The sequence below is a fragment of the Peromyscus maniculatus genome, chromosome X (genome assembly GCF_049852395.1).
Source record: "Peromyscus maniculatus bairdii isolate BWxNUB_F1_BW_parent chromosome X, HU_Pman_BW_mat_3.1, whole genome shotgun sequence".
NCBI classification, from domain to species: domain Eukaryota; kingdom Metazoa; phylum Chordata; class Mammalia; order Rodentia; family Cricetidae; genus Peromyscus; species Peromyscus maniculatus.
In genome coordinates, this window is record NC_134875.1 from 19,931,963 (window position 1) to 20,004,051 (window position 72,089).

Here is a 72,089-nt window from a genome sequence, read left to right on the forward strand (position 1 = left end):
CAGGGTGAAAGTTACAGATAGGAATACTGGATTTTCTCATCAAGTGGTCATTTTGAGATCTCTTTTAAGGATGGAAGCCAGGTACACAGTAGGATCATATGCTTCAACCTTGGTACCTAGGCTAGGGACAAAATATGAGAGCCTATCTGATGAATATTCTGGAAAGAGGACACAGAAAGAAAGAGGCCTATCTGCACCTTTGCTCTGAAATGGTGGATGTATTTTCAAGATAAATGTCTTATACTTGTATGATGTTATCATTGATGATATTTTGCATGTATCCTGATGCAGTGGCAGAAAGATTATGCCCTCAGCACTCAGAAGAGTCAGGGATGGGTTTGCTAAGGTCATGAACAATTCTCAGATGCATAGTGAGTTTCAGATAACTTAGAGGAACCCTGTATGAGAAATCAAAACAGCCAAACCAATCAATTGAATAGTGAAAACCACATGGATGCATGATGATGGCACTGGGGGACAGGACCGCTATGTGATACTTAAAATATTACCCACTTTCCCCATTTTAATCATACCCCACTTTCAATTTCAAGGACACTTCCCACACTCTTGTTCTTTGCTTTTAAAACTATAAATCTTACCTCCAGAAAACAGATGGACAGGGAAAGAAGTTTCCTTGTCGATATAGATGCTGTCCTGTGTGACTGAGGTGACACACTTAATGCAAAGTTCTCTGTCAAGTTCTGATTGCTCAGTACCATCAACAGGGTCAGTCATGGTTTTCACCTATAAGAGAGGGAGACGGTGGTTGAAGATAAAATAAAAATTACAGGCCAGAGACTGTACAGTTACCAAGGATTCCCCATGAAAATAATAGCATTTTAAAAAGTTGACCTAACAGAGTTGTAAGGGTGTTTGCAGGACATAGGACTCCATGTTAGAGACATGGTCTTTATTAGTCATGCCAAAATAGCACTCCTGTGGCAGAAATCTTCTAAGCAACTGTTCTCAAACCTAAACCATACATTTCCCATTAATGATACACCGTGGACCTGAGATGATGACATCAATTGTGTCTGTGCTTGCTCCATGGATTGCAAGTGCCTTGCAACTGTGAATTTCACACCTATGTTTAATGCTCTTACAAACTCACCTTCTGACCTTAGAAAGACAGGGCTCTTGCTTTCCAGGAACTCAAAATCCAATAGTGTAAAATATACTTCTAAAGGAGGTGGAGTCATGGCTGTAACTCAAATTAATTTTTAGACTGACATTGGTGGTGTAATGTGAGGAAATGGGTTTTGCAGGGTATTCAAAGGAAGAGAAATCGGTTACCTGGGAGATGGGAGTGGAGCAGAATAAAGTTGACAGAGACAAGAACGAGCAGAACAATTTTGGAGAACAAGAAGGGAGAGCATGTTTTTCCCTATCTGGACATGGGTGCAGAAGCAGGAGATGAAGTGGAAGAAATAACCCCCATCACAAGAGATTGCAAAGGAAAACCAAGCCCAGGAACTTATCACACACACGAGAGCAAAGGAAAGGTGGAACTCCCTCCATTTGAACCACAGAACAAAGTGTACACCTATCACTATGACGGCAATTGCCCCCACTCACCTGTTAACTGAAACTTGATGTGTTAGCCAAGGATGGACATGGACAAACAACCAAACAAAGTCCCTGCATCCTCAGCTGAGCTCAGACCTTGCTGGTGATAAGGCCTACTTATCTGGCTTTTCCAGCCCCTCTGATTAACCTTGGTGTCGTCACTCAATCAGTCCACCCACTCTTGAACCTGGTAAACATTCTGATTTTGCCTCTGCATCTGGACATACATCTGTATTTTTGATGAAAACACCCTGGTCCACAACAATTGATAGTACAAAAGCAGCTCCTTCACTAAAGCAAGTTTCAGTTTCTGTTCTTACCAATAAAGACTGTATTTACATTTTTGAAAAATTATTTTTTTTAATTTATTTTACATCCTGACCTCAGTTTTCCCTCTCTCCTCTCCTCCCAGTCCCTCCCTCCACCTCCCCTCTGCCCTTCCCCAATTCAATCATCTGTTTCTTTTCACAAAAGGGCAGGCTTCCCACGAGTATCAACAAAACATGTCATATCTAGTTGGAGTAAGACTAAGCATTTGCCCATGTAGTAAGTCTGGAAAAGGAATCAGAGGAGAAAGTGGGAAATAATCTTGAACATAATGGCATAGGAGACAACTTCCTGAACAGATAACCCATCTTGCAGGCACCAAGATCAACATTTAACAAATGGGATCTTATGGAATTGAAATGTTTCTGTAAGGCAAAAGACACCATCAATAGGACAAAACAGCAGCCTACAGAATGGAAAAAGATTTTCACTAACCCCACCTCTGACAGAGGGCTGTTTTCAAAACTATACAAAGAACTCAAGAACCTAGATATCAACAAACCAAATAATCATCCAATTAAAAACATGGGGTACAGATCTAAACAGAGTTCTCAACACAAGGATCTCAAATGGCCGAGAAAAATGTAAAAAGATGTCCAATATCCTTAGTCATCAGGGAAATGCAAATCAAAATGACTCTGAGATTCCATCTTACACCTGTCGGAATGACTAAGATAAAAAACACAAAGGACAGCTCATTCTGGAGAGCATGTGGTGCAAGGGGAACACTCCTCCATTGCTAGTGTGAGTGCAAACTTTCTACAGCCAGTTTGGAGGCCAGCTCCACTACCCTTGGGCATAAATCCAAATGATTTTCCATCCTACCACAAAGACACATGCTCAACTATGTTCATAGTAGCTTTATTCATAACAGCCAGAACCTAGATACAATCCAGATGTCCCTCAACTAAGGAATGGATAAAGAAAATATGGTACATTTACACTGAAAGTGATACCTGGAAAGGGAGGTGCATTTGGGGGTCAGGTAAAATCCTGACACAAGGGAATCTCCCAGGATTCTACAAGGATGACCCCAACTAAGACTCTTAAGCAATAGCAGATAAGGTAGCCTGAACTGGCCATCTTCTGTGACCAGATCGGTGCCTAGCCCAATTGTCACCAGAGAGGCTTCATCCAGCAACTGATGGAAAAACAGATGCAGACCCACAGCCCAACATGAGGTAGAGTTCAGGGAATCCTACAGAAGAGGAGAAGAAAGGATTGTAGGAGCCAGAGGGGTCAAGGACACCACAAGAAAACTCACAGAATCAACTAACCTGGGCTCATAGGGGCTCACAGAGACTGACCCGACAACCAGGGAGCCTGCGTGGGACTAATGTAGGCACTGTGCATGTATGTTACAGTTGTGTAGCTTGGTCCTTTTGTGGGACTCCTAACAATGGGAACCAGGGCTGTCTTCAACTCATTTACTGGCTTTTGGGACCCCACTCCATTTACATTTTTTCCATCCATTTGAAACCTCCTGAAACACTGCTCCAGCCTCTTTAAACAGTTGTGCTCATCATGTAACCTGTATTTTCTGTGCATTTACATATTGATTGTGGTGTGTTATATGAAAATTAGGAATAGCAATTAAGACTGAAATAAAAAAAAAAAACCCCGCCGGGTGGTGGTGGCACACGCCTTTAATCCCAGCACTCAGGAGGCAGAGCCAGGTTTATCTCTGTGAGTTCGAGGCCAGCCTGGTCTACAGAGGGAGATCCAGGAAAGGAGCAAAGCTACACAGAGAAACCCTGTCTCGAAAAACAAAAAAAAACAAAAAACAAAAAACAAAAACAAACAAACAAACAAAAAAACAACCATGTAATCTTGTCCATATTACCAAAGTAAGCAGGATTTTCTTGCAAATTGCTGCCATTAAAACTACTGTGTCTTATGAATTTATTGTTATTCAATAAATTCTGACATTGTGAAAGACACAACTGTTCACCTATGTTCCTGACAGAGTACATTAATGACATAATATTTTTGATATTTTTAAAATATTTGAAAAACAAAAAAACTGTAAGTTTTTTAAAAAAAACAGTGGGAGAACACATTCCTATTATCCTAGTAAATATATTCTTACAAATGTGGAAAGGTCTAGGATGGATCTATGTTTGAGAAGAACAAGAAGTGAAAATGATAACTTTATCATTAAGATGATAATTCAAACTAAGATCAGGAGCCTGCTTCCGGTTTTCAATTTTACCATGATTTTACAATAACAGTCTTCCAGTGTTTTCCAATACTGGCAAAGGTATCTTCTGTGGCCTGCTGTTGAGACTCTCAATTGGAACAACATAAGTAAGAGTAATTTGACAATAGCCATCAATATGTAAAGAGTTGAACGGAAGTGATGATTACAGAACCCACATGGAGGCTCAGCACCTCCTCAGGCAGCAGGAACACGTGGTACAAAGATGCACACGCAGGCAAAACACTCATGCACATGGCATAATAAAAAGAAATCTAAAAAATTAAAGTAAATAAACACATACACTTCAATTGACATAGAAAAGAGTGTGAACAATACAGTCTTTGTCATATCAATTCTTCTAGTTTGGATACTGAATAGAAAATGGCTGGCCACTATATGATGGAAGTTGCAGGATTATACAGAATCATTTCCATGTTTTTCAAATATTAAGAGAACTGATACAAAATATTTAGAAACAGAATAAGCATCACTGCATTCAAATTCTATAACATCAAATCCACTAGGCTCAGAGAAGTGGGATGTCAACTTTGACCATACATCATCATTTTCTTAATCTTTTCTTGGTGAAAATTTTATTTTTGCATAGAAGAGAAGTTTTAAGGTTATTAAGTTTATGGTCTAAAAAGAAAAGCCAGGAAACCCTTTTATCTATTTTCAGCAAGAAACTGTACATCTCTAATTTTTTATTCATATTTACAATGTAATTTGATCAAAGTGTTACTAAAATGCATGATAGTATCACACTTTTCTTTTTTCCTCTTATATAATATCATGACCACAGTTTCCCCCCCTTCCTCCCCTTCCAATGAGGCCTCCATCCACTCCTTTCTCTTTTCTGAATCTTTTTGAAAAATGGGTTTTCACCATGTAACTCTGGCTGTCCTGGAACTCACTATATAGATCAGGCTGGCCTTAAAATGAGAAAATTGCCTTCCTCTCCTTCCTGAGTCCACACCACCATTCCCATCACACACAGTGTTTTGAATGAGAATGTCCCCAAGAGACTCAAGGTGTTTGAAAACTTAATCCCTATGGAGGGACTGTTTGGGGAGGTTTAAGAGGTGTGAATTTATTGCAAGAGGTTTGAAAATGTAAAGACTAGCAACATTTCTAGTAGTGTCTCTGTGTTTTGAGACTGCATTTGAAGAGGTAAGCTCTCAGCTTCCTGCTTCTGTTACCATACCTGCTGCTTGCTGCCTACCGTCCCTACCTGCCTTGATGGACTCACTCATTTTTCTAGAACCATAAGAACAAATAAACACACTTCCTTAAGTTGCTCTCATCATGGTATTTTATCACAGCAACAGAGAAGTAAGTAATACACCAAGAGACTCTGGGTGAAGTCAGGCATACCTTGATTGCCTTTTGGATATGAGTTGTTTCGTTTTCTTCCACGAGAGCAATGACACTTGTCCCAGTGTTTAGTGGGACTTTGCTACACAACATGTCAGTATTGAAAAAGATAGATTCATTAATCCAGCCACAGTCGGTACACAGGGTGGTCACAATTCCTCTGACAGTCTTCAACTTGGAGATATCTATGGCACAGATAAACTAAGGTCACAATGGTTCATATCAAATGCAATCCGTCTCTACACAAAAGTCCTACTCTGAGCACCTGTGGAGATGTGAGCACATATCATCACTTCTCTGACCAGAAAAACATTTCCTGGGCCCTAAGATCGTGACCACTGAATGTCACTTCCACAGCATCTGTGGGTGGCCTGTCCCAGTAAGAGTACAAGTCCTGCTCAGGAAGCCTCTTTAAACTCCCATTATTGCTGGTATATGCCTGCCTCAGCAGCAGCAGCAGCAGCAAATGCATGACCATGGCTCTAAATTCAGACCGAGCATTAAAAGATATGTGCAGATGTAAGGACATGTTTCCAAATTGTCTTTTATTCTTAATGAGCATAATGGGTAAGTAATGTCTTGGGAACTGGCTCCAGTATCCTGCTGGGACAACCGGCCACCTTCCTTCGTGGTACCCTCCTTATGACTGACTCTGACATGTGTGCATGGGAAACAAGACCAAATTCAATCTCCAGTGAGATGTTCCCTTCTCTGGGGAATGCACAGAGGCGTTTTGCAAGAGGAAAGGCAGAGATAGTACATCCCGCAAAGACTTGTGTCACGTGTTCTTTGAGTTGGTCCAAACACCCTCCTGCTTTGGCCCACCACGGGAGCTTGGGGCACAGTTCAGTGCTGGCCTAACTCTTGGGAACTCAGGGACACCCTCATGCTCAACAGCCACTCAGGATGGCGGCAGGTCCCTCCCGCCATCTGTGTCCCACAACACCTCATGGTGGAGAGAGACCCTTTTCTGAGGAGTCTCCTTGAGTGAAGAATGAGGGGACTCCAGGAGGCATACCTTGAAGTTGTTCCTGTGGTGTTTCTTCAGACCCTGTCTTCCACTGAAAGATAGCTGAAATTCGCTGCCAAAGTCTCTGCATACTGGTGTCACCACCAGCCTGGGCAATGCCGAGGCTTGCGAATGAATCACTACGCCTGATGTTATGAATCTCAGGATCTGGCCCCACTTATCTTCTCCAGCCTCTGTGAGATGGTAGTGACCAGCTAAAGGGCAGCCCTCAGGAATGACAGGGACAGGGAACCACCCTGGCTTCTGGCAGCTCCCTTCAAGCTCCCAGGGAGAGTCCACCTCTTTCCACTGCCCAGCCAATGAGAGTCAATGGGATGTTACATCACTGCCAATGAGAGGCACTGGGAGGAGACTTTTGGCCCCACCCACCCATTGTGAGTTCATCAATATGAAGGTCCCTGGAAAAATCTGCGTGTAGGTGTGCCCTTGGGGGTACTCAGTTTGGATGTAAAAGGGTCTCCTTCCTACGTTTTCGATAGAACCAGGGTTTTGTCTTAGGAGGTGTGACAGAAACCTGTGTCCCTGCTCTGACCCCCAAAATTATGCTTGATGATTAACATAAGCACTATCCACATTGTGGCATTGTTTGAATCAGTGATAGAGTGTGTGTGTGTGTGTGTGTGTGTGTGTGTGTGTGTGTGTGTGTGTGTGTGTGTGTGTGTGTTGGTCTTCTGTAATTTAAAATTTTGAGGATAGTGAAGCCTTATCTAATTATTCTCTATCAATAAAAATCGGGAGTCAGACATTGGGGTAAGAACTTAAAAGAGCAAACAGGGGAGCTGCCACCAGTCACCTCCTACCTGTTTTGTTCCTTCCTCTAAAAGGGTCGAGTTCCTGTCTCAGCCCTGCCTTACTACTTACTGTCTCCTGTCTACAGTCCTCCAAACTTCTATGGATAATTTTGGTCAGCTAGTGTCTAGCTCTGCCCTCTGACTCTAAGCAAGCTTTATTTGTCAGAACACAATCAAAATATCACACGTTTCCCCCTTTTGTTTAAATAAAAATAGAAGTTTTTAACTAACATGGTAAAACTATATATAATAAGTACAATAACTATATACAATATATACAGGCAATAACTACATTAACAATGTCTAGTCCATTTGCATTTGACAAATTCAGAGAAAATTCTCCATTATCTATCCTATCTTGGTAAGCCTAAAGTGTTGTACCTAAATCATTTTCTATCCTAACTTGTATTACCAACCCAAAACTATCTCTTTATGTCTCTCAACCTTATTCACTTTACACCCCTTTTATGAGTTTCTTTTCTAAAATTTGTAACAAGGAAAACTATAACTATAACTATCTAGTCTTCAACTCCATCAGAGACCTGAGAAGGATATAATATTACCTGAGTAAACAGGAATTACAGAGCAAACAACTCCCAAAACTAAGGAATGACAGAAACAGCTGGCTGCTTGGACAGTCACTCGAGGTTCCTCTGCAATTTTGGGGGATCCATCTTCGGCCTACACGCCTAGAATATCTGACAGATTTTTCTGTGAAGCAGGAATTTTGAAGGACTGTCCTGCCTTGTCTTGGCAAACTTCAGCAGCCATTTTCTTTTGTGTCCTATCTGTCAAATTTGGACAGTATATGTCAGCAGTTGAGGCAAGGGCAGTTTCTTGGCCAGTTGCTAACTTTTACCACAAAGAAAATAAACCCCATATGGTGTTTCTTTGATGCCCATCATCTTCTCTGAAGTAGACTGGTGCTGCTGGGCTCAGACATGTTTCATTGTCATAAAAAAACCCTCATGTAGCCAGGCAGTGGTGTCACCTTTAATCCTAGTCCTTGGGAGGTGGAGGCACATGGATCTCTGTGAGTTCAAAGCCAGCCTGGGCTACAGAGTGAGTTGCAGTTAAGGCGCAAAGCTACTCAGAGAAATTCTGTTTTGAAAAACCAAAAAATAAAAAAATTAAAGCAGGGTCCAAGTAAGTCTGGCCCAAGTGAATTAGGTGAATACAGTGGATCTCAGAATGAGGGGGCTGGACCCACAAAGCAGGGCCAGATCAGTAGTAGCAAGAATTAGTTATGCATCTTATCCACAGATAGTAAAGAGTGCTAATAGAAAGTTTCAAAACAGGACCAGTTAGCTGCCTGTTTACTCCAGACAGGGTATCAGTGACAGAAACAGTTCTAAGTTTACCCTTGTGAACCAAAGATTTCTTGGGGTTTCTTACAGGAACATGAATGACTCAAAATGCAGCTGCATCAGAGAGAAGCCCACCCCAGCATGAGTGTTGACTCACAAAAGCTGTGTCCCCAGGAGCTTTCTTCTCAACCTGCAGGCAGCCCCACCGGATAATCTCTTCCAACCAGCAATTGTTTACTTCTTTTCTAACCTTTGGGAGGGCCCCTGAAAACCTTACCACTTTCTGAGCTTCCTCAAACTTGTAAGTTTTCTTTAGTTCTGAGTTGCAGGATCCGCCATCCTCCCTACAGGAAGGAATGTTTCAGTTCTGGGGAGACAGCTACATAACATTAAAAGATGCCATTTAATTCTTACATTAGTCATTGTTTTCCAAAATAACAGAAACAATCAGAGATGTTTATTAACTCATTCACTGTTATATATTTACTATATGTATTTACTTTATTATTTACATGTTTATGATTTATTTTTTCTTCAATCAAAATTCCATGTCTATGTCCACCTTCTCTCTTTAAAAATTATTTCTTGGCGGTCTGAGCTGACATTTTCTTAATCCAATATTGGCTACCCTAGAACTTTCATTTGTATGGTATAATTAACAAGGAAGTTTGAATAATTTAAATTTTTAAAAGCTAGGACTTTGTCCTGAGAAATTCTGGTGAGCCCATTAAATGAATGATACTAGAGCCACTGAAGCAAGGTTGTAGATGTATGTGCATCAAAGGGCAAAGAGAGACAGGCGCAAGCTTGTAGTTTGTAGTTCATGGCATAAAGTAGGGTATTATTTTTATAACAAATGGAGAGACTGTGACTGTTCATTAAAAACATGTTTTTATATTTTCCAGCATGGACCCCACGATCAGAAAATGCTAAGTGTGCCAGCACTCATCTGTAACCCTAGCCTTGGAGGAATGGAGATGGACAGACGCCAGGCAGGGCTACCTGAAGTGCAAGTGGAGTTGAAACAGCCAGCTCCAGGTTCAGTGAGAAAACCCTATCTCAAAAAAATAAGATGGACAGCAGTCAAGGAAAACACTTGATGTCTTTGTGTGAATGATTAAGTCACTGAAGGGAATTTTAGAAAAATGTAAGTTTGACTGATTTCAAAGAAATGTTTAAATACTCAATATTTGGTAAAACAAATTTTCATCCCTTTTTATGTATAATTATGAACGTTTTAAATGAGAAATAAAAATTAACAGCTTAGAAATGAATATAAAAATCAGGCTTCTATATATTTGCTGAACATCAAAATAAAAACCATTCTAAGCCATTAATGTTCGAAGACATGTGAAGTATTCTTAATCATTAAGTAAGGGTAGTTGTCATTTATCTGAAAACGGAGCCCGATATTTATAAATTTTGTTACTTGCATTAACCATGTTAGCAGTTTAGTTTGTTCCAAGACACAAATGTGCATTCTTTTAATGAATTTTTATAAATGAACAGGAAACATTTTCATTTCTCAGAGCAGGCTGTGGTAAGTAAGCAAATATATAGTGTTTATAAGATAGATTTTGTGGGATTTTTTTTTCTTTTTTTTCACATAGGGATAGAGTGGGAGAACAGTGAAAGAGATACCATGATAGAGGGAGACATTATGGGGACAGGGAGAAACCTGGTGCTAGGGAAGTTCCCAGGAATCCACAAGGATGACCCCAGCTTAGATTACTAGCAATAGTAGAGAGGGTGCCTGAACTGACCTACCCCAGTAAGAAGATCAGTGATACCCTAACTGTCATCATAGAGCTTTCATTCAGTAACTGATGGAAGCAGATGCAGAGATCCACAGCCAAACACCAGGTCAAGCTCCAGGAGTCCAGTCAGAGAGAGGGAATTTTTTTTTCTTAAGAACAATGTAAGCACATATGTCTCACAGTACCTACATAGGATTCTGAGATCACCTTGAGCCTAGACATTGTAGACCCTCCTGGACAACACACAATACAATAAGTGCGTAGCTCAAGATCAAATCAAATCAAACCAATGTAACCTTCTACACTTGTATCACGTACCTTTGGGAACTGATATAACACTGATGTCAAAATATAAATTTAAATAATCTTTATTGATAAAAATTAATTAACAGTGTTAGAAAGGAAAAAATCACTACAATAGTGTGTGGAAGTTCTGTACAAAGGAGTATTTGCTACTTACATAGTCATTTAGATTTTATTTGGAAGTTAATATGAAGAGGCTCTTGCACTGAAACAAGTTAATTATTAAGAACTACAATGTAAACTATTTCTATTCTAAAGACATACCCCTTAGCTAACATTGTAATTATGTCTCATTACTCTGGCTCAAGTTCCTTCTTAAAAGAATCTTCAGAATAAAAATTGAAGAGCCAAATAATTGCAATCACTCCTAAAAGGAGACAGCAACAGTTACCTCATTTTTAGTTTACTGTTACTCATGCTTTCATTAGTCTGAAGTTTTACAAGACAAAGTGTACTTTAGAGTTTGCTTCATGAGTTTGCCTTGAAACACTGAAATTTTTTTAAGTTCACTTTCTGCATTAGTAAGCAGATCATAGCTGCTCTTCTCTGAGTTCTCCAAACTCTAAAACAGAAAGACACTTCTTACTAAACAAATCCCAAGGATACAAAGATGAAAGATTCTGCAGAAATGATATACAGACTTGTTATGCTTAGTTAAACAGAATAAAGTGTTAATAAACTAGGAAGTACATTTAAGGTCAAATTCCCAATTTACCATTTCATGTCTTGACTAATTACTACAAAACTTTATTGTATTTGGAAGTTTTCCTGTGCCCTGCCCAGTCCACAGCCGCTCAGATCCAAATAAACACACAAAGGCTTATATTAATTACAAACCATTTGGCCATTAGCTCAGGCTTATTACTGACTAGCTCTTACACTTAAATTAACCCATAATTCTTATCTATGTTTAGCCACATAACTTGGTACCTTTTCTCAGTTCTACCTTGTCATCTTACCGCCTCTGTGTCTGGCTGGTTACTACTGATTCTGCCTTCCTCCTCCCAGAATTCTCCTTGTCTGCTTGCCCCGCCTATACTTCCTGACTGGCTACTGGCCAATCAATTTTTTATTTATCGACCAATCAGAAAAACACATTTTTCATAGATGTTTCTGTGGGACATTTTCATCAGTAAGTATAGCAGTTCATAAAATTTTTGATGCTTCAGAAAATGTTTAGTGCTGTGGGATGGTCTGTGAATACCATTGGTTAATAAAGAAGCTGTTCTGACCATCATTCGGGAGCTTTGAACTGGAGTCTTCTGCAAGAGCCATAAGTGCTCTTAACAGCTGAGCCATTTTTCCAGACCAGTCTTGCATGCACTTTATGTGAGCGAGGGCATTTCTCCCAAAAGCTGTTTGCTTTCACTGTTTTCCTACCTGTGCACTGTTAAAAAAGAAAAAGGCTAAACTTGAAAAGAGCAAAGAGAGCTCTATGGGATGGTACAGTGGGAGGAAAAGGAAGGGGGAAGTTATGTAATTCTAGTATAATCACCAAAAAAGGAAATAATTTTAATGGCCATTTTTGTACCCTTTGCGTCCAGAAAAAGAAAATAACTGACATAGTTTTTACAGGGACTGCTTTAGTCTTATAAGTTGATTAAGAAAAAAATGACATCCTGATGATTTTGCAGCATCCTAATAAGAAAGGAACTGACTTTCCCCACTAAGTAAAAATAATTCGGAATTATGAGTATGTGTGCCCACATGTTCTTCTGAGTACACATATGTGCTCTCTCTCTCTCTCTCTCTCTCTCTCTCTCTCTCTCTCTCTCTCTCTCTCTCTCTCTCTCTCTCTCTCTGTGTGTGTGTGTGTGTGTGTGTAGGCGGTTATAATGCATAGCCTCATCATTCTCCATCTTAAATCTTGAGACAGGGTCTCACTGAACCTGCAGGTCACCAGTTCCACTACCTGGCTAGCCAGCAAGCTCCAGGGATCTCTCTGCCTGTCTCTACCTACCCAGCATTGGCCTGCCAGCCTGGATTTTTAAAGTGGATTCTAGGCTCCCACTTTAAGTCCATATGCTTGCAAGGCCAGAACTTGACCAAAGGAGCCATCTCCCTAGCCCCTCTCTGTGAGTTTTGTTGTTGTTACTGCCATTGTTTGCTTGTATTTCTCTAATCACTCCAAAGATTAGGCACGCAAACCGTTAGTGAGGATTTTGTTCCTGTTTTCTCAAAACAGCTAATTGGTTTTTGCTCACTTTACAGTTCAGACTTAACTGTATGAGTTGCATAAATCAACTTTGGATTTGTGGTGCTTATTGCTGGTTTTTCACCACTGAAGATCAAACTCATGTTTTTTACACTGCACTCTACCACTGAGCTACATCATCAGCTGATTTGTAGTTCTGTATGCTGAGTATTAGCCCCTATGTGTTTTAAAGAATACTACTGTGAATCATAAAATTATTCCCCTGTACTATAGGGTCTAAAGGGATTTGGTGCCCTCTTCTGGCCTCTTTGGAACATACCAGGCACACATTTGGTACACATAAATACATGCATTCAAAAAACCCCTGCACACAAAACGTAATTTTCTTTTTTTGGCTTTTCAAACAGGGTTTCTCTGTGTGGCCCCAGCCATTCTGGAACTCACTCTATAAACCATGCTGGCCTCGAACTAGGAGATTCACTTGTCTCTGCTTCCCAAGTGCGGGGATTAAAGGTGTAACCACCACCACCACCTGGCAATAAATTTTAAAAAATTAAAATAATCTCCTATGACTCTTTTCCTTCTGCTGGGTTGCCTTGTCCAGCTTCGGTGTGAGAGCATCTGCCTGGTCTTATTGTATCTTGTTTTGTTGTCTCCTGCAGATCTGCTCTTTTCTTATGAGAGAATGAGTGGGAGTGGATCTAGAGGAGAGGGGAGGTGGTGGGGAGCTGGGAGGAAAGGAGGAAGGGAAACTGTGGGCAGAATTTATTGTATGAGAGAAGATTCTATTTTCTTTTCTTTTGGGGGGAGTTGGTTTTCACATTTTTATTGGGGGGCAACAAGGTAGGGTCCTCATCCATCAGCAGGATTATTTGCAGGTTCTTCAGCCTTTCTAGGTATGGGAACTGAGGGTCCTGGGAGTGGCTGGGTACATTAGGCATGTTCCCATTATCTTGCACAGGCATTGGGTCGTTGTAGGGTGGGTGTGGCCTGGTTGATCAAAACTGCGTACTTGGTGTAAGGGCTGACTATGAGCATAATTATAGCAAGGCCCAGACACTACCATCACTGACTCCTTCACTGAGGCATCTTGAAGGAAGAGAGACTCCTGGCTATCTTGGTCTTTGCCAAGAAGAATCTATTTTCAATAAAAATAAGTAAAATAAAATAACATATTCCCTCATAATGTCTGTAAGAATTTTATTTTCGTTTTTGTTCATCTGAATTTTCATGTGTGCTATCAGAAAAGAAACCAGTTATTTTAACCTTCATATGGAAACCAACTGTTGCAGGAATTTCGGGGAAGCTGAATTTTCTCTAGTCCCCAATGTGAGCACCATCATTTTTTTGCAGCCTTTTCCCAGTTAACACCCACTTTGATGGTGATGTCTATAAATTGCTCAGGATGTATCCCTGTAAAATCCCTCTTGCATTTGGGGCTTCCAGTGAACATCTGTTATCAACTGTTGGCCAAAAGCTGTGTTGACCACTGTCCAGTGCACAGGGGCCTCCGGGTCAAAACAGGTGTACTGTCTTTAACTGTCACAGAGCTGGTCATACAATTGGTTCAGGGACTCATCAGAGCACTGAGTGACTCTTCAAATTTTGACCAAGATTATGACTCCACAATCTCCATTCTGAACTCCTCCAGCCTGACTTTCATCATTCTTAGAAGTGCCTGGAGAACCTCTGGTGTGTTGGGTTACATTTGGGACACTTATCAGGAAGGAAGGTGTCGGCAAATCACTTCAGGTTAATAGTGTTTGTGATGCCTGAATGATCAGCCAGGCAGGTGCTGCCTAGTAGACCCTACATTCTTTCCTCTGGAGGTAAAAAGGGCAATCAGGAGCTGCTGGCAGTTGCCCCAAGTAAGTTAGTGGCTGTGCATAATGGTAGACATGAGGAAGAGTGCTGTCGGTTGATTTTTCTACTCTTTTGGGGCCCCACCACCCAGTTCCCACATAAATACAGAGAGGCTTTTCTTACTTTTAAATGCCCTGCCATAGCTTGACTTGTTTCTAGCCAGCTTTTCTGAACTTAAATTACCCCATCTACCTTTTCCCTCTGGTCTTTTCTTTTCTTCTGTGTATCTTATTTTCACTCTTACTCATGGCTGGCTGGGTGGCTGGGTGGCTGGGCTCCTGGCCCCCAACACCCTCCCCTCCTTGTGCTCTTGCTCTTTCTTCTTTTTCTCCCAGATTTTCTCCTTCTATTTATTCTCTCTGTCCGCCAGGCCGGCCTATCCTTTCTCCTGCCTAGTTATTGGCCGGTCAGCTTTTTATTAGGCCACCAGGTGTTTTAGATAGACACAGTAACACAGCTTCACAGTTAAAACAAATGCAACATAAACAAAAGTAACACAACTCAAAATAATATTCTACAACACTGGATCATAACTTGTGGCTGCTCTAAGTATGGTGGGGTGTGATGTCACTAGTTCAGGAGATCAGTAGTGGTGAATGCCTGATAAATATAATGAACTGGGTCTGGTCTGAGAATCCTGTCCTCCTGGAGGTTGGCTGGCCATGGAGTTTGACACCACAGGCACGGGGCACTCAATGGCTGGTCACTGGGAAGCCTTCAGGGACCTGGACCTTAAGCATACTGAGGTGGAGGATACCCTCCAGCGGTCTGTGGAAAAGGGGCCAATGGCAGCTGTGGAATGAGCCGTCAGACGGGAAGTCAGGATACAAAGCAGACATTGGCACTTTGTTCTGAATTCTTAGTGTGGGGATGGCCACCCTCAGGGGGAGGTGTAGATGGTGGAAGTTCCAAATCTTGATCCTCTAACTGGAAGATAGGTGGCTTTTTCAGGGTTGAAACTCCTCTTAGAGATCAGGACAGCAGTGGATACCCAAGAGGCATGGAATTGAACTCTGTCTTGTGGGTAGAGTGCCAGACTACACCAGGTATTGATGTAAGGAAACTGGTCCAGGTGGCCTGGCTCCCCAGTGCAGGCATCCTTCACTCTGCAGATGTGGGAAAGGTCCAGGATTCTTTCTAAAGGGCAGGAAATGTGGAAGGAGGGCCAGTTAACTTCACAGAAGGTCCTCCTCAGTATAGGAAGGACTTTGGGGGGGGGGTGCCACCTCTCAGACTACTAAAAGTGTACTCTCATCTTTCTGTTTGAAGTAGACCTGGGTCTGGTCTTTCATTTCTCTGCACTTGCATGTTTGGTATACTATCACAGGAAGAGGATCCACAAATAAAGACTATGTTTAACAAATGGAATAGCTGGTAGAAAATAAAAGATATTGTAGAGAAAAAAACTTTGGAAAGGCATAGAGAGACTCAAGCAAGAAGGCGAGCTGTAATGTTAAATCCAACCTGGTCACATTTGCCTGCTCACTCCTGGAACCTTGAGTTAAATGCTTTGCTTCTCTATGCTGCTTAATGGCCCACGAGGACACTGGTAACACTGAAGCTGCTCCTCCTTAAAGAAAATGATGCATCTACCCTAAGGGCAGGGCTATTTCTTTGCTAAAATCATGTTCCAATAGGGCATGGTTTTGAATTAACAAGGTACCTTCCTAAAATGAGTTCATGTTCCTAATGAAATCACCAGGATGTTTAAAAGAAGAGTCATAGTTCATTTCTTTGGATTACATGCTCATTGTGTTTTATTAACCCAGAGCCTTAGAAATAATTGTGAATTACAAGGCTTGGTCAATATACATTTCCACTGGGATCATTGATACTGCTCTCCAAGAACAGTGTGGTTGAATGCTGTCCACAGCAACCACATTCACGATGTCATACAATCCCGGAGTATAATCTGTAGGCTTCTGGAGGGAATCCTCAGTAAAAAAGATACAGGATTCCACCACACCAGTTTTTCCATCAGTACTGGTAACACAAACCTACGATGAGAAATGAAGGCAATGAGTATGGAGAAGCATAACCCACCACAGATGGACCTCAACAACCCCTTGGCTCTACTCAGCAGGTCCTTAAACCCATCACTGATTCTCATCCTTGACACACAGGGAATGCCTGGGTACTGTGTTATCACAACGAGTCAGCATCCCACCTCATTTCTATTAAACCACAGAAATAACACAAACGTTGGGTGAATTATGAGAAGATGTGCCCTTCATGCTACACAATGTGATTTCACACTCTGCCTCCCTGACTTTACATCTTATTCTCAGGCTGTACTAGACAAGGTCTTACCCATCCTTATAAGCAGGCTGAACACCTCAAACCCAGTGCACTCACAGTTTCCCCACAATGGCCACACAGCCAAGACGCTTTTGAAATGTTTTTCACAGAACACCCTAACGTCAAGTAAAGCACAAAAGCTAGGAGTTAACAATGTGTATATTCTACATTATTTTCTGCTTATTTCCTTTTCAATCAGTGAGTTTGTCCACTTTGACAGGGAATACACTAGCAAACATACCAAACAAAGTCCTGGGCAAAAAAGTAACCAGGAAGGAAAAATAGGCAACTACCTATTCATGACAAGGGCAACATGGAAGCGAATTACCTCATCCATATTCTGGGAGCTTAAGGGGCTCACGGTGTGGATGTCCATGTTTGACGTGCCTGTCTTCATGGAATACTCAACCAGCAACAAGTCTCCTTTGTAAGGCATGAATTCTAAAACAGCCAAGAACATTAGAAGTGTAAATATTATGGCACTCAGGTCATGTCACAATACCTAAGACCCTTCATCAAGGCGATATGCTGACAAACATTTCCTGAATGCAAAGTAACTTTTCCAAATACTTACACAGACATCTCAAATATCTTCCTACAGGAAGGGACGCTTAAGGCCTTTAAACACTGGTGCTTCGACAATGATTTAGTCACAGACATGGATAACTAAAAACTGTGTGTCTCAGGGTGAAAGTTACAGATAGGAATACTGGATTTTCTCATCAAGTGGTCATTTTGAGATCTCTTTTAAGGATGGAAGCCAGGTACACAGTAGGATCATATGCTTCAACCTTGGTACCTAGGCTAGGGACAAAATATGAGAGCCTATCTGATGAATATTCTGGAAAGAGGACACAGAAAGAAAGAGGCCTATCTGCACCTTTGCTCTGAAATGGTGGATGTATTTTCAAGATAAATGTCTTATACTTGTATGATGTTATCATTGATGATATTTTGCATGTATCCTGATGCAGTGGCAGAAAGATTATGCCCTCAGCACTCAGAAGAGTCAGGGATGGGTTTGCTAAGGTCATGAACAATTCTCAGATGCATAGTGAGTTTCAGATAACTTAGAGGAACCCTGTATGAGAAATCAAAACAGCCAAACCAATCAATTGAATAGTGAAAACCACATGGATGCATGATGATGGCACTGGGGGACAGGACCGCTATGTGATACTTAAAATATTACCCACTTTCCCCATTTTAATCATACCCCACTTTCAATTTCAAGGACACTTCCCACACTCTTGTTCTTTGCTTTTAAAACTATAAATCTTACCTCCAGAAAACAGATGGACAGGGAAAGAAGTTTCCTTGTCGATATAGATGCTGTCCTGTGTGACTGAGGTGACACACTTAATGCAAAGTTCTCTGTCAAGTTCTGATTGCTCAGTACCATCAACAGGGTCAGTCATGGTTTTCACCTATAAGAGAGGGAGACGGTGGTTGAAGATAAAATAAAAATTACAGGCCGGAGACTGTACAGTTACCAAGGATTCCCCATGAAAATAATAGCATTTTAAAAAGTTGACCTAACAGAGTTGTAAGGGTGTTTGCAGGACATAGGACTCCATGTTAGAGACATGGTCTTTATTAGTCATGCCAAAATAGCACTCCTGTGGCAGAAATCTTCTAAGCAACTGTTCTCAAACCTAAACCATACATTTCCCATTAATGATACACCGTGGACCTGAGATGATGACATCAATTGTGTCTGTGCTTGCTCCATGGATTGCAAGTGCCTTGCAACTGTGAATTTCACACCTATGTTTAATGCTCTTACAAACTCACCTTCTGACCTTAGAAAGACAGGGCTCTTGCTTTCCAGGAACTCAAAATCCAATAGTGTAAAATATACTTCTAAAGGAGGTGGAGTCATGGCTGTAACTCAAATTAATTTTTAGACTGACATTGGTGGTGTAATGTGAGGAAATGGGTTTTGCAGGGTATTCAAAGGAAGAGAAATCGGTTACCTGGGAGATGGGAGTGGAGCAGAATAAAGTTGACAGAGACAAGAACGAGCAGAACAATTTTGGAGAACAAGAAGGGAGAGCATGTTTTTCCCTATCTGGACATGGGTGCAGAAGCAGGAGATGAAGTGGAAGAAATAACCCCCATCACAAGAGATTGCAAAGGAAAACCAAGCCCAGGAACTTATCACACACACGAGAGCAAAGGAAAGGTGGAACTCCCTCCATTTGAACCACAGAACAAAGTGTACACCTATCACTATGACGGCAATTGCCCCCACTCACCTGTTAACTGAAACTTGATGTGTTAGCCAAGGATGGACATGGACAAACAACCAAACAAAGTCCCTGCATCCTCAGCTGAGCTCAGACCTTGCTGGTGATAAGGCCTACTTATCTGGCTTTTCCAGCCCCTCTGATTAACCTTGGTGTCGTCACTCAATCAGTCCACCCACTCTTGAACCTGGTAAACATTCTGATTTTGCCTCTGCATCTGGACATACATCTGTATTTTTGATGAAAACACCCTGGTCCACAACAATTGATAGTACAAAAGCAGCTCCTTCACTAAAGCAAGTTTCAGTTTCTGTTCTTACCAATAAAGACTGTATTTACATTTTTGAAAAATTATTTTTTTTAATTTATTTTACATCCTGACCTCAGTTTTCCCTCTCTCCTCTCCTCCCAGTCCCTCCCTCCACCTCCCCTCTGCCCTTCCCCAATTCAATCATCTGTTTCTTTTCACAAAAGGGCAGGCCTCCCACGAGTATCAACAAAACATGTCATATCTAGTTGGAGTAAGACTAAGCATTTGCCCATGTAGTAAGTCTGGAAAAGGAATCAGAGGAGAAAGTGGGAAATAATCTTGAACATAATGGCATAGGAGACAACTTCCTGAACAGATAACCCATCTTGCAGGCACCAAGATCAACATTTAACAAATGGGATCTTATGGAATTGAAATGTTTCTGTAAGGCAAAAGACACCATCAATAGGACAAAACAGCAGCCTACAGAATGGAAAAAGATCTTCACTAACCCCACCTCTGACAGAGGGCTGTTTTCAAAACTATACAAAGAACTCAAGAACCTAGATATCAACAAACCAAATAATCATCCAATTAAAAACATGGGGTACAGATCTAAACAGAGTTCTCAACACAAGGATCTCAAATGGCCGAGAAAAATGTAAAAAGATGTCCAATATCCTTAGTCATCAGGGAAATGCAAATCAAAATGACTCTGAGATTCCATCTTACACCTGTCGGAATGACTAAGATAAAAAACACAAAGGACAGCTCATTCTGGAGAGCATGTGGTGCAAGGGGAACACTCCTCCATTGCTAGTGTGAGTGCAAACTTTCTACAGCCAGTTTGGAGGCCAGCTCCACTACCCTTGGGCATAAATCCAAATGATTCTCCATCCTACCACAAAGACACATGCTCAACTATGTTCATAGTAGCTTTATTCATAACAGCCAGAACCTAGATACAATCCAGATGTCCCTCAACTAAGGAATGGATAAAGAAAATATGGTACATTTACACTGAAAGTGATACCTGGAAAGGGAGGTGCATTTGGGGGTCAGGTAAAATCCTGACACAAGGGAATCTCCCAGGATTCTACAAGGATGACCCCAACTAAGACTCTTAAGCAATAGCAGATAACGTAGCCTGAACTGGCCATCTTCTGTGACCAGATCGGTGCCTAGCCCAATTGTCACCAGAGAGGCTTCATCCAGCAACTGATGGAAAAACAGATGCAGACCCACAGCCCAACATGAGGTAGAGTTCAGGGAATCCTACAGAAGAGGAGAAGAAAGGATTGTAGGAGCCAGAGGGGTCAAGGACACCACAAGAAAACTCACAGAATCCACTAACCTGGGCTCATAGGGGCTCACAGAGACTGACCCGACAACCAGGGAGCCTGCGTGGGACTAATGTAGGCACTGTGCATGTATGTTACAGTTGTGTAGCTTGGTCCTTTTGTGGGACTCCTAACAATGGGAACCAGGGCTGTCTTCAACTCATTTACTGGCTTTTGGGACCCCACTCCATTTACATTTTTTCCATCCATTTGAAACCTCCTGAAACACTGCTCCAGCCTCTTTAAACAGTTGTGCTCATCATGTAACCTGTATTTTCTGTGCATTTACATATTGATTGTGGTGTGTTATATGAAAATTAGGAATAGCAATTAAGACTGAAATAAAAAAAAAAAACCCCGCCGGGTGGTGGTGGCACACGCCTTTAATCCCAGCACTCAGGAGGCAGAGCCAGGTTTATCTCTGTGAGTTCGAGGCCAGCCTGGTCTACAGAGGGAGATCCAGGAAAGGAGCAAAGCTACACAGAGAAACCCTGTCTCGAAAAACAAAAAAAAACAAAAAACAAAAAACAAAAACAAACAAACAAACAAAAAAACAACCATGTAATCTTGTCCATATTACCAAAGTAAGCAGGATTTTCTTGCAAATTGCTGCCATTAAAACTACTGTGTCTTATGAATTTATTGTTATTCAATAAATTCTGACATTGTGAAAGACACAACTGTTCACCTATGTTCCTGACAGAGTACATTAATGACATAATATTTTTGATATTTTTAAAATATTTGAAAAACAAAAAAACTGTAAGTTTTTTAAAAAAAACAGTGGGAGAACACATTCCTATTATCCTAGTAAATATATTCTTACAAATGTGGAAAGGTCTAGGATGGATCTATGTTTGAGAAGAACAAGAAGTGAAAATGATAACTTTATCATTAAGATGATAATTCAAACTAAGATCAGGAGCCTGCTTCCGGTTTTCAATTTTACCATGATTTTACAATAACAGTCTTCCAGTGTTTTCCAATACTGGCAAAGGTATCTTCTGTGGCCTGCTGTTGAGACTCTCAATTGGAACAACATAAGTAAGAGTAATTTGACAATAGCCATCAATATGTAAAGAGTTGAACGGAAGTGATGATTACAGAACCCACATGGAGGCTCAGCACCTCCTCAGGCAGCAGGAACACGTGGTACAAAGATGCACACGCAGGCAAAACACTCATGCACATGGCATAATAAAAAGAAATCTAAAAAATTAAAGTAAATAAACACATACACTTCAATTGACATAGAAAAGAGTGTGAACAATACAGTCTTTGTCATATCAATTCTTCTAGTTTGGATACTGAATAGAAAATGGCTGGCCACTATATGATGGAAGTTGCAGGATTATACAGAATCATTTCCATGTTTTTCAAATATTAAGAGAACTGATACAAAATATTTAGAAACAGAATAAGCATCACTGCATTCAAATTCTATAACATCAAATCCACTAGGCTCAGAGAAGTGGGATGTCAACTTTGACCATACATCATCATTTTCTTAATCTTTTCTTGGTGAAAATTTTATTTTTGCATAGAAGAGAAGTTTTAAGGTTATTAAGTTTATGGTCTAAAAAGAAAAGCCAGGAAACCCTTTTATCTATTTTCAGCAAGAAACTGTACATCTCTAATTTTTTATTCATATTTACAATGTAATTTGATCAAAGTGTTACTAAAATGCATGATAGTATCACACTTTTCTTTTTTCCTCTTATATAATATCATGACCACAGTTTCCCCCCCTTCCTCCCCTTCCAATGAGGCCTCCATCCACTCCTTTCTCTTTTCTGAATCTTTTTGAAAAATGGGTTTTCACCATGTAACTCTGGCTGTCCTGGAACTCACTATATAGATCAGGCTGGCCTTAAAATGAGAAAATTGCCTTCCTCTCCTTCCTGAGTCCACACCACCATTCCCATCACACACAGTGTTTTGAATGAGAATGTCCCCAAGAGACTCAAGGTGTTTGAAAACTTAATCCCTATGGAGGGACTGTTTGGGGAGGTTTAAGAGGTGTGAATTTATTGCAAGAGGTTTGAAAATGTAAAGACTAGCAACATTTCTAGTAGTGTCTCTGTGTTTTGAGACTGCATTTGAAGAGGTAAGCTCTCAGCTTCCTGCTTCTGTTACCATACCTGCTGCTTGCTGCCTACCGTCCCTACCTGCCTTGATGGACTCACTCATTTTTCTAGAACCATAAGAACAAATAAACACACTTCCTTAAGTTGCTCTCATCATGGTATTTTATCACAGCAACAGAGAAGTAAGTAATACACCAAGAGACTCTGGGTGAAGTCAGGCATACCTTGATTGCCTTTTGGATATGAGTTGTTTCGTTTTCTTCCACGAGAGCAATGACACTTGTCCCAGTGTTTAGTGGGACTTTGCTACACAACATGTCAGTATTGAAAAAGATAGATTCATTAATCCAGCCACAGTCGGTACACAGGGTGGTCACAATTCCTCTGACAGTCTTCAACTTGGAGATATCTATGGCACAGATAAACTAAGGTCACAATGGTTCATATCAAATGCAATCCGTCTCTACACAAAAGTCCTACTCTGAGCACCTGTGGAGATGTGAGCACATATCATCACTTCTCTGACCAGAAAAACATTTCCTGGGCCCTAAGATCGTGACCACTGAATGTCACTTCCACAGCATCTGTGGGTGGCCTGTCCCAGTAAGAGTACAAGTCCTGCTCAGGAAGCCTCTTTAAACTCCCATTATTGCTGGTATATGCCTGCCTCAGCAGCAGCAGCAGCAGCAAATGCATGACCATGGCTCTAAATTCAGACCGAGCATTAAAAGATATGTGCAGATGTAAGGACATGTTTCCAAATTGTCTTTTATTCTTAATGAGCATAATGGGTAAGTAATGTCTTGGGAACTGGCTCCAGTATCCTGCTGGGACAACCGGCCACCTTCCTTCGTGGTACCCTCCTTATGACTGACTCTGACATGTGTGCATGGGAAACAAGACCAAATTCAATCTCCAGTGAGATGTTCCCTTCTCTGGGGAATGCACAGAGGCGTTTTGCAAGAGGAAAGGCAGAGATAGTACATTCCGCAAAGACTTGTGTCACGTGTTCTTTGAGTTGGTCCAAACACCCTCCTGCTTTGGCCCACCACGGGAGCTTGGGGCACAGTTCAGTGCTGGCCTAACTCTTGGGAACTCAGGGACACCCTCATGCTCAACAGCCACTCAGGATGGCGGCAGGTCCCTCCCGCCATCTGTGTCCCACAACACCTCATGGTGGAGAGAGACCCTTTTCTGAGGAGTCTCCTTGAGTGAAGAATGAGGGGACTCCAGGAGGCATACCTTGAAGTTGTTCCTGTGGTGTTTCTTCAGACCCTGTCTTCCACTGAAAGATAGCTGAAATTCGCTGCCAAAGTCTCTGCATACTGGTGTCACCACCAGCCTGGGCAATGCCGAGGCTTGCGAATGAATCACTACGCCTGATGTTATGAATCTCAGGATCTGGCCCCACTTATCTTCTCCAGCCTCTGTGAGATGGTAGTGACCAGCTAAAGGGCAGCCCTCAGGAATGACAGGGACAGGGAACCACCCTGGCTTCTGGCAGCTCCCTTCAAGCTCCCAGGGAGAGTCCACCTCTTTCCACTGCCCAGCCAATGAGAGTCAATGGGATGTTACATCACTGCCAATGAGAGGCACTGGGAGGAGACTTTTGGCCCCACCCACCCATTGTGAGTTCATCAATATGAAGGTCCCTGGAAAAATCTGCGTGTAGGTGTGCCCTTGGGGGTACTCAGTTTGGATGTAAAAGGGTCTCCTTCCTACGTTTTCGATAGAACCAGGGTTTTGTCTTAGGAGGTGTGACAGAAACCTGTGTCCCTGCTCTGACCCCCAAAATTATGCTTGATGATTAACATAAGCACTATCCACATTGTGGCATTGTTTGAATCAGTGATAGAGTGTGTTTGTGTGTGTGTGTGTGTGTGTGTGTGTGTGTGTGTGTGTGTGTGTGTGTGTGTGTGTGTGTTGGTCTTCTGTAATTTAAAATTTTGAGGATAGTGAAGCCTTATCTAATTATTCTCTATCAATAAAAATCGGGAGTCAGACATTGGGGTAAGAACTTAAAAGAGCAAACAGGGGAGCTGCCACCAGTCACCTCCTACCTGTTTTGTTCCTTCCTCTAAAAGGGTCGAGTTCCTGTCTCAGCCCTGCCTTACTACTTACTGTCTCCTGTCTACAGTCCTCCAAACTTCTATGGATAATTTTGGTCAGCTAGTGTCTAGCTCTGCCCTCTGACTCTAAGCAAGCTTTATTTGTCAGAACACAATCAAAATATCACACGTTTCCCCCTTTTGTTTAAATAAAAATAGAAGTTTTTAACTAACATGGTAAAACTATATATAATAAGTACAATAACTATATACAATATATACAGGCAATAACTACATTAACAATGTCTAGTCCATTTGCATTTGACAAATTCAGAGAAAATTCTCCATTATCTATCCTATCTTGGTAAGCCTAAAGTGTTGTACCTAAATCATTTTCTATCCTAACTTGTATTACCAACCCAAAACTATCTCTTTATGTCTCTCAACCTTATTCACTTTACACCCCTTTTATGAGTTTCTTTTCTAAAATTTGTAACAAGGAAAACTATAACTATAACTATCTAGTCTTCAACTCCATCAGAGACCTGAGAAGGATATAATATTACCTGAGTAAACAGGAATTACAGAGCAAACAACTCCCAAAACTAAGGAATGACAGAAACAGCTGGCTGCTTGGACAGTCACTCGAGGTTCCTCTGCAATTTTGGGGGATCCATCTTCGGCCTACACGCCTAGAATATCTGACAGATTTTTCTGTGAAGCAGGAATTTTGAAGGACTGTCCTGCCTTGTCTTGGCAAACTTCAGCAGCCATTTTCTTTTGTGTCCTATCTGTCAAATTTGGACAGTATATGTCAGCAGTTGAGGCAAGGGCAGTTTCTTGGCCAGTTGCTAACTTTTACCACAAAGAAAATAAACCCCATATGGTGTTTCTTTGATGCCCATCATCTTCTCTGAAGTAGACTGGTGCTGCTGGGCTCAGACATGTTTCATTGTCATAAAAAAACCCTCATGTAGCCAGGCAGTGGTGTCACCTTTAATCCTAGTCCTTGGGAGGTGGAGGCACATGGATCTCTGTGAGTTCAAAGCCAGCCTGGGCTACAGAGTGAGTTGCAGTTAAGGCGCAAAGCTACTCAGAGAAATTCTGTTTTGAAAAACCAAAAAATAAAAAAATTAAAGCAGGGTCCAAGTAAGTCTGGCCCAAGTGAATTAGGTGAATACAGTGGATCTCAGAATGAGGGGGCTGGACCCACAAAGCAGGGCCAGATCAGTAGTAGCAAGAATTAGTTATGCATCTTATCCACAGATAGTAAAGAGTGCTAATAGAAAGTTTCAAAACAGGACCAGTTAGCTGCCTGTTTACTCCAGACAGGGTATCAGTGACAGAAACAGTTCTAAGTTTACCCTTGTGAACCAAAGATTTCTTGGGGTTTCTTACAGGAACATGAATGACTCAAAATGCAGCTGCATCAGAGAGAAGCCCACCCCAGCATGAGTGTTGACTCACAAAAGCTGTGTCCCCAGGAGCTTTCTTCTCAACCTGCAGGCAGCCCCACCGGATAATCTCTTCCAACCAGCAATTGTTTACTTCTTTTCTAACCTTTGGGAGGGCCCCTGAAAACCTTACCACTTTCTGAGTTTCCCCAAACTTGTAAGTTTTCTTTAGTTCTGAGTTGCAGGATCCGCCATCCTCCCTACAGGAAGGAATGTTTCAGTTCTGGGGAGACAGCTACATAACATTAAAAGATGCCATTTAATTCTTACATTAGTCATTGTTTTCCAAAATAACAGAAACAATCAGAGATGTTTATTAACTCATTCACTGTTATATATTTACTATATGTTTTTACTTTATTATTTACATGTTTATGATTTATTTTTTCTTCAATCAAAATTCCATGTCTATGTCCACCTTCTCTCTTTAAAAATTATTTCTTGGCGGTCTGAGCTGACATTTTCTTAATCCAATATTGGCTACCCTAGAACTTTCATTTGTATGGTGTAATTAACAAGGAAGTTTGAATAATTTAAATTTTTAAAAGCTAGGACTTTGTCCTGAGAAATTCTGGTGAGCCCATTAAATGAATGATACTAGAGCCACTGAAGCAAGGTTGTAGATGTATGTGCATCAAAGGGCAAAGAGAGACAGGCGCAAGCTTGTAGTTTGTAGTTCATGGCATAAAGTAGGGTGCTGTGGGATGTTCTGTAGGTCCTGTGGGAGCCCATTCTCAGGTTCTTTGTGGCGTTACCCAGCAAGTCCGTATAGAGGATGATTAGGACCATGGGCCTGAGTGCAGGTGTTTGAGATGGTCTGCACTTGGCTGTGCTGGGGGATGGTCTGTATGTCAAGTTGCTCTGATTGGTTAATAAATAAAACCTGATCGTCCGTGGCTAGGCAGGAAAGATAGGTGGGACTAACAGAGAGGAGATATAAAAGGACAGAAAGGCAGAAGGAGACGCTGCAGCTGCCGCAATGACCAGAGAGGCTGCAGCCGCCGCCATGACCAGAGACACTGCAGCCGCTGCCATGACCAGCAGCATGTGAAGACGCCAGTAAGCCACCAGCCACATGGCAAGGTATAGATGTATGGAAATGGATCAATTTAAGATAAAAGCACAGTTAGCAAGATAAGGACAGTTGGCAAGAGGCCTGCCACGGCCATACAGTTTGCAAGCAATATAAGTGTCTGTGTTTATTTGGTTGGGTCTGAGCAGCTGTGGGACTGGCGGGTGACAAAGATTTGTCCTGACTGTGGGCAAGGCGAAAAAATCAAGCTACATTTGGCGCCCGAACTTGGGGCTAAAGAAAAAAAGGGTTAAAGAAAAAAGGGAAGAAAAAAAAGGGACTAAAGAAAAAGGACAAATGAACAGGGATAAAGGCCGGTGTTATGAAAAAAAAATAAATAAATACTAAAGACAAAGTCCCTTAACCAAGAGGCGCTCCAATAAAGTGTGATCTGAGAAGAATCCTCGCGTGGTGGTAAAGAGGATTCAGAACTCAACACACGGAGCGGTGACGTCGGTAAGTTCTCCAGGAACGGTGACGTCGGTAAACGCCCCACAGTTCCTAATTCTCTCTCTCAAATGAGCGGCAGCCGCCGGTTTGAGTTACTGGCGGGTTCCTGGGGCTTGGAAGAGAGAGGAAAAGGAACATAGACAGTTATATAAAGAAATAGAAAGTTTAAAAAAAAATAAAGTCGTTAAAAATAAGCCATGTAAAGATGGATATCACACAAAGAGTTTGGATTATATTGTCTTTGGGATTTTTAACTGCAGAAAAACATTTGATCGTAAAAGATGTTGAGTTAAACCAATATGTATATATTAAAGATATCTTGACTTTAAAATTTGGATATAAGGATGTGTTACTTTGGAAAGGAGACTCTGCTTTTGTCTCTACAGAAAGCCAGAGGCTATGGATTTTTTCCAGATTAAGATACATCAGGTTTGACCAGCCAAGACCACCTGAAAGGTCTCCGATGACACCATGGCCCAGATGATCCAACATCCAGAATCATTTCAAGGCAACTGGCTCAGACGATACGGTCTCACGGACTACTCCATGATCCTAAAATTTTCTTTGCATCCCCATAAGATACAGCGCCCCCCTCCAGCAGGAAGTAGTTAAGAGAAGCTACGCCCAAATTCCCAAATATACCAAGCTGGCTTTGGAGATGTGTAAAAGTTAAAACCTTCCTTTTTAAAAAAAAAAAAAAAAAAGAAAGGGGAAGTGCTGTGGGATGTTCTGTAGGTCCTGTGGGAGCCCATTCTCAGGTTCTTTGTGGCGTTACCCAGCAGGTCCGTATAGAGGATGATTAGGACCATGGGCCTGAGTGCAGGTGTTTGAGATGGTCTGCACTTGGCTGTGCTGGGGGATGGTCTGTATGTCAAGTTGCTCTGATTGGTTAATAAATAAAACCTGATCGTCCGTGGCTAGGCAGGAAAGATAGGTGGGACTAACAGAGAGGAGATATAAAAGGACAGAAAGGCAGAAGGAGACACTGCAGCCGCCGCAATGACCAGAGAGGCTGCAGCCGCCGCCATGACCAGAGACACTGCAGCCGCTGCCATGACCAGCAGCATGTGAAGACGCCAGTAAGCCACCAGCCACATGGCAAGGTATAGATGTATGGAAATGGATCAATTTAAGATAAAAGCACAGTTAGCAAGATAAGGACAGTTGGCAAGAGGCCTGCCACGGCCATACAGTTTGCAAGCAATATAAGTGTCTGTGTTTATTTGGTTGGGTCTGAGCGGCTGTGGGACTGGCGGGTGACAAAGATTTGTCCTGACTGTGGGCAAGGCGAAAAAATCAAGCTACACTAGGGTATTATTTTTATAACAAATGGAGAGACTGTGACTGTTCATTAAAAACATGTTTTTATATTTTCCAGCGTGGACCCCACGATCAGTAAATGCTAAGTGTGCCAGCACTCATCTGTAACCCTAGCCTTGGAGGAATGGAGATGGACAGACGCCAGGCAGGGCTACCTGAAGTGCAAGTGTAGCTGAAACAGCCAGCTCCAGGTTCAGTGAGAAAACCCTATCTCAAAAAAATAAGATGGACAGCAGTCAAGGAAAACACTTGATGTCTTTGTGTGAATGATTAAGTCACTGAAGGGAATTTTAGAAAAATGTAGGTTTGACTGATTTCAAAGAAATGTTTAAATACTCAATATTTGGTAAAACAAATTTTCATCCCTTTTTATGTATAATTATGAACGTTTTAAATGAGAAATAAAATTAACAGCTTAGAAATGAATATAAAAATCAGGCTTCTATATATTTGCTGAACATCAAAATAAAAACCATTCTAAGCCATTAATGTTCGAAGACATGTGAAGTATTCTTAATCATTAAGTAAGGGTAGTTGTCATTTATCTGAAAACGGAGCCCGATATTTATAAATTTTGTTACTTGCATTAACCATGTTAGCAGTTTAGTTTGTTCCAAGACACAAATGTGCATTCTTTTAATGAATTTTTATAAATGAACAGGAAACATTTTCATTTCTCAGAGCAGGCTGTGGTAAGTAAGCAAATATATAGTGTTTATAAGATAGATTTTGTGGGATTTTCTTTTCTTTTTTTTCACATAGGGATAGAGTGGGAGAACAGTGAAAGAGATACCATGATAGAGGGAGACATTATGGGGACAGGGAGAAACCTGGTGCTAGGGAAGTTCCCAGGAATCCACAAGGATGACCCCAGCTTAGATTACTAGCAATAGTAGAGAGGGTGCCTGAACTGACCTACCCCAGTAAGAAGATCAGTGAATACCCTAACTGTCATCATAGAGCTTTCATTCCAGTAACTGATGGAAGCAGATACAGAGATCCACAGCCAAACACCAGGTCAAGCTCCAGGAGTCCAGTCAGAGAGAGGGAATTTTTTTTTTCTTAAGAACAATGTAAGCACATATGTCTCACAGTACCTACATAGGATTCTGAGATCACCTTGAGCCTAGACATTGTAGACCCTCCTGGACAACACACAATACAATAAGTGCATAGCTCAAGATCAAATCAAATCAAACCAATGTAACCTTCTACACTTGTATCACGTACCTTTGGGAACTGATAAAACACTGATGTCAAAATATAAATTTAAATAATCTTTATTGATAAAAATTAATTAACAGTGTTAGAAAGGAAAAAATCACTACAATAGTGTGTGGAAGTTCTGTACAAAGGAGTATTTGCTACTTACATAGTCATTTAGATTTTATTTGGAAGTTAATATGAAGAGGCTCTTGCACTGAAACAAGTTAATTATTAAGAACTACAATGTAAACTATTTCTATTCTAAAGACATACCCCTTAGCTAACATTGTAATTATGTCTCATTACTCTGGCTCAAGTTCCTTCTTAAAAGAATCTTCAGAATAAAAATTGAAGAGCCAAATAATTGCAATCACTCCTAGAAGGAGACAGCAACAGTTACCTCATTTTTAGTTTACTGTTACTCATGCTTTCATTAGTCTGAAGTTTTACAAGACAAAGTGTACTTTAGAGTTTGCTTCATGAGTTTGCCTTGAAACACTGAAATTTTTTTAAGTTCACTTTCTGCATTAGTAAGCAGATCATAGCTGCTCTTCTCTGAGTTCTCCAAACTCTAAAACAGAAAGACACTTCTTACTAAACAAATCCCAAGGATACAAAGATGAAAGATTCTGCAGAAATGATATACAGACTTGTTATGCTTAGTTAAACAGAATAAAGTGTTAATAAACTAGGAAGTACATTTAAGGTCAAATTCCCAATTTACCATTTCATGTCTTGACTAATTACTACAAAACTTTATTGTATTTGGAAGTTTTCCTGTGCCCTGCCCAGTCCACAGCCGCTCAGATCCAAATAAACACACAAAGGCTTATATTAATTACAAACCATATGGCCATTAGCTCAGGCTTATTACTGACTAGCTCTTACACTTAAATTAACCCATAATTCTTATCTATGTTTAGCCACATAACTTGGTACCTTTTCTCAGTTCTACCTTGTCATCTTACCGCCTCTGTGTCTGGCTGGTTACTACTGATTCTGCCTTCCTCCTCCCAGAATTCTCCTTGTCTGCTTGCCCCGCCTATACTTCCTGACTGGCTACTGGCCAATCAATTTTTTATTTATCGACCAATCAGAAAAACACATTTTTCATAGATGTTTCTGTGGGACATTTTCATCAGTAAGTATAGCAGTTCATAAAATTTTTGATGCTTCAGAAAATGTTTAGTGCTGTGGGATGGTCTGTGAATACCATTGGTTAATAAAGAAGCTGTTCTGACCATCATTCGGGAGCTTTGAACTGGAGTCTTCTGTAAGAGCCATAAGTGCTCTTAACAGCTGAGCCATTTTTCCAGACCAGTCTTGCATGCACTTTATGTGAGCGAGGGCATTTCTCCCAAAAGCTGTTTGCTTTCACTGTTTTCCTACCTGTGCACTGTTAAAAAAGAAAAAGGCTAAACTTGAAAAGAGCAAAGAGAGCTCTATGGGATGGTACAGTGGGAGGAAAAGGAAGGGGGAAGTTATGTAATTCTAGTATAATCACCAAAAAAGGAAATAATTTTAATGGCCATTTTTGTACCCTTTGCGTCCAGAAAAAGAAAATAACTGACATAGTTTTTACAGGGACTGCTTTAGTCTTATAAGTTGATTAAGAAAAAAATGACATCCTGATGATTTTGCAGCATCCTAATGAGAAAGGAACTGACTTTCCCCACTAAGTAAAAAATAATTCGGATTTATGAGTATGTGTGCCCACATGTTCTTCTGAGTACACATATGTGCTCTCTCTCTCTCTCTCTCTCTCTCTCTCTCTCTCTCTCTCTGTGTGTGTGTGTGTGTGTGTGTAGGCGGTTATAATGCATAGCCTCATCATTCTCCATCTTAAATCTTGAGACAGGGTCTCACTGAACCTGCAGGTCACCAGTTCCACTACCTGGCTAGCCAGCAAGCTCCAGGGATCTCTCTGCCTGTCTCTACCTACCCAGCATTGGCCTGCCAGCCTGGATTTTTAAAGTGGATTCTAGGCTCCCACTTTAAGTCCATATGCTTGCAAGGCCAGAACTTGACCAAAGGAGCCATCTCCCTAGCCCCTCTCTGTGAGTTTTGTTGTTGTTACTGCCATTGTTTGCTTGTATTTCTCTAATCACTCCTAAGATTAGGCACGCAAACCGTTAGTGAGGATTTTGTTCCTGTTTTCTCAAAACAGCTAATTGGTTTTTGCTCACTTTACAGTTCAGACTTAACTGTATGAGTTGCATAAATCAACTTTGGATTTGTGGTGCTTATTGCTGGTTTTTCACCACTGAAGATCAAACTCATGTTTTTTACACTGCACTCTACCACTGAGCTACATCATCAGCTGATTTATAGTTCTGTATGCTGAGTATTAGCCCCTATGTGTTTTAAAGAATACTACTGTGAATCATAAAATTATTCCCCTGTACTATAGGGTCTAAAGGGATTTGGTGCCCTCTTCTGGCCTCTTTGGAACATACCAGGCACACATTTGGTACACATAAATACATGCATTCAAAAAACCCCTGCACACAAAACGTAATTTTCTTTTTTTGGCTTTTCAAACAGGGTTTCTCTGTGTGGCCCCAGCCATTCTGGAACTCACTCTATAAACCATGCTGGCCTCGAACTCGGAGATTCACTTGTCTCTGCTTCCCAAGTGCGGGGATTAAAGGTGTAACCACCACCACCACCTGGCAATAAATTTTAAAAAATTAAAATAATCTCCAATGACTCGTTTCCTTCTGCTGGGTTGCCTTGTCCAGCTTCGGTGTGAGAGCAACTGCCTGGTCTTATTGTATCTTGTTTTGTTGTCTCCTGCAGATCTGCTCTTTTCTTATGAGAGAATGAGTGGGAGTGGATCTAGAGGAGAGGGGAGGTGGTGGGGAGCTGGGAGGAAAGGAGGAAGGGAAACTGTGGGCAGAATTTATTGTATGAGAGAAGAATCTATTTTCTTTCCTTTTGGGGGGAGTTGGTTTTCACATTTTTATTGGGGGGCAACAAGGTAGGGTCCTCATCCATCAGCAGGATTATTTGCAGGTTCTTCAGCCTTTCTAGGTATGGGAACTGAGGGTCCTGGGAGTGGCTGGGTACATTAGGCATGTTCCCATTATCTTGCACAGGCATTGGGTAGTTGTAGGGTGGGTGTGGCCTGGTTGATCAAAACTGCATACTTGGTGTAAGGGCTGACTATGAGCATAATTATAGCAAGGCCCAGACACTACCATCACTGACTCCTTCACTGAGGCATCTTGAAGGAAGAGAGACTCCTGGCTATCTTGGTCTTTGCCAAGAAGAATCTATTTTCAATAAAAATAAGTAAAATAAAATAACATATTCCCTCATAATGTCTGTAAGAATTTTATTTTCGTTTTTGTTCATCTGAATTTTCATGTGTGCTATCAGAAAAGAAACCAGTTATTTTAACCTTCATATGGAAACCAACTGTTGCAGGAATTTCGGGGAAGCTGAATTTTCTCTAGTCCCCAATGTGAGCACCATCATTTTTTTGCAGCCTTTTCCCAGTTAACACCCACTTTGATGGTGATGTCTATAAATTGCTCAGGATGTATCCCTGTAAAATCCCTCTTGCATTTGGGGCTTCCAGTGAACATCTGTTATCAACTGTTGGCCAAAAGCTGTGTTGACCACTGTCCAGTGCACAGGGGCCTCCGGGTCAAAACAGGTGTACTGTCTTTAACTGTCACAGAGCTGGTCATACAATTGGTTCAGGGACTCATCAGAGCACTGAGTGACTCTTCAAATTTTGACCAAGATTATGACTCCACAATCTCCATTCTGAACTCCTCCAGCCTGACTTTCATCATTCTTAGAAGTGCCTGGAGAACCTCTGGTGTGTTGGGTTACATTTGGGACACTTATCAGGAAGGAAGGTGTCGGCAAATCACTTCAGGTTAATAGTGTTTGTGATGCCTGAATGATCAGCGAGGCAGGTGCTGCCTAGTAGACCCTACACTCTTTCCTCTGGAGGTAAAAAGGGCAATCAGGAGCTGCTGGCAGTTGCCCCAAGTAAGTTAGTGGCTGTGCATAATGGTAGACATGAGGAAGAGTGCTGTCGGTTGATTTTTCTACTCTTTTGGGGCCCCACCACCCAGTTCCCACATAAATACAGAGAGGCTTTTCTTACTTTTAAATGCCCTGCCATAGCTTGACTTGTTTCTAGCCAGCTTTTCTGAACTTAAATTACCCCATCTACCTTTTCCCTCTGGTCTTTTCTTTTCTTCTGTGTATCTTATTTTCACTCTTACTCATGGCTGGCTGGGTGGCTGGGTGGCTGGGCTCCTGGCCCCCAACACCCTCCCCTCCTTGTGCTCTTGCTCTTTCTTCTTTTTCTCCCAGATTTTCTCCTTCTATTTATTCTCTCTGTCCGCCAGGCCGGCCTATCCTTTCTCCTGCCTAGTTATTGGCCGGTCAGCTTTTTATTAGGCCACCAGGTGTTTTAGATAGACACAGTAATACAGCTTCACAGTTAAAACAAATGCAACATAAACAAAAGTAACACAACTCAAAATAATATTCTACAACACTGGATCATAACTTGTGGCTGCTCTAAGTATGGTGGGGTGTGATGTCACTAGTTCAGGAGATCAGTAGTGGTGAATGCCTGATAAATATAATGAACTGGGTCTGGTCTGAGAATCCTGTCCTCCTGGAGGTTGGCTGGCCATGGAGTTTGACACCACAGGCACGGGGCACTCAATGGCTGGTCACTGGGAAGCCTTCAGGGACCTGGACCTTAAGCATACTGAGGTGGAGGATACCCTCCAGCGGTCTGTGGAAAAGGGGCCAATGGCAGCTGTGGAATGAGCCGTCAGACGGGAAGTCAGGATACAAAGCAGACATTGGCACTTTGTTCTGAATTCTTAGTGTGGGGATGGCCACCCTCAGGGGGAGGTGTAGATGGTGGAAGTTCCAAATCTTGATCCTCTAACTGGAAGATAGGTGGCTTTTTCAGGGTTGAAACTCCTCTTAGAGATCAGGACAGCAGTGGATACCCAAGAGGCATGGAATTGAACTCTGTCTTGTGGGTAGAGCGCCAGACTACACCAGGTATTGATGTAAGGAAACTGGTCCAGGTGGCCTGGCTCCCCAGTGCAGGCATCCTTCACTCTGCAGATGTTGGAAAGGTCCAGGATTCTTTCTAAAGGGCAGGAAATGTGGAAGGAGGGCCAGTTAACTTCACAGAAGGTCCTCCTCAGTATAGGAAGGACTTTGGGGGGGGTGCCACCTCTCAGACTACTAAAAGTGTACTCTCATCTTTCTGTTTGAAGTAGACCTGGGTCTGCTCTTTCATTTCTCTGCACTTGCATGTTTGGTATACTATCACAGGAAGAGGATCCACAAATAAAGACTATGTTTAACAAATGGAATAGCTGGTAGAAAATAAAAGATATTGTAGAGAAAAAAACTTTGGAAAGGCATAGAGAGACTCAAGCAAGAAGGCGAGCTGTAATGTTAAATCCAACCTGGTCACATTTGCCTGCTCACTCCTGGAACCTTGAGTTAAATGCTTTGCTTCTCTATGCTGCTTAATGGCCCACGAGGACACTGGTAACACTGAAGCTGCTCCTCCTTAAAGAAAATGATGCATCTACCCTAAGGGCAGGGCTATTTCTTTGCTAAAATCATGTTCCAATAGGGCATGGTTTTGAATTAACAAGGTACCTTCCTAAAATGAGTTCATGTTCCTAATGAAATCACCAGGATGTTTAAAAGAAGAGTCATAGTTCATTTCTTTGGATTACATGCTCATTGTGTTTTATTAACCCAGAGCCTTAGAAATAATTGTGAATTACAAGGCTTGGTCAATATACATTTCCACTGGGATCATTGATACTGCTCTCCAAGAACAGTGTGGTTGAATGCTGTCCACAGCAACCACATTCACGATGTCATACAATCCCGGAGTATAATCTGTAGGCTTCTGGAGGGAATCCTCAGTAAAAAAGATACAGGATTCCACCACACCAGTTTTTCCATCAGTACTGGTAACACAAACCTACGATGAGAAATGAAGGCAATGAGTATGGAGAAGCATAACCCACCACAGATGGACCTCAACAACCCCTTGGCTCTACTCAGCAGGTCCTTAAACCCATCACTGATTCTCATCCTTGACACACAGGGAATGCCTGGGTACTGTGTTATCACAACGAGTCAGCATCCCACCTCATTTCTATTAAACCACAGAAATAACACAAACGTTGGGTGAATTATGAGAAGATGTGCCCTTCATGCTACACAATGTGATTTCACACTCTGCCTCCCTGACTTTACATCTTATTCTCAGGCTGTACTAGACAAGGTCTTACCCATCCTTATAAGCAGGCTGAACACCTCAAACCCAGTGCACTCACAGTTTCCCCACAATGGCCACACAGCCAAGACGCTTTTGAAATGTTTTTCACAGAACACCCTAACGTCAAGTAAAGCACAAAAGCTAGGAGTTAACAATGTGTATATTCTACATTATTTTCTGCTTATTTCCTTTTCAATCAGTGAGTTTGTCCACTTTGACAGGGAATACACTAGCAAACATACCAAACAAAGTCCTGGGCAAAAAAGTAACCAGGAAGGAAAAATAGGCAACTACCTATTCATGACAAGGGCAACATGGAAGCGAATTACCTCATCCATATTCTGGGAGCTTAAGGGGCTCACGGTGTGGATGTCCATGTTTGACGTGCCTGTCTTCATGGAATACTCAACCAGCAACAAGTCTCCTTTGTAAGGCATGAATTCTAAAACAGCCAAGAACATTAGAAGTGTAAATATTATGGCACTCAGGTCATGTCACAATACCTAAGACCCTTCATCAAGGCGATATGCTGACAAACATTTCCTGAATGCAAAGTAACTTTTCCAAATACTTACACAGACATCTCAAATATCTTCCTACAGGAAGGGACGCTTAAGGCCTTTAAACACTGGTGCTTCGACAATGATTTAGTCACAGACATGGATAACTAAAAACTGTGTGTCTCAGGGTGAAAGTTACAGATAGGAATACTGGATTTTCTCATCAAGTGGTCATTTTGAGATCTCTTTTAAGGATGGAAGCCAGGTACACAGTAGGATCATATGCTTCAACCTTGGTACCTAGGCTAGGGACAAAATATGAGAGCCTATCTGATGAATATTCTGGAAAGAGGACACAGAAAGAAAGAGGCCTATCTGCACCTTTGCTCTGAAATGGTGGATGTATTTTCAAGATAAATGTCTTATACTTGTATGATGTTATCATTGATGATATTTTGCATGTATCCTGATGCAGTGGCAGAAAGATTATGCCCTCAGCACTCAGAAGAGTCAGGGATGGGTTTGCTAAGGTCATGAACAATTCTCAGATGCATAGTGAGTTTCAGATAACTTAGAGGAACCCTGTATGAGAAATCAAAACAGCCAAACCAATCAATTGAATAGTGAAAACCACATGGATGCATGATGATGGCACTGGGGGACAGGACCGCTATGTGATACTTAAAATATTACCCACTTTCCCCATTTTAATCATACCCCACTTTCAATTTCAAGGACACTTCCCACACTCTTGTTCTTTGCTTTTAAAACTATAAATCTTACCTCCAGAAAACAGATGGACAGGGAAAGAAGTTTCCTTGTCGATATAGATGCTGTCCTGTGTGACTGAGGTGACACACTTAATGCAAAGTTCTCTGTCAAGTTCTGATTGCTCAGTACCATCAACAGGGTCAGTCATGGTTTTCACCTATAAGAGAGGGAGACGGTGGTTGAAGATAAAATAAAAATTACAGGCCGGAGACTGTACAGTTACCAAGGATTCCCCATGAAAATAATAGCATTTTAAAAAGTTGACCTAACAGAGTTGTAAGGGTGTTTGCAGGACATAGGACTCCATGTTAGAGACATGGTCTTTATTAGTCATGCCAAAATAGCACTCCTGTGGCAGAAATCTTCTAAGCAACTGTTCTCAAACCTAAACCATACATTTCCCATTAATGATACACCGTGGACCTGAGATGATGACATCAATTGTGTCTGTGCTTGCTCCATGGATTGCAAGTGCCTTGCAACTGTGAATTTCACACCTACGTTTAATGCTCTTACAAACTCACCTTCTGACCTTAGAAAGACAGGGCTCTTGCTTTCCAGGAACTCAAAATCCAATAGTGTAAAATATACTTCTAAAGGAGGTGTAGTCATGGCTGTAACTCAAATTAATTTTTAGACTGACATTGGTGGTGTAATGTGAGGAAATGGGTTTTGCAGGGTATTCAAAGGAAGAGAAATCGGTTACCTGGGAGATGGGAGTGGAGCAGAATAAAGTTGACAGAGACAAGAACGAGCAGAACAATTTTGGAGAACAAGAAGGGAGAGCATGTTTTTCCCTATCTGGACATGGGTGCAGAAGCAGGAGATGAAGTGGAAGAAATAACCCCCATCACAAGAGATTGCAAAGGAAAACCAAGCCCAGGAACTTATCACACACACCAGAGCAAAGGAAAGGTGGAACTCCGTCCATTTGAACCACAGAACAAAGTGTACACCTATCACTATGACGGCAATTGCCCCCACTCACCTGTTAACTGAAACTTGATGTGTTAGCTAAGGATGGACATGGACAAACAGAGGAAGTCCCTGTGTCCTCAGCTGAGCTCAGACCTTGCTGTCATAAGGCCTACTTACTTATCTGCCTTTCCCAGCTCCTCTGATTACCCTCGGTGTCTTCATTCAGTCTAACCACTCTTGAACCTGGCAAATATTCTGTTTTTTGCCTCTGCATCTGGACATACATCTGTAATTTTGATGAAAATTCCCTGGTCCACAACAATTGATAGTACAAAAGCAGCTCCTTCACTAAAGCAAGTTTCAGTTTCTGTTCTTACCAATAAAGACTGTATTTACATTTTTGAAAAATTATTTTTTTAAATTTATTTTACATTCTGACCTCAGTTTTCCCTCTCTCCTCTCCTCCCAGTCCCCCCTCCACCTCCCCTCTGCCCTTCCCCAATTCAATCATCTGTTTCTTTTCACAAAAGGGCAGGCCTCCCACGAGTATCAACAAAACATGGCATATCTAGTTGCAGTAAGACTAAGCATTTGCCCATGTATTAAGTCTGGACAAGGAATCAGAAGAGAAAGTGGGAAATAATCTTGAACATAATGGCATAGGAGACAACTTCCTGAACAGATAACCCATCTTGCAGGCACCAAGATCAACATTTAACAAATGGGATCTTATGGAATTGAAATGTTTCTGTAAGGCAAAAGACACCATCAATAGGACAAAACAGCAGCCTACAGAATGGAAAAAGATCTTCACTAACCCCACCTCTGACAGAGGGCTGTTTTCAAAACTATACAAAGAACTCAAGAACCTAGATATCAACAAACCAAATAATCATCCAATTAAAAACATGGGGTACAGATCTAAACAGAGTTCTCAACACAAGGATCTCAAATGGCCGAGAAAAATGTAAAAAGATGTCCAATATCCTTAGTCATCAGGGAAATGCAAATCAAAATGACTCTGAGATTCCATCTTACACCTGTCGGAATGACTAAGATAAAAAACACAAAGGACAGCTCATTCTGGAGAGCATGTGGTGCAAGGGGAACACTCCTCCATTGCTAGTGTGAGTGCAAACTTTCTACAGCCAGTTTGGAGGCCAGCTCCACTACCCTTGGGCATAAATCCAAATGATTTTCCATCCTACCACAAAGACACATGCTCAACTATGTTCATAGTAGCTTTATTCATAACAGCCAGAACCTAGATACAATCCAGATGTCCCTCAACTAAGGAATGGATAAAGAAAATATGGTACATTTACACTGAAAGTGATACCTGGAAAGGGAGGTGCATTTGGGGGTCAGGTAAAATCCTGACACAAGGGAATCTCCCAGGATTCTACAAGGATGACCCCAACTAAGACTCTTAAGCAATAGCAGATAACGTAGCCTGAACTGGCCATCTTCTGTGACCAGATCGGTGCCTAGCCCAATTGTCACCAGAGAGGCTTCATCCAGCAACTGATGGAAAAACAGATGCAGACCCACAGCCCAACATGAGGTAGAGTTCAGGGAATCCTACAGAAGAGGAGAAGAAAGGATTGTAGGAGCCAGAGGGGTCAAGGACACCACAAGAAAACTCACAGAATCCACTAACCTGGGCTCATAGGGGCTCACAGAGACTGACCCGACAACCAGGGAGCCTGCGTGGGACTAATGTAGGCACTGTGCATGTATGTTACAGTTGTGTAGCTTGGTCCTTTTGTGGGACTCCTAACAATGGGAACCAGGGCTGTCTTTAACTCATTTACTGGCTTTTGGGACCCCACTCCATTTACATTTTTTCCATCCATTTGAAACCTCCTGAAACACTGCTCCAGCCTCTTTAAACAGTTGTGCTCATCATGTAACCTGTATTTTCTGTGCATTTACATATTGATTGTGGTGTGTTATATGAAAATTAGGAATAGCAATTAAGACTGAAATAAAAAAAAAAACCCCGCCGGGTGGTGGTGGCACACACCTTTAATCCCAGCACTCAGGAGGCAGAGCCAGGTTTATCTCTGTGAGTTCGAGGCCAGCCTGGTCTACAGAGGGAGATCCAGGAAAGGAGCAAAGCTACACAGAGAAATCCTGTCTCGAAAAACCAAAAAAACAAACAAACAAACAAACAAACAAACAAACAAAAAAAACAACCATGTAATCTTGTCCATATTACCAAAGTAAGCAGGATTTTCTTGCAAATTGCTGCCATTAAAACTACTGTGTCTTATGAATTTATTGTTATTCAATAAATTCTGACATTGTGAAAGACACAACTGTTCACCTATGTTCCTGACAGAGTACATTAATGACATAATATTTTTGATATTTTTAAAATATTTGAAAAACAAAAAACTGTAAGTTTTAAAAAAACCAGTGGGAGAACACATTCCTGTTTTCCTAGTAAATATATTCTTACAAATGTGGAAAGGTCTAGGATGGATCTATGTTTGAGAAGAACAAGAAGTGAAAATGATAACTTTATCATTAAGATGATAATTCAAAATAAGATCAGGAGCCTGCTTCCGGTTTTCAATTTTACCATGATTTTACAATAACAGTCTTCCAGTGTTTTCCAATACTGGCAAAGGTATCTTCTGTGGCCTGCTGTTGAGACTCTCAATTGGAACAACATAAGTAAGAGTCATTTGACAATAGCCATCAATATGTAAAGAGTTGAACGGAAGTGATGATTACAGAACCCACATGGAGGCTCAGCACCTCCTCAGGCAGCAGGAACACGTGGTACACAGATGCACACGCAGGCAAAACACTCATGCACATGACATAATAAAAAGAAATCTAAAAAATTAAAGTAAATAAACACATACACTTCAATTGACATAGAAAAGAGTGTGAACAATACAGTCTTTGTCATATCAATTCTTCTAGTTTGGATACTGAATAGAAAATGGCTGGCCACTATATGATGGAAGTTGCAGGATTATACAGAATCATTTCCATGTTTTTCAAATATTAAGAGAACTGATACAAAATATTTAGAAACAGAATAAGCATCACTGCATTCAAATTCTATAACATCAAATCCACTAGGCTCAGAGAAGTGGGATGTCAACTTTGACCATACATCATCATTTTCTTAATCTTTTTTTGGTGAAAATTTTATTTTTGCATAGAAGAGAAGTTTTAAGGTTATTAAGTTTATGGTCTAAAAAGAAAAGCCAGGAAACCCTTTTATCTATTTTCAGCAAGAAACTGTACATCTCTAATTTTTTATTCATATTTACAATGTAATTTGATCAAAGTGTTACTAAAATGCATGATAGTATCACACTTTTCTTTTTTCCTCTTATATAATATCATGACCACAGTTTCCCCCCCTTTCTCCCCTTCCAATGAGGCCTCCATCCACTCCTTTCTCTTTTCTGAATCTTTTTGAAAAATGGGTTTTCACCATGTAACTCTGGCTGTCCTGGAACTCACTATATAGATCAGGCTGGCCTTGAACTGAGAAAATTGCCTTCCTCTCCTTCCTGAGTCCACACCACCATTCCCATCACACACAGTGTTTTGAATGAGAATGTCCCCAAGAGACTCAAGGTGTTTGAAAACTTAATCCCTATGGAGGGACTGTTTGGGGAGGTTTAAGAGGTGTGAATTTATTGCAAGAGGTTTGAAAATGTAAAGACTAGCAACATTTCTAGTAGTGTCTCTGTGCATTGAGGCTGCATTTGAAGAGGTAAGCTCTCAACTTCCTGCTTCTGTTACCATACCTGCTGCTTGCTGCCTACCGTCCCTACCTGCCTTGATGGACTCACTCATTTTTCTAGAACCATAAGAACAAATAAACACACTTCCTTAAGTTGCTCTCATCATGGTATTTTATCACAGCAACAGAGAAGTAAGTAATACACCAAGAGACTCTGGGTGAAGTCAGGCATACCTTGATTGCCTTTTGGATATGAGTTGTTTCGTTTTCTTCCACGAGAGCAATGACACTTGTCCCAGTGTTCAGTGGGACTTTGCTACACAACATGTCAGTATTGAAAAAGATAGATTCATTAATCCAGCCACAGTCGGTACACAGGGTGGTCACAATTCCTCTGACAGTCTTCAACTTGGAGATATCTATGGCACAGATAAACTAAGGTCACAATGGTTCATATCAAATGCAATCCGTCTCTACACAAAAGTCCTACTCTGAGCACCTGTGTAGATGTGAGCACATATCATCACTTCTCTGACCAGAAAAACATTTCCTGGGCCCTAAGATCGTGACCACTGAATGTCACTTCCACAGCATCTGTGGGTGGCCTGTCCCAGTAAGAGTACAAGTCCTGTTCAGGAAGCCTCTTTAAACTCCCATTATTGCTGGTATATGCCTGCCTCAGCAGCAGCAGCAGCAGCAAATGCATGACCATGGCTCTAAATTCAGACCGAGCATTAAAAGATATGTGCAGATGTAAGGACATGTTTCCAAATTGTCTTTTATTCTTAATGAGCATAATGGGTAAGTAATGTCTTGGGAACTGGCTCCAGTATCCTGCTGGGACAACCGGCCACCTTCCTTCATGGTACCCTCCTTATGACTGACTCTGCCTCCTGGCTTCAGATACTTGTGTCCATGGGAAACAAGGCCAAATTCAGTCTCCAGTGAGATGTTCCCTTTTCTGGGGAATACACAGAGGTGTCTTGCAAGAGGAAAGGGGGAGAGACAGTACATCCCGCAAAGACTTGTGTCAAGTCTTCTTTGAGTTGTTCTACATACCCTCCTGCTTTGGCTCACCAAGGGAGCTTGGGGCACAGTTCAGTGTTGGCCTAACTCTTGGGAACTCAGGGACACCCTCATGCTCAACAGCCACTCAGGATGGTGGCAGGTCCCTCCCGCCATCTGTGTCCCACAACACCTCATGGTGGAGAGAGACCCTTTTCTGAGGAGTCCTTTGAATGACAGATAAAGGGACTCCAAGAGGCATACCTTGAAGTTGTTCCTGTGGTGTTTCTTCAGACCCTGTCTTCCACTGAAAGATAGCTGAAATTCGCTGCCAAAGTCTCTGCATACTGGTGTCACCACCAGCCTGGGCAATGCCGAGGCTTGCGAATGAATCACTACGCCTGATGTTATGAATCTCAGGATCTGGCCCCACTTATCTTCTCCAGCCTCTGTGAGATGGTAGTGACCAGCTAAAGGGCAGCCCTCAGGAATGACAGGGACAGGGAACCACCCTGGCTTCTGGCAGCTCCCTTCAAGCTCCCAGGGAGAGTCCACCTCTTTCAACTGCCCAGCCAATGAGAGTCAATGGGATGTTACATCACTGCCAATGAGAGGCACTGGGAGGAGACTTTTGGCCCCACCCACCCATTGTGAGTTCATCAATATGAAGGTCCCTGGAAAAATCTGCGTGTAGGTGTGCCCTTGGGGGTACTCAGTTTGGATGTAAAAGGGTCTCCTTCCTACGTTTTCGATAGAACCAGGGTTTTGTCTTAGGAGGTGTGACAGAAACCTGTGTCCCTGCTCTGACCCCCAAAATTATGCTTGATGATTAACATAAGCACAATCCACATTGTGGCATTGTTTGAATCAGTGATAGAGTGTGTGTGTGTGTGTGTGTGTGTGTGTGTGTGTGTGTGTGTGTGTGTGTTGGTCTTCTGTAATTTAAAATTTTGAGGATAGTGAAGCCTTATCTAATTATTCTCTATCAATAAAAATCGGGAGTCAGACATTGGGGTAAGAACTTAAAAGAGCAAACAGGGGAGCTGCCACCAGTCACCTCCTACCTGTTTTGTTCCTTCCTCTAAAAGGGTCGAGTTCCTGTCTCAGCCCTGCCTTACTACTTACTGTCTCCTGTCTACAGTCCTCCAAACTTCTATGGATAATTTTGGTCAGCTAGTGTCTAGCTCTGCCCTCTGACTCTAAGCAAGCTTTATTTGTCAGAACACAATCAAAATATCACACGTTTCCCCCTTTTGTTTAAATAAAAATAGAAGTTTTTAACTAACATGGTAAAACTATATATAATAAGTACAATAACTATATACAATATATACAGGCAATAACTACATTAACAATGTCTAGTCCATTTGCATTTGACAAATTCAGAGAAAATTCTCCATTATCTATCCTATCTTGGTAAGCCTAAAGTGTTGTACCTAAATCATTTTCTATCCTAACTTGTATTACCAACCCAAAACTATCTCTTTATGTCTCTCAACCTTATTCACTTTACACCCCTTTTATGAGTTTCTTTTCTAAAATTTGTAACAAGGAAAACTATAACTATAACTATCTAGTCTTCAACTCCATCAGAGACCTGAGAAGGATATAATATTACCTGAGTAAACAGGAATTACAGAGCAAACAACTCCCAAAACTAAGGAATGACAGAAACAGCTGGCTGCTTGGACAGTCACTCGAGGTTCCTCTGCAATTTTGGGGGATCCATCTTCGGCCTACACGCCTAGAATATCTGACAGATTTTTCTGTGAAGCAGGAATTTTGAAGGACTGTCCTGCCTTGTCTTGGCAAACTTCAGCAGCCATTTTCTTTTGTGTCCTATCTGTCAAATTTGGACAGTATATGTCAGCAGTTGAGGCAAGGGCAGTTTCTTGGCCAGTTGCTAACTTTTACCACAAAGAAAATAAACCCCATATGGTGTTTCTTTGATGCCCATCATCTTCTCTGAAGTAGACTGGTGCTGCTGGGCTCAGACATGTTTCATTGTCATAAAAAAACCCTCATGTAGCCAGGCAGTGGTGTCACCTTTAATCCTAGTCCTTGGGAGGTGGAGGCACATGGATCTCTGTGAGTTCAAAGCCAGCCTGGGCTACAGAGTGAGTTGCAGTTAAGGCGCAAAGCTACTCAGAGAAATTCTGTTTTGAAAAACCAAAAAATAAAAAAATTAAAGCAGGGTCCAAGTAAGTCTGGCCCAAGTGAATTAGGTGAATACAGTGGATCTCAGAATGAGGGGGCTGGACCCACAAAGCAGGGCCAGATCAGTAGTAGCAAGAATTAGTTATGCATCTTATCCACAGATAGTAAAGAGTGCTAATAGAAAGTTTCAAAACAGGACCAGTTAGCTGCCTGTTTACTCCAGACAGGGTATCAGTGACAGAAACAGTTCTAAGTTTACCCTTGTGAACCAAAGATTTCTTGGGGTTTCTTACAGGAACATGAATGACTCAAAATGCAGCTGCATCAGAGAGAAGCCCACCCCAGCATGAGTGTTGACTCACAAAAGCTGTGTCCCCAGGAGCTTTCTTCTCAACCTGCAGGCAGCCCCACCGGATAATCTCTTCCAACCAGCAATTGTTTACTTCTTTTCTAACCTTTGGGAGGGCCCCTGAAAACCTTACCACTTTCTGAGCTTCCCCAAACTTGTAAGTTTTCTTTAGTTCTGAGTTGCAGGATCCGCCATCCTCCCTACAGGAAGGAATGTTTCAGTTCTGGGGAGACAGCTACATAACATTAAAAGATGCCATTTAATTCTTACATTAGTCATTGTTTTCCAAAATAACAGAAACAATCAGAGATATTTATTAACTCATTCACTGTTATATATTTACTATATGTATTTACTTTATTATTTACATGTTTATGATTTATTTTTTCTTCAATCAAAATTCCATGTCTATGTCCACCTTCTCTCTTTAAAAATTATTTCTTGGCGGTCTGAGCTGACATTTTCTTAATCCAATATTGGCTACCCTAGAACTTTCATTTGTATGGTATAATTAACAAGGAAGTTTGAATAATTTAAATTTTTAAAAGCTAGGACTTTGTCCTGAGAAATTCTGGTGAGCCCATTAAATGAATGATACTAGAGCCACTGAAGCAAGGTTGTAGATGTATGTGCATCAAAGGGCAAAGAGAGACAGGCGCAAGCTTGTAGTTTGTAGTTCATGGCATAAAGTAGGGTATTATTTTTATAACAAATGGAGAGGCTGTGACTGTTCATTAAAAACATGTTTTTATATTTTCCAGCATGGACCCCACGATCAGTAAATGCTAAGTGTGCCAGCACTCATCTGTAACCCTAGCCTTGGAGGAATGGAGATGGACAGATGCCAGGCAGGGCTACCTGAAGTGCAAGTGGAGCTGAAACAGCCAGCTCCAGGTTCAGTGAGAAAACCCTATCTCAAAAAAATAAGATGGACAGCAGTCAAGGAAAACACTTGATGTCTTTGTGTGAATGATTAAGTCACTGAAGGGAATTTTAGAAAAATGTAGGTTTGACTGATTTCAAAGAAATGTTTAAATACTCAATATTTGGTAAAACAAATTTTCATCCCTTTTTATGTATAATTATGAACGTTTTAAATGAGAAATAAAAATTAACAGCTTAGAAATGAATATAAAAATCAGGCTTCTATATATTTGCTGAACATCAAAATAAAAACCATTCTAAGCCATTAATGTTCGAAGACATGTGAAGTATTCTTAATCATTAAGTAAGGGTAGTTGTCATTTATCTGAAAACGGAGCCCGATATTTATAAATTTTGTTACTTGCATTAACCATGTTAGCAGTTTAGTTTGTTCCAAGACACAAATGTGCATTCTTTTAATGAATTTTTATAAATGAACAGGAAACATTTTCATTTCTCAGAGCAGGCTGTGGTAAGTAAGCAAATATATAGTGTTTATAAGATAGATTTTGTGGGTTTTTTTTTCTTTTTTTTCACATAGGGATAGAGTGGGAGAACAGTGAAAGAGATACCATGATAGAGGGAGACATTATGGGGACAGGGAGAAACCTGGTGCTAGGGAAGTTCCCAGGAATCCACAAGGATGACCCCAGCTTAGATTACTAGCAATAGTAGAGAGGGTGCCTGAACTGACCTCCTCCAGTAATCAGATCGGTGAATACCCTAACTGTCATCATAGAGCTTTCATTCAGTAACTGATGGAAGCAGATGCAGAGATCCACAGCCAAACACCAGGTCAAGCTCCAGGAGTCCAGTCAGAGAGAGGGAATTTTTTTTTCTTAAGAACAATGTAAGCACATATGTCTCACAGTACCTACATAGGATTCTGAGATCACCTTGAGCCTAGACATTGTAGACCCTCCTGGACAACACACAATACAATAAGTGCGTAGCTCAAGATCAAATCAAATCAAACCAATGTAACCTTCTACACTTGTATCACGTACCTTTGGGAACTGATATAACACTGATGTCAAAATATAAATTTAAATAATCTTTATTGATAAAAATTAATTAACAGTGTTAGAAAGGAAAAAATCACTACAATAGTGTGTGGAAGTTCTGTACAAAGGAGTATTTGCTACTTACATAGTCATTTAGATTTTATTTGGAAGTTAATATGAAGAGGCTCTTGCACTGAAACAAGTTAATTATTAAGAACTACAATGTAAACTATTTCTATTCTAAAGACATACCCCTTAGCTAACATTGTAATTATGTCTCATTACTCTGGCTCAAGTTCCTTCTTAAAAGAATCTTCAGAATAAAAATTGAAGAGCCAAATAATTGCAATCACTCCTAGAAGGAGACAGCAACAGTTACCTCATTTTTAGTTTACTGTTACTCATGCTTTCATTAGTCTGAAGTTTTACAAGACAAAGTGTACTTTAGAGTTTGCTTCATGAGTTTGCCTTGAAACACTGAAATTTTTTTAAGTTCACTTTCTGCATTAGTAAGCAGATCATAGCTGCTCTTCTCTGAGTTCTCCAAACTCTAAAACAGAAAGACACTTCTTACTAAACAAATCCCAAGGATACAAAGATGAAAGATTCTGCAGAAATGATATACAGACTTGTTATGCTTAGTTAAACAGAATAAAGTGTTAATAAACTAGGAAGTACATTTAAGGTCAAATTCCCAATTTACCATTTCATGTCTTGACTAATTACTACAAAACTTTATTGTATTTGGAAGTTTTCCTGTGCCCTGCCCAGTCCACAGCCGCTCAGATCCAAATAAACACACAAAGGCTTATATTAATTACAAACCATATGGCCATTAGCTCAGGCTTATTACTGACTAGCTCTTACACTTAAATTAACCCATAATTCTTATCTATGTTTAGCCACATAACTTGGTACCTTTTCTCAGTTCTACCTTGTCATCTTACCGCCTCTGTGTCTGGCTGGTTACTACTGATTCTGCCTTCCTCCTCCCAGAATTCTCCTTGTCTGCTTGCCCCGCCTATACTTCCTGACTGGCTACTGGCCAATCAATTTTTTATTTATCGACCAATCAGAAAAACACATTTTTCATAGATGTTTCTGTGGGACATTTTCATCAGTAAGTATAGCAGTTCATAAAATTTTTGATGCTTCAGAAAATGTTTAGTGCTGTGGGATGGTCTGTGAATACCATTGGTTAATAAAGAAGCTGTTCTGACCATCATTCGGGAGCTTTGAACTGGAGTCTTCTGCAAGAGCCATAAGTGCTCTTAACAGCTGAGCCATTTTTCCAGACCAGTCTTGCATGCACTTTATGTGAGCGAGGGCATTTCTCCCAAAAGCTGTTTGCTTTCACTGTTTTCCTACCTGTGCACTGTTAAAAAAGAAAAAGGCTAAACTTGAAAAGAGCAAAGAGAGCTCTATGGGATGGTACAGTGGGAGGAAAAGGAAGGGGGAAGTTATGTAATTCTAGTATAATCACCAAAAAAGGAAATAATTTTAATGGCCATTTTTGTACCCTTTGCGTCCAGAAAAAGAAAATAACTGACATAGTTTTTACAGGGACTGCTTTAGTCTTATAAGTTGATTAAGAAAAAAATGACATCCTGATGATTTTGCAGCATCCTAATAAGAAAGGAACTGACTTTCCCCACTAAGTAAAAAATAATTCGGAATTATGAGTATGTGTGCCCACATGTTCTTCTGAGTACACATATGTGCTCTCTCTCTCTCTCTCTCTCTCTCTCTCTCTCTCTCTCTCTCTCTCTCTCTCTCTGTGTGTGTGTGTGTAGGCGGTTATAATGCATAGCCTCATCATTCTCCATCTTAAATCTTGAGACAGGGTCTCACTGAACCTGCAGGTCACCAGTTCCACTACCTGGCTAGCCAGCAAGCTCCAGGGATCTCTCTGCCTGTCTCTATCTACCCAGCATTGGCCTGCCAGCCTGGATTTTTAAAGTGGATTCTAGGCTCCCACTTTAAGTCCATATGCTTGCAAGGCCAGAACTTGACCAAAGGAGCCATCTCCCTAGCCCCTCTCTGTGAGTTTTGTTGTTGTTACTGCCATTGTTTGCTTGTATTTCTCTAATCACTCCTAAGATTAGGCACGCAAACCGTTAGTGAGGATTTTGTTCCTGTTTTCTCAAAACAGCTAATTGGTTTTTGCTCACTTTACAGTTCAGACTTAACTGTATGAGTTGCATAAATCAACTTTGGATTTGTGGTGCTTATTGCTGGTTTTTCACCACTGAAGATCAAACTCATGTTTTTTACACTGCACTCTACCACTGAGCTACATCATCAGCTGATTTGTAGTTCTGTATGCTGAGTATTAGCCCCTATGTGTTTTAAAGAATACTACTGTGAATCATAAAATTATTCCCCTGTACTATAGGGTCTAAAGGGATTTGGTGCCCTCTTCTGGCCTCTTTGGAACATACCAGGCACACATTTGGTACACATAAATACATGCATTCAAAAAACCCCTGCACACAAAACGTAATTTTCTTTTTTTGGCTTTTCAAACAGGGTTTCTCTGTGTGGCCCCAGCCATTCTGGAACTCACTCTATAAACCATGCTGGCCTCGAACTAGGAGATTCACTTGTCTCTGCTTCCCAAGTGCGGGGATTAAAGGTGTAACCACCACCACCACCTGGCAATAAATTTTAAAAAATTAAAATAATCTCCTATGACTCTTTTCCTTCTGCTGGGTTGCCTTGTCCAGCTTCGGTGTGAGAGCATCTGCCTGGTCTTATTGTATCTTGTTTTGTTGTCTCCTGCAGATCTGCTCTTTTCTTATGAGAGAATGAGTGGGAGTGGATCTAGAGGAGAGGGGAGGTGGTGGGGAGCTGGGAGGAAAGGAGGAAGGGAAACTGTGGGCAGAATTTATTGTATGAGAGAAGAATCTATTTTCTTTCCTTTTGGGGGGAGTTGGTTTTCACATTTTTATTGGGGGGCAACAAGGTAGGGTCCTCATCCATCAGCAGGATTATTTGCAGGTTCTTCAGCCTTTCTAGGTATGGGAACTGAGGGTCCTGGGAGTGGCTGGGTACATTAGGCATGTTCCCATTATCTTGCACAGGCATTGGGTAGTTGTAGGGTGGGTGTGGCCTGGTTGATCAAAACTGCGTACTTGGTGTAAGGGCTGACTATGAGCATAATTATAGCAAGGCCCAGACACTACCATCACTGACTCCTTCACTGAGGCATCTTGAAGGAAGAGAGACTCCTGGCTTTCTTGGTCTTTGCCAAGAAGAATCTATTTTCAATAAAAATAAGTAAAATAAAATAACATATTCCCTCATAATGTCTGTAAGAATTTTATTTTCGTTTTTGTTCATCTGAATTTTCATGTGTGCTATCAGAAAAGAAACCAGTTATTTTAACCTTCATATGGAAACCAACTGTTGCAGGAATTTCGGGGAAGCTGAATTTTCTCTAGTCCCCAATGTGAGCACCATCATTTTTTTGCAGCCTTTTCCCAGTTAACACCCACTTTGATGGTGATGTCTATAAATTGCTCAGGATGTATCCCTGTAAAATCCCTCTTGCATTTGGGGCTTCCAGTGAACATCTGTTATCAACTGTTGGCCAAAAGCTGTGTTGACCACTGTCCAGTGCACAGGGGCCTCCGGGTCAAAACAGGTGTACTGTCTTTAACTGTCACAGAGCTGGTCATACAATTGGTTCAGGGACTCATCAGAGCACTGAGTGACTCTTCAAATTTTGACCAAGATTATGACTCCACAATCTCCATTCTGAACTCCTCCAGCCTGACTTTCATCATTCTTAGAAGTGCCTGGAGAACCTCTGGTGTGTTGGGTTACATTTGGGACACTTATCAGGAAGGAAGGTGTCGGCAAATCACTTCAGGTTAATAGTGTTTGTGATGCCTGAATGATCAGCCAGGCAGGTGCTGCCTAGTAGACCCTACACTCTTTCCTCTGGAGGTAAAAAGGGCAATCAGGAGCTGCTGGCAGTTGCCCCAAGTAAGTTAGTGGCTGTGCATAATGGTAGACATGAGGAAGAGTGCTGTCGGGTGATTTTTCTACTCTTTTGGGGCCCCACCACCCAGTTCCCACATAAATACAGAGAGGCTTTTCTTACTTTTAAATGCCCTGCCATAGCTTGACTTGTTTCTAGCCAGCTTTTCTGAACTTAAATTACCCCATCTACCTTTTCCCTCTGGTCTTTTCTTTTCTTCTGTGTATCTTATTTTCACTCTTACTCATGGCTGGCTGGGTGGCTGGGTGGCTGGGCTCCTGACCCCCAACACCCTCCCCTCCTTGTGCTCTTGCTCTTTCTTCTTTTTCTCCCACATTTTCTCCTTCTATTTATTCTCTCTGTCCGCCAGGCCGGCCTATACTTTCTCCTGCCTAGTTATTGGCCGGTCAGCTTTTTATTAGGCCACCAGGTGTTTTAGATAGACACAGTAACACAGCTTCACAGTTAAAACAAATGCAACATAAACAAAAGTAACACAACTCAAAATAATATTCTACAACACTGGATCATAACTTGTGGCTGCTCTAAGTATGGTGGGGTGTGATGTCACTAGTTCAGGAGATCAGTAGTGGTGAATGCCTGATAAATATAATGAACTGGGTCTGGTCTGAGAATCCTGTCCTCCTGGAGGTTGGCTGGCCATGGAGTTTGACACCACAGGCACGGGGCACTCAATGGCTGGTCACTGGGAAGCCTTCAGGGACCTGGACCTTAAGCATACTGAGGTGGAGGATACCCTCCATCAGTCTGTGGAAAAGGGGCCAATGGCAGCTGTGGAATGAGCCGTCAGACGGGAAGTCGGGATACAAAGCAGACATTGGCAATTTGTTCTGAATTCTTAGTGTGGGGATGGCCACCCTCAGGGGGAGGTGTAGATGGTGGAAGTTCCAAATCTTGATCCTCTAACTGGAAGATAGGTGGCTTTTTCAGGGTTGAAACTCCTCTTAGAGATCAGGACAGCAGTGGATACCCAAGAGGCATGGAATTGAACTCTGTCTTGTGGGTAGAGCGCCAGACTACACCAGGTATTGATGTAAGGAAACTGGTCCAGGTGGCCTGGCTCCCCAGTGCAGGCATCCTTCACTCTGCAGATGTTGGAAAGGTCCAGGATTCTTTCTAAAGGGCAGGAAATGTGGAAGGAGGGCCAGTTAACTTCACAGAAGGTCCTCCTCAGTATAGGAAGGACTTTGAGGGGAGGGTGCCACCTCTCAGACTACTAAAAGTGTACTCTCATCTTTCTGTTTGAAGTAGACCTGGGTCTGGTCTTTCATTTCTCTGCACTTGCATGTTTGGTATACTATCACAGGAAGAGGATCCACAAATAAAGACTATGTTTAACAAATGGAATAGCTGGTAGAAAATAAAAGATATTGTAGAGAAAAAAACTTTGGAAAGGCATAGAGAGACTCAAGCAAGAAGGCGAGCTGTAATGTTAAATCCAACCTGGTCACATTTGCCTGCTCACTCCTGGAACCTTGAGTTAAATGCTTTGCTTCTCTATGCTGCTTAATGGCCCACGAGGACACTGGTAACACTGAAGCTGCTCCTCCTTAAAGAAAATGATGCATCTACCCTAAGGGCAGGGCTATTTCTTTGCTAAAATCATGTTCCAATAGGGCATGGTTTTGAATTAACAAGGTACCTTCCTAAAATGAGTTCATGTTCCTAATGAAATCACCAGGATGTTTAAAAGAAGAGTCATAGTTCATTTCTTTGGATTACATGCTCATTGTGTTTTATTAACCCAGAGCCTTAGAAATAATTGTGAATTACAAGGCTTGGTCAATATACATTTCCACTGGGATCATTGATACTGCTCTCCAAGAACACTGTGGTTGAATGCTGTCCACAGCAACCACATTCACGATGTCATACAATCCCGGAGTATAATCTGTAGGCTTCTGGAGGGAATCCTCAGTAAAAAAGATACAGGATTCCACCACACCAGTTTTTCCATCAGTACTGGTAACACAAACCTACGATGAGAAATGAAGGCAATGAGTATGGAGAAGCATAACCCACCACAGATGGACCTCAACAACCCCTTGGCTCTACTCAGCAGGTCCTTAAACCCATCACTGATTCTCATCCTTGACACACAGGGAATGCCTGGGTACTGTGTTATCACAATGAGTCAGCATCCCACCTCATTTCTATTAAACCACAGAAATAACACAAACGTTGGGTGAATTATGAGAAGATGTGCCCTTCATGCTACACAATGTGATTTCACACTCTGCCTCCCTGACTTTACATCTTATTCTCAGGCTGTACTAGACAAGGTCTTACCCATCCTTATAAGCAGGCTGAACACCTCAAACCCAGTGCACTCACAGTTTCCCCACAATGGCCACACAGCCAAGACGCTTTTGAAATGTTTTTCACAGAACACCCTAACGTCAAGTAAAGCACAAAAGCTAGGAGTTAACAATGTGTATATTCTACATTATTTTCTGCTTATTTCCTTTTCAATCAGTGAGTTTGTCCACTTTGACAGGGAATACACTAGCAAACATACCAAACAAAGTCCTGGGCAAAAAAGTAACCAGGAAGGAAAAATAGGCAACTACCTATTCATGACAAGGGCAACATGGAAGCAAATTACCTCATCCATATTCTGGGAGCTTAAGGGGCTCACGGTGTGGATGTCCATGTTTGACGTGCCTGTCTTCATGGAATACTCAACCAGCAACAAGTCTCCTTTGTAAGGCATGAATTCTAAAACAGCCAAGAACATTAGAAGTGTAAATATTATGGCACTCAGGTCATGTCACAATACCTAAGACCCTTCATCAAGGCGATATGCTGACAAACATTTCCTGAATGCAAAGTAACTTTTCCAAATACTTACACAGACATCTCAAATATCTTCCTACAGGAAGGGACGCTTAAGGCCTTTAAACACTGGTGCTTCGACAATGATTTAGTCACAGACATGGATAACTAAAAACTGTGTGTCTCAGGGTGAAAGTTACAGATAGGAATACTGGATTTTCTCATCAAGTGGTCATTTTGAGATCTCTTTTAAGGATGGAAGCCAGGTACACAGTAGGATCATATGCTTCAACCTTGGTACCTAGGCTAGGGACAAAATATGAGAGCCTATCTGATGAATATTCTGGAAAGAGGACACAGAAAGAAAGAGGCCTATCTGCACCTTTGCTCTGAAATGGTGGATGTATTTTCAAGATAAATGTCTTATACTTGTATGATGTTATCATTGATGATATTTTGCATGTATCCTGATGCAGTGGCAGAAAGATTATGCCCTCAGCACTCAGAAGAGTCAGGGATGGGTTTGCTAAGGTCATGAACAATTCTCAGATGCATAGTGAGTTTCAGATAACTTAGAGGAACCCTGTATGAGAAATCAAAACAGCCAAACCAATCAATTGAATAGTGAAAACCACATGGATGCATGATGATGGCACTGGGGGACAGGACCGCTATGTGATACTTAAAATATTACCCACTTTCCCCATTTTAATCATACCCCACTTTCAATTTCAAGGACACTTCCCACACTCTTGTTCTTTGCTTTTAAAACTATAAATCTTACCTCCAGAAAACAGATGGACAGGGAAAGAAGTTTCCTTGTCGATATAGATGCTGTCCTGTGTGACTGAGGTGACACACTTAATGCAAAGTTCTCTGTCAAGTTCTGATTGCTCAGTACCATCAACAGGGTCAGTCATGGTTTTCACCTATAAGAGAGGGAGACGGTGGTTGAAGATAAAATAAAAATTACAGGCCGGAGACTGTACAGTTACCAAGGATTCCCCATGAAAATAATAGCATTTTAAAAAGTTGACCTAACAGAGTTGTAAGGGTGTTTGCAGGACATAGGACTCCATGTTAGAGACATGGTCTTTATTAGTCATGCCAAAATAGCACTCCTGTGGCAGAAATCTTCTAAGCAACTGTTCTCAAACCTAAACCATACATTTCCCATTAATGATACACCGTGGACCTGAGATGATGACATCAATTGTGTCTGTGCTTGCTCCATGGATTGCAAGTGCCTTGCAACTGTGAATTTCACACCTACGTTTAATGCTCTTACAAACTCACCTTCTGACCTTAGAAAGACAGGGCTCTTGCTTTCCAGGAACTCAAAATCCAATAGTGTAAAATATACTTCTAAAGGAGGTGTAGTCATGGCTGTAACTCAAATTAATTTTTAGACTGACATTGGTGGTGTAATGTGAGGAAATGGGTTTTGCAGGGTATTCAAAGGAAGAGAAATCGGTTACCTGGGAGATGGGAGTGGAGCAGAATAAAGTTGACAGAGACAAGAACGAGCAGAACAATTTTGGAGAACAAGAAGGGAGAGCATGTTTTTCCCTATCTGGACATGGGTGCAGAAGCAGGAGATGAAGTGGAAGAAATAACCCCCATCACAAGAGATTGCAAAGGAAAACCAAGCCCAGGAACTTATCACACACACCAGAGCAAAGGAAAGGTGGAACTCCGTCCATTTGAACCACAGAACAAAGTGTACACCTATCACTATGACGGCAATTGCCCCCACTCACCTGTTAACTGAAACTTGATGTGTTAGCTAAGGATGGACATGGACAAACAGAGGAAGTCCCTGTGTCCTCAGCTGAGCTCAGACCTTGCTGTCATAAGGCCTACTTACTTATCTGCCTTTCCCAGCTCCTCTGATTACCCTCGGTGTCTTCATTCAGTCTAACCACTCTTGAACCTGGCAAATATTCTGTTTTTTGCCTCTGCATCTGGACATACATCTGTAATTTTGATGAAAATTCCCTGGTCCACAACAATTGATAGTACAAAAGCAGCTCCTTCACTAAAGCAAGTTTCAGTTTCTGTTCTTACCAATAAAGACTGTATTTACATTTTTGAAAAATTATTTTTTTAAATTTATTTTACATTCTGACCTCAGTTTTCCCTCTCTCCTCTCCTCCCAGTCCCCCCTCCACCTCCCCTCTGCCCTTCCCCAATTCAATCATCTGTTTCTTTTCACAAAAGGGCAGGCCTCCCACGAGTATCAACAAAACATGGCATATCTAGTTGCAGTAAGACTAAGCATTTGCCCATGTATTAAGTCTGGACAAGGAATCAGAAGAGAAAGTGGGAAATAATCTTGAACATAATGGCATAGGAGACAACTTCCTGAACAGATAACCCATCTTGCAGGCACCAAGATCAACATTTAACAAATGGGATCTTATGGAATTGAAATGTTTCTGTAAGGCAAAAGACACCATCAATAGGACAAAACAGCAGCCTACAGAATGGAAAAAGATCTTCACTAACCCCACCTCTGACAGAGGGCTGTTTTCAAAACTATACAAAGAACTCAAGAACCTAGATATCAACAAACCAAATAATCATCCAATTAAAAACATGGGGTACAGATCTAAACAGAGTTCTCAACACAAGGATCTCAAATGGCCGAGAAAAATGTAAAAAGATGTCCAATATCCTTAGTCATCAGGGAAATGCAAATCAAAATGACTCTGAGATTCCATCTTACACCTGTCGGAATGACTAAGATAAAAAACACAAAGGACAGCTCATTCTGGAGAGCATGTGGTGCAAGGGGAACACTCCTCCATTGCTAGTGTGAGTGCAAACTTTCTACAGCCAGTTTGGAGGCCAGCTCCACTACCCTTGGGCATAAATCCAAATGATTTTCCATCCTACCACAAAGACACATGCTCAACTATGTTCATAGTAGCTTTATTCATAACAGCCAGAACCTAGATACAATCCAGATGTCCCTCAACTAAGGAATGGATAAAGAAAATATGGTACATTTACACTGAAAGTGATACCTGGAAAGGGAGGTGCATTTGGGGGTCAGGTAAAATCCTGACACAAGGGAATCTCCCAGGATTCTACAAGGATGACCCCAACTAAGACTCTTAAGCAATAGCAGATAACGTAGCCTGAACTGGCCATCTTCTGTGACCAGATCGGTGCCTAGCCCAATTGTCACCAGAGAGGCTTCATCCAGCAACTGATGGAAAAACAGATGCAGACCCACAGCCCAACATGAGGTAGAGTTCAGGGAATCCTACAGAAGAGGAGAAGAAAGGATTGTAGGAGCCAGAGGGGTCAAGGACACCACAAGAAAACTCACAGAATCCACTAACCTGGGCTCATAGGGGCTCACAGAGACTGACCCGACAACCAGGGAGCCTGCGTGGGACTAATGTAGGCACTGTGCATGTATGTTACAGTTGTGTAGCTTGGTCCTTTTGTGGGACTCCTAACAATGGGAACCAGGGCTGTCTTTAACTCATTTACTGGCTTTTGGGACCCCACTCCATTTACATTTTTTCCATCCATTTGAAACCTCCTGAAACACTGCTCCAGCCTCTTTAAACAGTTGTGCTCATCATGTAACCTGTATTTTCTGTGCATTTACATATTGATTGTGGTGTGTTATATGAAAATTAGGAATAGCAATTAAGACTGAAATAAAAAAAAAAACCCCGCCGGGTGGTGGTGGCACACACCTTTAATCCCAGCACTCAGGAGGCAGAGCCAGGTTTATCTCTGTGAGTTCGAGGCCAGCCTGGTCTACAGAGGGAGATCCAGGAAAGGAGCAAAGCTACACAGAGAAATCCTGTCTCGAAAAACCAAAAAAACAAACAAACAAACAAACAAACAAACAAACAAAAAAAACAACCATGTAATCTTGTCCATATTACCAAAGTAAGCAGGATTTTCTTGCAAATTGCTGCCATTAAAACTACTGTGTCTTATGAATTTATTGTTATTCAATAAATTCTGACATTGTGAAAGACACAACTGTTCACCTATGTTCCTGACAGAGTACATTAATGACATAATATTTTTGATATTTTTAAAATATTTGAAAAACAAAAAACTGTAAGTTTTAAAAAAACCAGTGGGAGAACACATTCCTGTTTTCCTAGTAAATATATTCTTACAAATGTGGAAAGGTCTAGGATGGATCTATGTTTGAGAAGAACAAGAAGTGAAAATGATAACTTTATCATTAAGATGATAATTCAAAATAAGATCAGGAGCCTGCTTCCGGTTTTCAATTTTACCATGATTTTACAATAACAGTCTTCCAGTGTTTTCCAATACTGGCAAAGGTATCTTCTGTGGCCTGCTGTTGAGACTCTCAATTGGAACAACATAAGTAAGAGTCATTTGACAATAGCCATCAATATGTAAAGAGTTGAACGGAAGTGATGATTACAGAACCCACATGGAGGCTCAGCACCTCCTCAGGCAGCAGGAACACGTGGTACACAGATGCACACGCAGGCAAAACACTCATGCACATGACATAATAAAAAGAAATCTAAAAAATTAAAGTAAATAAACACATACACTTCAATTGACATAGAAAAGAGTGTGAACAATACAGTCTTTGTCATATCAATTCTTCTAGTTTGGATACTGAATAGAAAATGGCTGGCCACTATATGATGGAAGTTGCAGGATTATACAGAATCATTTCCATGTTTTTCAAATATTAAGAGAACTGATACAAAATATTTAGAAACAGAATAAGCATCACTGCATTCAAATTCTATAACATCAAATCCACTAGGCTCAGAGAAGTGGGATGTCAACTTTGACCATACATCATCATTTTCTTAATCTTTTTTTGGTGAAAATTTTATTTTTGCATAGAAGAGAAGTTTTAAGGTTATTAAGTTTATGGTCTAAAAAGAAAAGCCAGGAAACCCTTTTATCTATTTTCAGCAAGAAACTGTACATCTCTAATTTTTTATTCATATTTACAATGTAATTTGATCAAAGTGTTACTAAAATGCATGATAGTATCACACTTTTCTTTTTTCCTCTTATATAATATCATGACCACAGTTTCCCCCCCTTTCTCCCCTTCCAATGAGGCCTCCATCCACTCCTTTCTCTTTTCTGAATCTTTTTGAAAAATGGGTTTTCACCATGTAACTCTGGCTGTCCTGGAACTCACTATATAGATCAGGCTGGCCTTGAACTGAGAAAATTGCCTTCCTCTCCTTCCTGAGTCCACACCACCATTCCCATCACACACAGTGTTTTGAATGAGAATGTCCCCAATAGACTCAAGGTGTTTGAAAACTTAATCCCTATGGAGGGACTGTTTGGGGAGGTTTAAGAGGTGTGAATTTATTGCAAGAGGTTTGAAAATGTAAAGACTAGCAACATTTCTAGTAGTGTCTCTGTGCATTGAGGCTGCATTTGAAGAGGTAAGCTCTCAACTTCCTGCTTCTGTTACCATACCTGCTGCTTGCTGCCTACCGTCCCTACCTGCCTTGATGGACTCACTCATTTTTCTAGAACCATAAGAACAAATAAACACACTTCCTTAAGTTGCTCTCATCATGGTATTTTATCACAGCAACAGAGAAGTAAATAATACACCAAGAGACTCTGGGTGAAGTCAGGCATACCTTGATTGCTTTTTGGATATGAGTTGTTTCGTTTTCTTCCACGAGAGCAATGACACTTGTCCCAGTGTTCAGTGGGACTTTGCTACACAACATGTCAGTATTGAAAAAGATAGATTCATTAATCCAGCCACAGTCGGTACACAGGGTGGTCACAATTCCTCTGACAGTCTTCAACTTGGAGATATCTATGGCACAGATAAACTAAGGTCACAATGGTTCATATCAAATGCAATCCGTCTCCACACAGAAGTCCTACTCTGAGCACCTGTGTAGATGTGAGCACATATCATCACTTCTCTGACCATAACAACCGTTCCTGGGCCCTAAGATTGTGACCACTGAATGTCACTTCCACAGCATCTGTGGGTGGCCTGTCCCAGTAAGAGTACAAGTCCTGCTCAGGAAGCCTCTTTAAACTCCCATTACTGCTGGTATATGCCTGTCTCAGCAGCAGCAGCAGCAGCAAATGCATGACCATGGCTCTAAATTCAGACCGAGCATTAAAAGATATGTGCAGATGTAAGGACATGTTTCCAAATTGTCTTTTATTCTTAATGAGCATAATGGGTAAGTAATGTTTTGGGAACTGGCTCCAGTATCCTGCTGGGACAACCGGCCACCTTCCTTCATGGTACCCTCCTTATGACTGACTCTGCCTCCTGGCTTCAGATACTTGTGTCCATGGGAAACAAGGCCAAATTCAGTCTCCAGTGAGATGTTCCCTTTTCTGGGGAATACACAGAGGTGTCTTGCAAGAGGAAAGGGGGAGAGACAGTACATCCCGCAAAGACTTGTGTCAAGTCTTCTTTGAGTTGTTCTACATACCCTCCTGCTTTGGCTCACCAAGGGAGCTTGGGGCACAGTTCAGTGTTGGCCTAACTCTTGGGAACTCAGGGACACCCTCATGCTCAACAGCCACTCAGGATGGTGGCAGGTCCCTCCCGCCATCTGTGTCCCACAACACCTCATGGTGGAGAGAGACCCTTTTCTGAGGAGTCCTTTGAATGACAGATAAAGGGACTCCAAGAGGCATACCTTGAAGTTGTTCCTGTGGTGTTTCTTCAGACCCTGTCTTCCACTGAAAGATAGCTGAAATCCGCTGCCAAAGTCTCTGCATACTGGTGTCACCACCAGCCTGGGCAATGCCGAGGCTTGCGAATGAATCACTACGCCTGATGTTATGAATCTCAGGATCTGGCCCCACTTATCTTCTCCAGCCTCTGTGAGATGGTAGTGACCAGCTAAAGGGCAGCCCTCAGGAATGACAGGGACAGGGAACCACCCTGGCTTCTGGCAGCTCCCTTCAAGCTCCCAGGGAGAGTCCACCTCTTTCAACTGCCCAGCCAATGAGAGTCAATGGGATGTTACATCACTGCCAATGAGAGGCACTGGGAGGAGACTTTTGGCCCCACCCACCCATTGTGAGTTCATCAATATGAAGGTCCCTGGAAAAATCTGCGTGTAGGTGTGCCCTTGGGGGTACTCAGTTTGGATGTAAAAGGGTCTCCTTCCTACGTTTTCGATAGAACCAGGGTTTTGTCTTAGGAGGTGTGACAGAAACCTGTGTCCCTGCTCTGACCCCCAAAATTATGCTTGATGATTAACATAAGCACTATCCACATTGTGGCATTGTTTGAATCAGTGATAGAGTGTGTGTGTGTGTGTGTGTGTGTGTGTGTGTGTGTGTGTGTGTGTGTGTGTGTGTGTGTGTTGGTCTTCTGTAATTTAAAATTTTGAGGATAGTGAAGCCTTATCTAATTATTCTCTATCAATAAAAATCGGGAGTCAGACATTGGGGTAAGAACTTAAAAGAGCAAACAGGGGAGCTGCCACCAGTCACCTCCTACCTGTTTTGTTCCTTCCTCTAAAAGGGTCGAGTTCCTGTCTCAGCCCTGCCTTACTACTTACTGTCTCCTGTCTACAGTCCTCCAAACTTCTATGGATAATTTTGGTCAGCTAGTGTCTAGCTCTGCCCTCTGACTCTAAGCAAGCTTTATTTGTCAGAACACAATCAAAATATCACACGTTTCCCCCTTTTGTTTAAATAAAAATAGAAGTTTTTAACTAACATGGTAAAACTATATATAATAAGTACAATAACTATATACAGTATATACAGGCAATAACTACATTAACAATGTCTAGTCCATTTGCATTTGACAAATTCAGAGAAAATTCTCCATTATCTATCCTATCTTGGTAAGCCTAAAGTGTTGTACCTAAATCATTTTCTATCCTAACTTGTATTACCAACCCAAAACTATCTCTTTATGTCTCTCAACCTTATTCACTTTACACCCCTTTTATGAGTTTCTTTTCTAAAATTTGTAACAAGGAAAACTATAACTATAACTATCTAGTCTTCAACTCCATCAGAGACCTGAGAAGGATATAATATTACCTGAGTAAACAGGAATTACAGAGCAAACAACTCCCAAAACTAAGGAATGACAGAAACAGCTGGCTGCTTGGACAGTCACTCGAGGTTCCTCTGCAATTTTGGGGGATCCATCTTCGGCCTACACGCCTAGAATATCTGACAGATTTTTCTGTGAAGCAGGAATTTTGAAGGACTGTCCTGCCTTGTCTTGGCAAACTTCAGCAGCCATTTTCTTTTGTGACCTATCTGTCAAATTTGGACAGTATATGTCAGCAGTTGAGGCAAGGGCAGTTTCTTGGCCAGTTGCTAACTTTTACCACAAAGAAAATAAACCCCATATGGTGTTTCTTTGATGCCCATCATCTTCTCTGAAGTAGACTGGTGCTGCTGGGCTCAGACATGTTTCATTGTCATAAAAAAAACCCTCATGTAGCCAGGCAGTGGTGTCACCTTTAATCCTAGTTCTTGGGAGGTGGAGGCACATGGATCTCTGTGAGTTCAAAGCCATCCTGGGCTACAGAGTGAGTTGCAGTTAAGGCGCAAAGCTACACAGAGAAATTCTGTTTTGAAAAACCAAAAAAAAAAACAAAAACAAAAACAAAAACAAAAACCAAAAAAACCCCTCATGTTATTAAAGCATCTTGAATGCCATATTCTGTAGATCTCTGAAGTGTTTGAAGACTACTTATCTATCTAAAATACCTAATATGACTACAAGTTTTTTTTTTTTTTTTTTTCCGAGACAGGGTTTCTCTGTGTAGTTTTGCACCTTTCCTGGAGCTCACTTGTTAGCCCAGGCTGGCCTCGAACTCACAGAGATCCACCTGGCTCTGCCTCCCGAGGGCTGGGATTAAAGGCTTGCGCCACCAACGCCCGGCTGACTACAAGTTTGATTGCAATAGTTGGCTATTAACCTGCATTTCTTTATTATCCTAAAAAGACTGTAATAATAACTTTCAATTACTGGAAATTTATATTCATTGTTAAATGAGCCGATGGTGTTTTATTAAATGTGCAGGAATAGAGGGTAGGAACTGAGGATGGGGATAGGATTGGCCAATGGCTTAAGCTAGCATGGGCTATGAGCAGAGAAGCTGAAGAGAAGAATGGGTGAGAATCCCAGGAACAGAGCTTTGGTTGCCCAGGATGTGGAGGGTATGTGCATCTGAGTCACATGCTGCTGAACCACTGAGGATGACGTTAGAACGGACAAGGTTGTTTAGGGTTAAAATCCACTGCAACTCATGTAATGTGGAGCAGTACTTAAGAAAGAGAAGTGAATACAGGCTGTCTGCTGAGGCATTAGGACTGAAGGAGGGGGCAGGGAGCAAGTAAGGGCTGGGATACTTTACCTTGTGGTCCTTAGATTGACAGGGAAAAGAAATGGCTGGTGGTTAATTGTGTGGTTTTCAACAAAATGTACTTCTAAACTTCAGTAAAAATAAAAATGTACAGATAATCTGGGCTGCCTGTAAAACCAATGCAATCAATGCAACACACACACACACACACACACACACACACACACACACACACACACACACACTTTGGCAGTCAGCAGGAGAGTTCCTTGGTCTCCATTGGAAACCATGAGAAAGATTTTCTTGGTGATTTGCTTTCCAGTTAAATATTTCCCTCTAAAGTCCAGGAGGAACTCTTTGATTCAGTCCGTCACCTTTAAGCCTGGATGGAGTCTCATGACTTCTGGAGCACAGTAGCCTCCTGCCAGCATTCCTCTTGTATTCTGGAAATTCTAAAGCCAAAGCAGACAGCATTGGTCAGGGGTTCCTGGTGAAGTCACCCCAACCAAGGGGGAAACTGTTGGGGAGACTTCCCTTGTCCAAAACAGCAGGCTGAGTGAACTCTGAGACAGTTTGTGGTGAAGTTTCCAAGTGCCCTCCCTCTTCCCTCTAGCACGCAATAGCAGAGCCCTGCTGGACCTTGTTCTCTGACCTGCTCAGATTGACATACGTGGAGGGGCTGCTGCGTTCTCCACATGCAGGGCAATTACCAGACTCCGGCAGGAAGAACGGGAGCCAGTAGAAGCCAGGGGAGACGGGGGAGAAAGGTAGACTTCATCAAGGAGGTCAGCGGTGCTACTTGAGAGTTCCACCCACCCTCTGAGAATTTATTTTCTATGAAACACATTAACAGCTGCCATTTCCATTCCTTCTCTCAGCTTTTGATGTTGGAAGGGGAAAATGATGGACATATGTCAGCACAGATCAAAGTGATGAGTCCATTTTCTGCTTCGTTCCCAGAGTTCCATTTAGCCAAAGAATATGAAGATCTGGAACCTCCTGGTGAAGAACCCCCAGAACAGCTGCTGGCTGACACCAAGGAGCCTGAGGAAAACCAGAACCAACAGGAGATGCCAGGGACCTCCAATGAAGGACAGGAGCCTCTCAGCTCTGGAGCCCATACACAGGCTCCTCCCGATGAGAAGCCTTTCTCTCGTGAGCAGTTAGGGCTATGCTCAGCTCACCAGCAGCAATGTAATATTCACCTGGAAATTCAAACAGGAAAGGTAGCACAACAGGGTCCTAGAGATGGGCCAGGGTCGTCCCGTGGGTCAGACCGCTATGGGCCAGGGCCCTCCCGTGGGTCAGACCGCTATGGGCAGCAGTTCATTTCCCAGAAGGATGTTCATGTGTGTGCTCTGTCCAGAAATTCATTTCCTCAGGCGGCAACTGTCAGTGAGCCAGAGGCAAACTATTTTGACCAAGAAAGACGGCAATGTAGGCTATGTAAGAGGGAGTTTATGTATACCTTGGGCCTGATAGAACATGTGAGACCTCAGGTAGTTTCCAGATCTCACCAGTGCCCCTTCTGTGGGAAAACCTTTAGAGGGCAGTCACATGTTATTGCACACCAAGTGAGACACACTGATGAGAGACCATTTCCATGCAATCACTGTCTGAAAAGCTATAAACACAAATCCAGCCTGCTGAGACACTTAAAATTCCACACAAGGGAGAACCAAGCCAAGGCGAGCCAGGGTGCTCAGCGTGCCCCCCACAACGCAAGCCAGTAGATCACCCAGCTGCAAGCTTTACAGCACAACTCCCCAAGAATCTGTTCATGGAAACAGGACCAAAGAAAAGATGCTGCCTCCTAAGAGCCTTCCCCTGCACTGGGTTGTCTCAGAAGGACGGTGGTGTTTGAGCTTATTTCAGAGAGGAGCTTTGCTTTTAGCGAGATGCAAAGCCCGCCTTCCAAGGCTTACCAATACTAGGATAGTCCCCTACTCCCCACGGTCCTGCATGTGCTTTTCTGGGCCTGGTAAGATCTTGTTTGCCTTCAATACGAATATTGTTTATTCCCAAGCAGTACCCATTTCACAAATGCTGTGATAATGACATACAGATTATATGCATTCTTCATACCTTAAATGGAAAAATGTTGACATGCAAGCTTGTACTGAAGTAAGTTGTTAGTAGCTGTCAATGTCAAATTTTCCTTCCTAGTGGAAATGATGGTCTCAGTTAGTTTTGTTTTGCTTTGGCTAGTAGTGAACTCCAGGCCTTGCACATGCAAAGCAAACACTCTTACCACTGAGCTCCATCTCTAGCTCAGGTAAGGTTTTGCTTTTCTTTACCAGTGATGGGGAGTGAATTTAGGGCCTTGAGCTTGCAAATCACACACTACCACTGAGCTCCATCTCTAGCTCAGGTAGTTTATTTTTGTTTCTTTCTTTACTGGTGCTGGGGAGTGAATTTAGGGCCTTGAGCTTGCAAATCACACACTACCACTGAGCTCCATTCTAGATTAGTCAGGGTTTTGAATTCTTCAACTCTAACTGTGGTCATTCTCCATTAATTTGAGGTTATAGTTTGTCCTGTATTCATGGTCTGTGACTACACTTTTTGTTGTATTTCCTCCTCTTTGGTCCAGGAACTGACCAATGCTAAGCCTTTGCTGATAAGTTTTTGTTAATACTGGAATTTGATTAATAAACAAGTTTCTCTTGCTGCTTTGTGTCGTTTTTGTTTTCTTGAAGACTTGTATCCTGTGGGTCAGAACAAAACCATGTGATGTGCCCTTGAGGAGGGTGGTCTGGGGACTCTGAGAGGATTTTCAGGTGTTAAATGCATGCCTGGTAGCTGGTACCCTAGCAGGATAGTGCTGTTCCTTAGGTAAAATGCTCAAGGTTTGGTTCTCCGATACGTCTGAGTACCAAGATTTTTTTCAATATCAAAAAAGAGCAGATTTTTAACATGCGATTTGCTTTTAAGCTAGCTGTAGTTTTAATACAGGACAAACTATAACCTCAAATTAATGGAGAATGGTAAGCACCAAAGGCTCAATTTTGGACCTAGGAGGAGCCTGTCCTCTAAAGCTAGTCAACTAATGCCCAGCCTCAGGAGCCCATCCTTACCTTTCATCCCCAATGTGGAGGGAACTGTGGTATTTTCTAAGGAGTTTGCAGTCGGAGCCTCTGGAGTTAGCAGGGCTTGCTGTTCATCTGGAACAAGGGAAAGGTGGGAAAATCAGTGCCCTGATGGCTCAAAGCAAGTCTAGAACATTGTTGCATTCTGCCCCCTGGTGTCCGCAGTCCCTGCCTTGCTCTGAAGGGAAAGGCATTCATTCCTCCAGGAAGCTACAGGCAGTTGAGTTGCATTCCTCTGTTTGCTGTCAGACCTAAGCCCCGGGCCTGCACTGGCTATTCTTAAGTAGAAGCAGGCTCACACTCCAGGCCCCACTTCCTGCTTCCGTCTAAGATCTCTGCAACAATGAGAATCTCTTTAGCTTTGATGCTGAGAGGTGTCAGCCCCATTTCTCACATGTTATCCAGTCCAACGGGCAGTTACAAGAATTTCCTTCTTGCATCTGGTTGTTTACCAATTGTGTGGTCAGAGAGAATACCTCAGATGTCTAGCCTGGGCTAGGTTCACATGGATAAGGACAGGGAACATTAAGATATGGCAAACGTATAAATATGTGTTCAATGTCTGTCTTTAACTGATGTCGAATGCTGAACACAAGAACCGTGATTGGTGAGGTGACTTCAAAGATTAAAATACGAGGTCCATCAAGAAAGCCAAGGGCTGCCTGCTGGCCCTGAGAATAACCTGAATCTAACCAGGACTGGCCTTTATAGAATGTGTTCCTCCATGTCTTTCCCACTATGGCCCCATCCTAAGAAGTGAGGTGTGGCGACAGGAGGCAAAGAAAGACAGGAGGTGGATGAGAGCTGGTCAGTGGCCATGTTCTGGGATGCTTGTCTACCCTGTGACTTCAGGATTTTAGCATCACCTGTGAAGCAAAGAAGCCTTTGCAGTACACAAGGCAGGAAGAGGGAAGGATGGCTCTGCCTCCTTCTTCAGGGTTTACATTGTAAAGCTGAAACACGCTGTAACAACCCATGTCTTCCTGACATTTATCAAATTAGTGTCCATGGAATCTGTCAGTTTCTTTCCTGGGATAGTTTTAGACATGGGTGGAAATGCTTTTCTCTCAGCCTGTGTGTGCTGGTAAGTTTTGCCAACATGACACAAAGCTAGAGTCTCCTGGGAAGAGGGACCCTCAAATGAGGAACTGCCTCTACCAGACAGGGCTGTAAGCATGTCTGTTGGGAATTTTCTTTTTTCTAATTTATTGTCTTTAAGATTTTTCATACAGTATAGTTTGAACATATTCTTTTCCCCTCAATCTGCCAACCTGCCCAACTCACGGTCTTTGTCTTTAAATAAAAGAGAACCAAAATCAAAACAAATAAGCATAAACCCAAAATGATAAAAACTACCAAAACAAAACAAAAGCACACAAAAATCATGGAGTCCCTTTTGAATTGCCCCATTACTTCTGAGTGTGGACCTGCCCTTGAGTGGGGTTGATGTATTCAGTGCCATTCTACTGGAGAAAACTGATTTCCCCTTTCCTAACATGTATCAGTCGAAAGAGCTTCTTGCTTAGAAGTGGGACTTTGTGTCTGTTTTCCCCTCCATGCTGGGGTTTGTTTGGTATGAACCTGTGCGTGTCTTCTGCATGACGTCACAGTCTGTGAGTCCATATGTGTGTCAGCTTTGTTGTGTCCGGAAGATGCTGTTTTCTTGGAGTCATCCATCCCCTCCGGTCATTATAGTCTTTCTGTCTCATCTTTTGCACAGATCGCTGAACATTGAGGGGAGGGGTTTGATAAAGATGTTTGATTTAAGACTGAATGCTCCAAGCTCTCTCTGTCTCTTCCCATTGTCCAGTTCTGGCTCTCTGTGCTAATTATCACCTATTGCAAGAAGAAGCATCTCTGATGAAGATTGAGCAACGCACTATGGGTAGAGCAATTAGGAGTCACTAGAAGTCATTTTATTGCCATGTTCATTTAGCAGAATTACAATAGTAGAGTTTCTCCCAGGATTCATGTCATATCCGGACTCAGATGCTTGGCCTGAGACCTCTCTCCATTAAATCCTTCTATTACTAGTTTCTAATTTATTCCTTTATAGCATTATGTTCTATTTCCTCTTCCTTGAAACATCTCCTCCTCCCCTAATCCTGTGATTATTCTAAATGAAACACACATATATTAAGCTTAAAAGCTAACTCCATGCATGAGAGAAAGCATGCAATGATTGTCTTTCTGGGTCTGGTTTACCTGTTGGACATTTTCCTGATTAATAGTTAATGGGAGAGGGCCCAGTACACTGTGAGTGGTGCTGTCCCTGAGCAGGTGGTCCTAGGGTATATGAGAAAGCAAGTTGAGGGTAGGGTTTGAGAGATGGCTCAGTGGTTAAGAGCAGAAGACCAGCCTTTGCATCCCAGAAGTCAGGTGGCAGTGGAGAACCACATGTGGCTCCAGTATCAGGGGATCGACTGCCCTCTTCTGGCCTCTGCAGACACTGTGCGAGCATGGTGCACAGACATACATGCAAGCAAAACATTCATATGTGTGTGTGTGTGTGTGTGTGTGTGTGTTAAAATAAGTTTTTAAAATTCTTAAGAAAAAAGGCTGAGAAAGCAGTGGAGACCAAGCCAGTAAACAGCATTTCTCCACGGTTCCTGTCTCTGCTCTTGCTTGAGTTCTTGCCCTGATAAGATGAGCCTTCTGCACCTTAAGTTGTTTTTGGTTATGGTGCTCATCACAGCAGTAGAAAGCAAACCAGGTCACAACAGAAAAGTGTTGTCCCCAAAGACAGCCCCATCCCAAGGATACTATGGTACAATCAACCACCGATTCTTTTTTTTTTTGGTTTTTCAAGACAGGGTTTCTCTGTGTAGCTTTGTGCCTTTCCTGGAACTCACTTGGTAGCCCAGGTTGGCCTTGAACTCACAAATATCCGCCTGCCTCTGCCTCCCAAGCGCTGGCATTAAAGGCGTGCGCCACCACCGCCCGGCGGTTTTTGTTTTTAAATGATTTATTGCGGCTGCAGAGCTTGCTCAGCCGTTATGAGCTCTTGCTGCTCTTCCTGAGCACCCGAGTTCCACTTCCAACAACGACACAGGCGACTTACACCTCTTCATTACTCAAACACCAGAGAGATTCGACACCTCTGCTCTCCCTGGACGTACTCAACGCGCACATAACGCCACACAGAATTAAAAATGAAATAAATCTTTCAATATGGTCTTAGGAACCATGCCGTAGGCACAACCCCCTGGTGCTCTCAGTGTAAGGTTAATGCTGGTTAATGTTTGATATTTCCTATTTTATCTGCATTGCTGTTTTCTATCCAGCAGAACCTGTGCTAAGCAAGGATCAAATGCAGACTCCATCAGCCACCCAGCCTCCAGAAGGAACCTTGTAGCTTTGTGCCTACGCAAGTCAGAACGCTGGTCAAAGCAGTCACACTCCCTTCTCCACCAGGAAAACTGCACAGAGTACCTGAAAGTTTCTCTTCGAGGACAAAATTACATGGATAAGGAAAAGGAGCAAAGCACCCCGTACTCGCCCTAATGTTTGAATTTAGTGGCAGATTAAGGAGTTTTGAAGTCCTCCCCAAAACACCCATTCCGCAATCCATTTTTTCCCAACATCCAAACTTGCTGCAACTCTGTGGAAAAATACGGTGTCCAGTTGACCCCCACTTACCAACAGCTAGCAGGTCTTCCGAATGCTCTCTCAGATGGAGGCGAAATGAAATCTAACGGCAAACTCAGCTTGTCTGCTCCCCTCAGGTCGAGGCAACTTCGGCTTCACGAAGGCTGCTTTTGCCGGATGTGATGCCGGATGTGATGTCTCTGCTCGTGCTCCTTTGCTGTGCCCGCCAAGAAAAAGTTCCCCATGCGGGGGCGGGGTGTGGGTGGGTGGGGAGTGAGCTGTGTTTCCGGGATATTTCGTGAGGCTACACCCAGTATCTCTCTTCTGTGGTCTATGGTTTCCGGAACAACTGGGACTCGTGCTCTAGCCTTTTTCTCCTTTTTTTTCTTTTCTTTTAATGCATGAGTTTGTGTGTGCATGCCTGTTTGTATGCACATTGCCTGTGTGCAGTAACTGTGGAGGCCAGAAGAGGGCGGAGGATTCACTGGAGCTGGAGCTGCAGGTAGTGTGAGCTTGAGTGTAGGTGCTGGGAACCGAACTCACGTTCTCCTCAAAAGCCTTTAAACTGCTAAGCTGTCTTTCCAGCTGCTGCCTCCAATTTTGCAGTCTGTTCAAGAAAGAATTGATGCCATGAAATCTTGAGGCCTCATGGAAGCATAGGAACCCTGAAAATGGTTCGTGGTCTAGGGGATTTGTAGCTTACCAATTCCTGGTCCTAAGATATCGCATCTCCAGCCCCTGAAGTGGTGCACATCCCAATTGTTCCTGTTGGGTATCTTGTAAAGGGTGGCCCTTTCTGCCAAGAAGCCACAGAAGTTTAAGGCACATAAGGTTTGAGCCTTCTCAGCACTAGCCCATGCTGGATAGTCTTGACTTTCCTGAGTCCCAGACAGAGAGTTGTAGCTGCCTTCATTATACTTATCATTAGCTTCATTTAGTAAGATAGTTTAGTCTTGGTCAGAACTCACCATAAATCACGAACAACATTTCTTTAAAAGTTTTTTGGTTTGCTCACAGTCCTTTCTAACCGTTAATTTATTCTTACATAAATTTGGACCTTTTGAGGTAGGTTTCATTTATATTTCTGTCTTGTCATATAAAACAATTGTGGGCCTGGAGATATGTGTGGCTCAGAGGTTAAGAGCACTGATTGCTCTTGTTTAGGACCCAGATTTGATAATCTCTACAATGGCTCACAGCCACCTGTGATTCCTGTTCCAGGGGAT

The 72,089-nt window shown here is 41.9% G+C and overlaps 1 protein-coding gene across 1 annotated transcript; it reads right to left on the minus strand.

The window, feature by feature from the left end:
• Positions 1-16,463: 16,463 nt before the first annotated feature.
• LOC143270940 (cancer/testis antigen 55-like) lies at positions 16,464-23,375 on the minus strand. The gene is made up of 4 exons (XM_076562319.1): positions 23,122-23,375; positions 18,254-18,398; positions 17,300-17,412; positions 16,464-16,670 (listed from the first exon to the last, which is right to left on the minus strand). Exons 1-4 carry the CDS (start codon positions 23,212-23,214, stop codon positions 16,464-16,466), a joined length of 558 nt encoding a protein of 185 aa, XP_076418434.1. The 5' UTR covers positions 23,215-23,375.
• Between the last annotated feature and the right edge of the window lie 48,714 nt (positions 23,376-72,089).

Bases quoted from the DNA above. Each gene is read 5' to 3' on its own strand.
- LOC143270940 (XM_076562319.1), bottom strand. From the start codon at position 23,214: ATGTTGTGTAGCAAAGTCCCACTAAACACTGGGACAAGTGTCATTGCT. The intron at 17,413-18,253 runs GTAAGATTTATA...TGGCTGTTTTAG, and splicing joins TGTCCATCTGTTTTCTGGAG to AATTCATGCCTTACAAAGGA. The intron at 16,671-17,299 runs GTAATTCGCTTC...TTCTCATCGTAG, and splicing joins GCTCCCAGAATATGGATGAG to GTTTGTGTTACCAGTACTGA.